General features: G+C 43.2%; 1 protein-coding gene across 1 annotated transcript; it reads right to left on the bottom strand.

The window, feature by feature from the left end:
• Window positions 1-14656: 14656 nt before the first annotated feature.
• STK40 (serine/threonine kinase 40) lies at window positions 14657-65163 on the bottom strand. The gene is made up of 11 exons (XM_044287727.1): window positions 65030-65163; window positions 52539-52657; window positions 50274-50359; window positions 45558-45701; window positions 43291-43518; window positions 40273-40325; window positions 36146-36261; window positions 32423-32567; window positions 30714-30833; window positions 29924-30005; window positions 14657-24004 (listed from the first exon to the last, which is right to left on the bottom strand). The coding sequence occupies exons 2-11, from the start codon at window positions 52648-52650 to the stop codon at window positions 23759-23761; spliced, it is 1332 nt and encodes a 443-aa protein (XP_044143662.1). The 5' UTR covers window positions 52651-52657; window positions 65030-65163; the 3' UTR covers window positions 14657-23758.
• Between the last annotated feature and the right edge of the window lie 6926 nt (window positions 65164-72089).

The raw sequence follows: 72089 nt of genomic DNA, 5'->3' as shown, positions 1-72089 counted from the left end.
TAATACCTGGTCTTATATGACACTATGTGGACACATCTTACACTTCCCACTTCCTCCAGCGTGGCTCCAAATGCCTAATCTACACACTCATCACCTCTGTTACCCTAGTCCATTTGTAAAGGCTGTATTAGACAGCCCGATTCGGCTCAAAGGAAGCATTCCTTCCCGGTGTCACGAACCTGTGAGTGTGAACCCACTATGCCACATGTCCTACCTCCTCTAAGGGCATTGTTTAAGTGAACCCCTCGATCTTCACAGTACCCCTGATGGTGGGTATAGACTTTACCGAGGGGAACACCAGGTCGCTACCTCTTGAGGAGGATTGTCACACAAGGCAGCTGGTCCAGGTGGACCAGGAGGTACCAGAGCAATGTACCAGTAGTACAGACGTAATTAGCATTAGGCCGAGTCGTAAGCAACAGTGCAGGACCAAAGGATGAGGCAGAGGCGAAGGTACAGGTCAGGCAATGCGGCTCGGCAACAGGAGAGTCAAGGCAAGCAGGCAGGAATCAAACAGATAGCGGAGTCCAGGAACACAAGCACAAGTCAGGTACACAGGAACACAAGCAGAGATAACATCAACCTTAGCAGGACACTAGGACCTTGACACTGAGGCATCAGGGAGGGGGGCTGAGCGACTTATATATGTGCAGGAGGGCTAGGATTGGTCAGTGAGGTCACATGATCCAACACAAAGCACAGGAAGTGACACGCGCCTGCCCTTAAGGAAGTGCTGCAGGAAACAAGCAGCAAGCATACTGTGGCCAGGGCTGAAAGGAAACACTGGCAGCAGATCACTGCTGAACATGGCGCCCGGGACCGCGGCAGTAAACAGGGGAACAGAAGCACACAGCAGCCGCTGTTACACCCGGCAATTGTCTGCTTGCTAGCAGAGGAGACTGCTGCTATTACATGCAGCCATTTCCTCCTCAGTATAGTGAGGAGCAATCGTTATGCCATTTCTCTTCCCTATACTGAATCATTGTTTTCGAGCAGCAGATCATGATTAGACACCACGATCTACTGCCTGCAAACAATCATTTTTAAACATGTCAAAAGATTTGAATTGCCCGATGGTTTGCTTGTTCATCGGGTAATAAGCGGCAGTATTACACTGCCAGATCATAGCTAACAAGTTGTACTACGAATGCTCATCTGGCAGAAAATATGCTAGTTTAACACAGGCTTAACAAAACCACCATTTTTATTGCATGTGTCGATGTAAACGCTTCTAAATGTTGTGCTGGTTTGTCAGTTATTCATTTGTAATCCTGCCTGAAGAAGGAGCCCTGTGCTCTGAAAGATGGCAACATGCCTTTTTCTGGTTAGGGTACTTTCACACTTGTAGATTGATAATAAATGGAGTAAGCGAGCACTCACACTATGGCATCAACTATATAGGTTTATTAATATGATGTGTCAATTGAGTATAAAATATAAATATATAAAAAAGAACTGCAATTGGTCAGCAAAAATCCTAAAATAATAGCAGCATATATATAGGAAACTGCAGCATAAATTAATAGCAACAATATGATATTACAATGATAGCAGCATATAGAAATTGTCTGGATAGAGTCAGTGGTGATGGATAGGAATATAAAATATATATAAACTGGGTGATATAAAAATGAATAATCTGTGAAAGAGAACAATGGAATCAAAAATTTCTGAAAAGTGTCCACCAAAAATCCGTAAAGTGTATGACTCTTGGTCATTAATATCCAGAATCTTCTGATAACGTGCAATAGGTGAAACACTCCAAAAGTAATAGGGCAGAAATTATGTGTTTAACTTGGGGCTCTTAATAATTAGCTATACGCCAATAGATGCTGAATTTTGCTTCCTTCCGTATCTTATAGATACAACCGCTATCGTCCCAATAAGTGTTGGGTGTATAAAACCTGTAACGTCTCGTTTCACAATATGCTTATATAAGTTCATATAGGTATTCAATGTTGCAATTCATCCAGTGTATTCCAAATGTAGCTGGTGGTGGAATATCGCAGTAGATGATAGGTACAGGAGATCTGTGCCGTCTCGATTAACAATGCGCTTGTGTAGAAAATGTATCATCGACACAGCACCTTCATCTTAATGTTCCAATTGTCTCAGATATTGAGCCAAACAATAAAGTCACTCTTACCTCCTGTTAGTTATATCAGAAGGGGCTGTTGGTGGGGTATCCCGGGAGGTGAGCTGAAGACGCCACAACGCCTCACTCCTCGTGTCCTCCGTCGACCGCACCAAGTATTGCGATACTTCAGGTGAGACTTCCGCTTGGTAAGCGTAATCGCCTTAGTGATGAGTGATGATAATTGGAACAAATGAATTCAATATTCGGATGGTATGAACTTTAAAATTGCATGGCCATGCATATAGAGTTCTTTGTAACGGAGGTATTTACATACATACAGTCATGTACCGCAGTGTGATCTATGGATTACACAAAAAAACCAATCTAAAAGAAAAAAAACGCAACAAAAATCGCATCAAAGCGATAGTTTGAAATTACAATCCAATCTTGGATTTTAATCCATTGACCACAGGTTATGGAGGACCTTAAAGGATTTAAAAGAAGGAGGGTTGAAGTTCCAGGTATGACCACTGAGGAAGGGATGTGGAATCATCTCGAAACGCATCTGGTATATTGGACACTTCTGTAAATACCTCCGTTACAAAGAACTCTATATGCATGGCCATGCAATTTTGAATTCATTTGTTCCAATATTCATTTGTTCCAATATTGAATTCATTTGTTCCAATTATCATCACTCATCACTAAGGCGATTACGCTTACCAAGCGGAAGTCTCACCTGAAGTATCGCAATACTTGGTGCGGTCGACGGAGGACACGAGGAGTGAGGCGTTGTGGCGTCTTCAGCTCACCTCCCGGGATACCCCACCAACAGCCCCTTCTGATATAACTAACAGGAGGTAAGAGTGACTTTATTGTTTGGCTCAATATCTGAGACAATTGGAACATTAAGATGAAGGTGCTGTGTCGATGATACATTTTCTACACAAGCGCATTGTTAATCGAGACGGCACAGATCTCCTGTACCTATCATCTACTGCGATATTCCACCACTGGCTACATTTGGAATACACTGGATGAATTGCTACATTGAATACCTATATGAACTTATATTTTATACTCAATTGACACATTATATTAATAAACCTATATAGTTGATGCCATAGTGCGAGTGCTCGCTTACTCCATTTATTATCAATCTACTTTGTTGATTAAGGCAGGGTGTCCTCAATTCAAGTTAGTAGCACCTCACCATTACCAACCAGAAGTGAGCCACCCCTTTTACCTCCAGTTATTTACTTTCACACTTGTGTTAAACTTTACCGGTATTGAGTTCCGTCCTAGGGGCTCAATACCAGGAAAAAAAAAACTGATCAGTTTTATCCTAATGCATTCTGAATGGAGAGCAATTCGTTCAGTATGCATCAAAAGGTCTTCAGTTCAGTCACTGCATGGTTTTTGGACGGAGAAAATATCGCAGCATGCTGCGGTATTTTCTCCAGCCATAATTCCGAGAACACTTGCCTGAATTTCCATTGAAATGTATAAATGCCTGATCCGGTATCAAGTGTTCTGGAAAAAATAATAAATACCGGATCCGTTTTTTCGGATGACACCGGAAAAACTGTCCTGGATACCAGAAGTGCAAAAAGCCAAAATGCCCCTGGCAGCGAAAGGGTTAAATGGTCACTGAGCTTTCAGAAAACTTTTGATATCTTATAGGTACAAATAAAAAGATTGAATGTGTGGTGTCTGAGCCCTGAGACCCCCACCGATCTCTAGAACAAGGGCAGTGAGGAGCTTGCTTAGCACATTCTCTCACAACTTGCAGTATAACAGGCTGAACTGGAAGGACGGATGCCCTTTTTGAGCCTTATAAACTGTTAAGATAAGCGAGTGCTTCTCACCCCTCGTTCTAGAGATCTGTGGGGGTCTCAGTGCTCAGACCCCAGTCAAAACTTTTGATATGTCTCTATAACATGTCAAAAGTTTTCTGAAAGAGCAGTGACCCTTTAAAATCTGTCACCAGGCTCAACCTTATTAAAGCAAACAATTCCTGGCATGGGTGTAACTATAGCTATAGCACTTGCTATGGGGCCCTGGCAGCTGCGAGAACATTGTACCATTTTGTGGGGAATAACAATATTGAGGCTTTTTGCTGTAATCTGAGTTTTCTGATATATAGTGCTATTATATGTACATGTAAACTAATTATTGTTACTTTTGCGGCAGTTTTAATTTTCTTACACTAGGTGTGAAGCCCCCATCTGATGCCTGGTGGAGCTGACCCTGTTGATTAAAACCATACCTTTCTAATGTTGATCAGTTGTAACGTTTTAGAAAAATCCTTTCAAAGGAAATGTAAATTAGGGTTTAAGGGCACTAGAACACCTTGAGAACAAATTACAAGAACAAATCGAAATAACAAAAAAATTCAGCCAGGAAGCTGAGTTCTCTAATAAAGAGAAACAACTACAAAATACAGTGGAACGTTTCCAATTTCATTTAAAAGAAACAAAACAGAATTTGCAAGGGACTTACAAGACTTTAGAAACAACAAAGCATACTTTTTTCTGAACTCTGAACCTCCAATGGACCGTGAACAGGAAGGCTCCTCAACATAAGCGGAGGTGTCAGACTCAGAAAGAGATAGATATAACAAAAGGAAGAAACAGAGGTCGTGGAGGGAGATCGAGAGGTAGAGGAGGTCGGAAGATAGGAAGAACTACTCCCTCTACACATTTTTTAGAACGAGAAACCCCATACCCCTCTACGCAACAGAAATACAAATCCACAACATCTCAATTCTATTACGTGGCCTGTCATTTGTACCCACCTCTCGTTTAAACTTATTCAATTGGATTAAGGACTTGAACCTTTTCACTAGAAAATTACGCTGGTACAAATATTTCCAGACCCAAAAGAAGGAGGAGAGTCGAGAATTGTGTATACCAGTGGAAATATTAGAGGACATCAAATTACTATATAATCTTGACAGTATTCCTGTGGACAGGCGTCCACAGAACTCAGAAATAAAAGCACCAAAATGCCCCCCACCTAGAGCGACATTTCCTGTATAGATGTGTTTCTGAGAAACAGTGTAAGAGACCTTAAGGATTTAAATCCGTCCCTCACCTTCTTTAATACCTTTCTGGAAAAACAGAAAGCCCTTGGGGGACTAGAAAGGGATTAAGCCCTTGGACAATGGGGGCAATATTGTGATAATGGACATTAAAATGTATGTTGGTATGTGTAAAACCATCTTGAACGATACCACAGGATATGAGTCTCTACAGACAAACCCTACAATTGAATTTAGCGGTGAACTCAAGGAGATACTTATGAGGGCAAAGTGGAGCGATTTGATCAGTGAGGAGGAATATGATTTTCTCCTCCCAGTCAATCCAACCTTTTACTGCCTTCCCAAGGTACATAAGGGCACATTTCCCCTTAGGGGCCGCCCCATAGTCTCCGGGGTGGGTAGTTTATCCCAAAACTGCAGGATCTACATTGACATGGTGCCGAGACACTTTGTTCTAAGTCTCCCATCATATATCTGTGAAACGGGGGATTTATTACTGCGCCTTGAAGGGGTGACTATGGAGGAGAACTGGTGGCTTGCCTCTATTGATGTGGAGGCCTTGTATTCCTCCATACCTCATGAGGATGGCTTGGAGGCAGTTCATTACTTTTTAAAGGCTAGGGGGCAACACCTAGGAGCACATTGTAGAATTGCTGAGATTTTTGCTGACCCGTAATTTCTTCCTTTTTGATTGTTGCTTTTAACAACAACAGCTCAGGGGCACTGCGATGGGCAGTTCATGTCCGCCGTTGTATGCCAATTTGCTCCTGGGCTGGTGGGAGGAGACTGTGGTGTTTGGGGAGGAACCACTGCCAGGTACATCAGATGTTGTCCTTTGGGCTCGCTTTATAGACGTCATTTTTGTCATATAGAGTGGGTCCAAGGAGCACTTCTGTGATTTTGTACAGAGACTGAAAAAAATACTCATTAACCTCAGATTTACGTTCGAGATCGTGAGAAACCGGCTTCCTCTTTTGGACGTTTGTTATCAGATCTCCAAATGGGAACTTGACAACCACCATCTATAGAAAACCAACGGCCACCAATTCATTGTTACGATGGGAAAGTAATCACCCTACCGCACTAAAATGAGGGATACCCATGGGGCAATACCTAAGACTCCGGCACAACTGCTCTGAGGAACATAAGTTCACAGAGCAGGCGAACCTGTTGAGAACAAGGTTTCAGGAGAGAGGGTACCCCGATAAGGTCTTATGTCCTGCCTTTCAAAAAGCACGTAAGCAGGAGCGTATTAAACTATTACAGCCACCAAACACTAAGAAGGAGCCACAGAGGGTGGTCAGAGTGATAGGTACCTATGATCCTACACATGGAAAGGTGGGAGAGATTATCTCAAGACACTGGGATATCCTGCGTATGGACCCTGACTTATGCACGGTCATTGGGCCAGAAGCGTCTATTACTTATAGACGAGGGAGAAGCCTGAGAGACCACCTGGTACACAGCCACTTTGAGGACAAACCAGTTAAGGATCCAAAAATGTGTCTAGGTGGTCCCGGTTCTGGCTGCTACCGTTGTGCAAACTACAGCTTTTGTGACATGGTACAGACAACTAAGACCTTTAAGAGCAATGTAGAGGAGTCCACTTTAAGATTCGTGAATTCATCAATTGTCGTACTGTGGGGGGTGATTTACCTCATCAATTGTGTCTCTGGGCTCCAATACGTGGGCAATACAAGGAGAGAACTCCGCCAACGTATTGGAGAACATGTTGGTGACATTCGCAATGGGAAAGATACCACGGTCGCTAGACATATCGCGGAGGTACATGATCGAGATAGAAAAAGTATCTATCTGTTTTGTGGGCATTGAAAAGATCCCTTACCCTCCTAGAGGTGGAGGCTGGGATAAAAAGATCCTCCAGTGAGAGGCATGGTGGATCTTCAAACTGCAGACCCCAACTCCCCTTGGACTCCATGAACAATTAAACTTTGGCCGTTTCTTATAAAATTGGATGTGGACATTACTGTGTGGGATTTCTTGTTCGTTATATTTCGCCCAACATATTCCTTTTTCTGATTACCTCTACATGGGTCTTTTTATTATAGGTTTGGTTCCTTCTCTCTCATTGTTTGCAAATCCTGCCCCTTTAAATATCCCTGGGGTATTATTATCATTAAACAGAAGGTAAGCACACACTGCCTCCATACTAATTTGGCTGGTGTGTCTTCATCAGCAGTGCTTCGGTCAGCATATGCGCTGCCTAGCAACACTGATGCAGCGCACAGCTCCCTGCAGCGTCTCCTGCACATGCGCAATGACGCCCGAGCCAAGCCAAGCCAACCGCAACCAGCAGGAGCGCGCACCAATGTGTGTCCATTTAAAGCAGCTGGAGCATCTCACACACTGCCGCCATTCATCAGCAAACTAGGCTGCCACACATCCTTCAACACCAGAAGGTAATATATGTATATCCTCTTCACTACATTCTAACTATGGAATAGGGGGCCTGAGTATTTACATATAGCTCGCTTATTTATAATGATTTCTTAAGTACATCATAATGAGTTTGAGTTTCGGTTGGCAGAGCATCCTTGGGTTAAGAGATTTGTGACAGCAGTTTCTAGGTTATCCCCGGTCTGCAAAAATAAGGTGCCTCCCTGGGTTTAAAACTTGGTTCTTTCGGCCCTCATTTCTTTTGAGCCTATTGATATGATCTACCCAAAAATGCTCTCAAGCTTGCTTTCCTCCTGGCCTTTACCTCCGCTAGGAGGGTAAGCGAGGTTGCTGCACTCCCCATTGATCAACAGTGTTTGGTAATCTTGGAGGATCGGGTGGTGATATCTCCTGATCCCTCTTTTTTTTTAAACTAAAAGTCTCTTCCCAGTTTACCATTCCCAAGAAAGTGTTACCATTCTTCTGCTCTTCTCCATGTTACCATTCTTCTGTTCTTCTCCATCTCACTTGGGGCTTCCATAGAAGCCCCAAGTGAAGGAATTTCAGACAACCCATAATGGCATATAAAAGACAATCGAATCTAAGAGATTGCTTGGTGAAATCAGATGTAGGAAGTATAAAAGGAGAGAGCCAACGATTTTTAGCTCCACGTAGGTTAGGCAACTTTCCGTGTTTAAGTTGCTGTAACTGCGGCAATATGATTAAAGGGAATACCTTTGGACAGCCCAATACTAAGTTTTTAAGACAAATGGCTATTATACCTGTAGATCAAAATATGTGGTGTATATGATCCAGTGCCCATGTAGCTTGATCTACATTGGGGAGACCACTATGGAGAGAGATTAGAGAGAGAATCAACAAACACAAGAGCACCATCAGGAGGAAAAACATGGACAAACCAGTGGCAAAACATTTTATAGAGGGGCCATTCAATCAATCAACTTAGATTCCAGGTGATTGACACAGTAGGGATTTTACGAAGGGGCGGAGATAGGTGGATAAACTAAAGTGGATTTTTACTCTGAAAGCACTACAACCATATGGATTACATTTTGAGTTTAATGTAAGTAATATCAGATAATTGATGTATATCTATCATTAGAATGTAGGATTAGGGTCTGTTTTTTAAAGTTGTTTTTAATGTCTTCTATTTTTCTAATATTGTATATTTATGTTTTATAGGTTGTGGTTGGCATGCACCTGGAACCTCCTATTTAATTGCGATATACAAGTATATATAGGCTCAAAGAAAACTGATTACCGGTAAGTGTAATCTAATTTTTCCCCTTCGCCTATGACAGAACCCCTGGAGAATAGAGAAGAATCCAATCTAGGGTGGGACAACAGCTTGAAGCACCTTATGGTCAAATGTAAGGTCCTCATTAGAAGGAAGCTGAAGTCTATAGTGCCTAAAGAAAGTATGTGGGGAACTCCAGGTGGCTGCTCTACAAATCTGCTCTATGGAAGAGGAAGTCCTCTGCCCAAGAAGTGGAGACTGACCTAGTAGAGTGGGCCCCGAACCCAGAAGGTGGGACAACTCCACCAGAACCCTCAGCAGAACCCTCTCTTTGAACCCTGAAAAAAAAGCAACAGACAGGAAAAGGACCTCCAAGGTTGTGTGACCTGCAGATATTGAATAATACATCTACTAACATCCAAACAATTAAATTCTGACTCCCTTTTCATTTTATGGAGAAGAGCAGAAGGATAGTAACACTATTTCTTGGGAATGGTAAACTGGGAAGAGACTTTTTTTTTTTACCAAAAAAGGAGGGATCAGGAGATATCACCACCCGATCCTCAATGGGGAGCGCAGCAATCTCGCTTACCCTCCTAGCGGAGGTAATGGCCAGGAGAAAAGCAAGATTAAGAGAGCATTTTTTGGAAGATCATATCGATAGGCTCAAAAGAAACGAGGGCCGAAAAGAACTAAGTTTAAAACCCAGGGAGGCACCTTATTTTTACAGACGGGGGATAACCTAGAAACTGCTGTCACAAATCTCTTAACCCAAGGATGCTCTGCCAACCGAAACTCAAACAAAGCACTTAATGCAGAAATCTGTACCTTCAAAGTGCTAGGTCTAAATTTTTTCCTCCATCCCTCTTGTAAAAAAAAAAACCTAATAGAAGTGGAATTTCTGGTACATCTTGCACATCCACCGGTCTTGTTGGCAAATCTGTAAAAAGCCCTCCAAACTCTCAGATGTCAGAAGTGACCTTCTTACGACTGGCCAACAGTCAGGTGAAGATTTCTCACTTCTGGGTGAAAAATTAGCCCCCGAGCCAGAAGCTTCTGGGATTCGGCTAGAACCCAAGGGGTGGCAATCGACATTATGCGGAGCCAGGAAAACAACACCCTCCTTGGCCAAAAGGGAGCTATCACTAATACCGTGGCCCTTTCCTCCCTGATGACCCTCGGTAACAGTTTTAGAGGGGTAAAGGCATATAGAATGCCCGCCTCCTAGAATTGAGCAAATGCGTCCACTGCTTTCAGATGCTTCCTCAGGGAAAGGGAAAAGAAAACTTCCACCTTTTTGTTTGAACGGGTGAATAAAAGATCTATCTCCGGGACACCCCATAAGGCTGCAACCTGATTGAACACTCCCTGGTCTAGGAACCATTCCCCCTGGCACAGACAATGACAGCTGAGGAAATATGCCTTCACATTCTCTGTTCCTCTCATATGTACTGCAGAAAGCGATAGAGAAGTTTCTGCCAGACTGAATATCCGATGACTGAGGGACATAAGACCTGGAGCCCTGGTACCTCCTTGTCTGTTGATATAGGCAACTGCTGTCATATTGTCTAAGTATATTCTTAAGTTTCTGCCTCTGATGATCAAGAGACTCTGTCCTAAGGCTAACTGGATTGCATTCAGTTCCTTGAGATTGTGAGACAGACAGAGAACTGCTGTCCCAGCTCCCTTGCAACAGAAGAGACCCCCACATGGCTGGCATCCATGGTCAAAGGAAGAACAGCTTCTCTGTGCCAAGGTACTCCACTTTGAAGAATACGCAGATCCATCCACCACCCCAAAAAGATCCCCCTCTCAGTCTGGGGTGATAGAGAGATCACCTCATCCAGAGAGAGGACACATCTGTCCCATTCCTCCAGAATCTGAAGCAGAAGCCTTGAATGATACTGGGCCCACTCTACCCCAGAAATAGCAGCCGTCATGAGACCCAGAACAGACATAGTCTACCTCAAGGAAACCGACCGACATGAGCGAAGTTGCTGAACCCTTGATCTGATAAGAGCAGCTTTCTTTAGGGGTAAAATGGCATCTCTGAGATCTGGATTCTAAGATCATCCCCAAGACGTTGCATATCTGACTTAGACATAAACTGTACTTTTCCAGGTTTACATCCCACCCTAGCTTCCCCAGAACTCGCTTAACCAGACAATCTGTCCTAGAAAGATCTGACTTGACCAGGCGACAAAAAGAAAATCATCTAGATAGTTATCATCCCCTATCTCCCATCTCCTTCACGTGGGCCATCATCTTTGTGAAGACACTTGGGTCCTGAGACAGCCCAAAGGGTAGGACCCGAAACTGAAGATGCAGAATCTCCTCTTCCAGCTTGACCGCTACCCTAAGAAAGCTCTGGTGGCTGGGATGGATAGGGACATGATAGCACTCATTCCTCAGATCCACCGTGGCCATAAAGCAGTCTGGAAAGAGGTTGTTCAAAGCCGATCCGATTGACTCCATCCGAAATCCCTTGTACACCAGATAATGGTTCAAACATTTCAAGTTTATTATTGTTCGAAACTAACCAACCATTCTGCTTTTTGACAGGAAAAAGGGTTGAGTAAAAACCTCATCACTTCCTGTCTTAGAGAAAGTTCTGGTAGAAGTTCCAACAGGGAGAAAACTTCTGTAGCGGTGGCTAACTGTCTTGGGGGATCTGACAGATAATCACAAATCTTTATTTTGGGGAAACGCTAAAAACGTAGCTTTAGGCCCTCTTTTATAACATAATTTATCCAAGGACTGTTGGAGATCTTCCTACGGGCGGCCTGGAGTCATTGGGGCCGTTTCTTAGAGGCCTCTGACCGAGAAAAAAAAAAGAAACCCCTTAGACTTCCTAGCAGCTCCTACAAACTGTTTTGCCCTTTCTTTCACCTCAAAGCTCTTCTTTATTAAATCTGGGATGGAAGGATCTCCTAAGGGGCTGTTGACTGGTAGAGGGAAAGCCCTTTTTTCTATCCGAGGCCTTTTCTAGTAAATCATCAAGCACTGGCCCAAATAGTAATTCATCCTAACATGGAATGGCACAAAGCTTAGCCTTAGAACTAGCATCTCCATTCCAACCAAATTGCTCTACAGGCAGAGTTAGTTAATGAGGAAGCTCTAGCGGAGTCCATGGAAGCATCGGCCAAAAATCCAAAGCATTATTTATAATACGGAAAGAAGAAAGCAATTGTTCTTTTGGGGTACCCAGCTTAATGTGAGCTTTTAACTCCCCCATCCAAACCTTCAGGGATCTAGCAACAGAAGTGGCAGCAATAGGTTTAAAGGCTGTCGGAGAAGCTTCCCAATTCATTTTTTAAATAAATTTCTGCTCTTTTATCCATCGGGTCTTTAAGAGAACCCATATCCTCATAGGGAAGCGCAGCTTTCCTGGACATCTTGGCTACCGGGGCATCAAGTTTAGGGGCCCTATCCCAAGAAGCGGAAACCTCTTCATCAAATGGATATTTACACTTCACAGAAGAAGGAATAAAAAAAATAAAAAAAAATGTTCCATCAGGTTTCTTCCACTCTTTTGCAATGACAGCCTGAGTACTTTTCTCTTGGCGCGGGCATGCCAGCTCCCTCCCTCTGTCGCAAACCAGAAGTGATGCATCCGGCACGCCTGCAGGCAGCCGGACATGCGAACATGGCCGCAGATGCCCAGGGAGGCCAAAGCCCCCCTAGGCCGGGAAGGAGACAGGAGTGGGGTAGGAAAGATAAGGGAGCCCAGTCTCAATGAAGCGGCTCCTAAAGTAGGCTTAAGCCGCCCGGGATAACCCTCCTGATACTTAAAATCTGAGCTCCCACAACTTAAATCATCTTTACTAGCGTTTCCAACCCCACCTGTCCCTTAGGACAGGAAACCCTCAGGATGGTTCATCAATATAAGCTCGGCAATGGTCCTGCTCCCAGCACTAGACTTGAGCAAATCGAGCTTCAGCTCATAGATCTGAAGTCGATTCATTTAAACACTTTGTTTTAATGCTGCCTGGAGACCTGTCTCCGTACGGCACTAAAATGTATTACCTCCGTGGAGGCAAAATTCTTTTCACTCGAAGTCGCGGAAGGCTTCGGTAAATGAATTCAGTAATCACTTCTGTGTCTTTAAAAACATTTTTAAAATAGCAGTCCGAAGTCGGGTTTGCTCTTGAGTGACCGGGCGAAACAAATTTTGCCTCCAGGGAGTTAATACAATTTAGTGCTGTACGGAGACAGGTCTCCAGACAGCATTAAAACTAAGTGGTTGAAGCTCTATTTGCTCAAGCCTACCCAGCACCCTCACCTTTCAGCTGAATTCCAGATTCCTGCAGCCTATCAAGTACAGCACTGTCCATTTGATATCGGCTGTGCTTAATATGCTCAACCCCATTTACTTGAATTGGACTCAGATGTGCCTAGGCCATGTGACCGATGAATGTGACGTCACGGCCTAGGAAGGGGTCTAAATGCTCACGCACTGCAGGGTCTTATACAGCTGATCAGTGGGGGTTCCAGGGACCGATAGGTCATCAAAATCCTAACAAAATCCTGGAGAACAACCTCCTAACTATAAATGTTCCTTTAAATAGTTGTTTGCAAAAGGGTCACAAGCATCTACACTCACCTAAATAATTATTAGGCACACCATACTAATACGGTGTTGAACCCCCTTTTGCCTTCAGAACTGCCTTAATTCTACGCTGCATTGATTCAACAAGGTGCTGATAGCATTCTTTAGAAATGTTGGCCCATATTGATAGGATAGCATCTTGCAGTTGATGGAGATTTGAGGGATGCACATCCAGGGCACGAAGCTCCCGTTCCACCACATCCCAAAGATGCTCTATTGGGTTGAGATCTGGGGACTGTGGGGGCCATTTTAGTACAGTGAACTCATTGTCATGTTCAAGAAACCAATTTTAAATGATTCGAGCTTTGTGACATGATGCATTATCCTGCTGGAAGTAGCCATCAGAGGATGGGTACATGGTGGTCATGAAGGGATGGACATGGTCAGAAACAATGCTCAGGTAGCCCGTGGCATTTAAACGATGGCCAATTGGCACTAAGGGGCCTAAAGTGTGCCCAGAAAACATCCCCCACACCTTTACACCACCACCACCAGCCTGCACAGTGGTAACAAAGCATGATGGATACATGTTCTCCCTCTGTTTATGCCAAATTCGGACTCTACCATTTGAATGTCTCAACAGAAATCGACACTCATCAGACCAGGCATTTTTCCAGTCTTCAACAGTCCCATTTTGTTGAGCTCGTGCAAATTGTAGCCTCTTTTTCCTATTTGTAGTGGAGATGAGTGGTACCCGGTGGGGTCTTCTGCTGTTGTAGCCCATCCGCCTCAAGGTTGTGCGTGTTGTGGCTTCACAAATGCTTTGCTGCATACCTCGGTTGTAACGAGTGGTTATTTCAGTCAACGTTGCTCTTCTATCAGCTTGAATCAGTCGGCCCATTCTCCTCTGACCTCTAGCATCAACAAGGCATTTTCGCCCACAGGACTGCCGCATACTGGATGTTTTTCCCTTTTCACACCATTCTTTGTAAACCCTAGAAATGGTTGTGCGTGAAAATCCCAGTAACTGAGCAGAATGTAAAATACTCAGACCGGCCCGTCTGGCACCAACAACCATGCCACGCTCAAAATTGCTTAAATCACCTTTCTTTCCCATTCTGACATTCAGTTTGGAGTTCAGGAGATTGTCTTGACCAGGACCACAACCCTACATGCATTGAAGCAACTGCCATGTGATTGGTTGACTAGATAATCGCATTAATGAGAAATAGAACAGGTGTTCCTAATAATTCTTTAGGCGAGTGTAGATTTTGATAGATTTTTTTTGTAATGTAAAGAAAATTGCATAAATAAAAACACTACTCCATTTGATTTGTCGATATTTGTGCCAGTTTATTTTATGATAAAGAAGGTGGTAACAAACAAGTCATTTTTAAACTTGGCACATTTTAGGCACCAGCTAGCTTTTGATTTACAATGGAAGTCAAGTAACTAAAACTATAGCTAAAACAAAAAGACACACAAAAGATATTCTCTATTTGTTCAAATATAAAAATATCTTTTCAAAAGTGCAACAAGTTGCGTTAAAGTGGTTGTTTCACTTCAGCAAACGGCTTTTATCATGTAGACCGAGTTAATAGAAGGCACCTACTAATATATAGCGATTGTCCATATTGCTTCCTTTGCTGGCCCGATTCACTTTCCATCACATTATACACGGCTTGTATCCAGGTGTTCTGACCACCCTGTAATCCAGCAGTGCTGGCTGTGCTTGAATACTATAGGAAAATGTGCCGACTTCTCTGGTTGCTGGGACTGCAGTATATCCGCATCTGCACTGCAGTGGTGGCAGTAACCCTGGAAAACAACAAAGAAGGCAATATGGACAATCTCTATACATTATATGTCCCTTATATTAACTATATCCAAATGATGAATGCCATTTGCTGATAGGAGACAGCTGCTTTAAGTTAGGTCTTGCTAGGTCGATTTTCATGATTAACCAGCCATTATTCAATTTAAGGAAAGATATTGCAGTTGCACCATAAAAGGCTTTGTACTGCAGGCTATGCATAAACTGTTAAAGGGGTTATCCCAGGAAAAGCAATACTATGCAATGAACAGGGCATTTCAAATTACTTACAATAGTATAAGTTTTTTTTATTTTTTATGTACATTACAATTTCTTCTTTGGTTGCGCCCCCTGCTGTTTATCCTCCTAGTCCATCTTCTTTCGCATTCAGAAGTGGACTAACATGCTTAGTAGCTTCCCAGCTCCCTTCACCTCCCCTCAGCTGGCGTAATGCTCTCAGAGAATCTAGTGGCCAAACATATGCTACTCATTCATCCCTACTTCTAAATATGTACCTATATCTCAGTCGAGAAAGAAATTGTGGGGGCATTACACACCATATGTATCTCTGGAACTATGTCAGGGATTATTTTGTATGCAAGGGAGGAAGGGGTTAACAGCAGCTAACAATGCATCCTGGGAGATGCAGATGCTTGATGAGCTGGTACCCACCCACAAAAAGGGAAGAAAGTCCTCCGGATAAGGCTAGTTTCACATCTGCAGCTGTCTTCTCTGGTAGTCTGTTCTGGTCTGTCCTGCTAGAATTCTCCAGATCCGGCATTGCCAGACACTACCGTCTGCCCGCCAGACGTCTTTGAATATAATGGGGCCTGGCATAGATCCATCTGCTACCCAGCATATATGCGCAAAATAGTCTGGACAATTGTTGGGCCAATTCCCGGCATTCTCTGCCAGGATGAGTAAAAAATAAAATGTTTTAGAATTAGTGGGACAACCCCTCTAACAATCTACTGACTGTAAGAATAGCTGTAAAGCAAGGCTTCAATACCAAAATATAGGAATCTTGACAAGAGCGAATGACAAAAATAGTCAGTTTATGCAGTGGCAATATACAGTATCTTTACCAGAAAAAAATGGCTTATCAACCACATTGAAAACAGTAACATAGAAAGTTTTACAATTACATAGTTTTTTTCATTGAAATGGAAGGTACACTAAGCATTTCCACTGGACTGTAAAATACATTTTAAAGCAGACATTCTATATTATTGTCTGTATTAGACATGTGATCTCTTTTTACTTCTCATTTATTCAAGTCTTCCATCAAAGTCATAGATTTTCAATGGTGAGGATATGGTAATGCCCTCTCAACAGTGGTTACTTAGCAATTTTATGCATCAGCTTATACAGTATAAATGGTTCAAGCCAGAATATGGTACAATCATGTATTTAGCACTATACATGGGTCTCCAGATCTCTCAAGTCATGAAACAAAATGGTTTTCTGGGTCTCAGTTTGCATTTGTCATAATACACACAGAACCCAAGAAATGGGAGGTAAAACATGCATCTACTAAAGCTTCAGCCAATGGTCAAATGTGTTGACTAGGCCAGAGTGATGAGCGCTAAAATATATCCTTCAAGTCTACTAAGTCTATGGAAACAATGGTGTGGTACAGAAAAAAAAAAAAGATAAAATTAAAAACTTTAATAAGAAATACCCTTTAACTAAAGGGATTCTTTACTTACTGATCACCATTGGAAGAAGTTGGTTCTTCTACTGTTTATGGTTAGCTAGGTTTTTTTCAGGATCAGGACAGTCATGGCATACCCTTGGGGATATGCCATAGCATCAATAGCAGATCAGTGGTGGTCCAACTCAGCAACCCACCGATCAGCTGTTTACCCTTATACCTTGATGAGGCCACAGCTGATGAGCAGGAGTGCTAAGACTCAGAACCCCACTGATCTCCTGAGGGTACGCCATCAATATCCTGATCTTTTAAATCCACTAGCACAGCAGACACTTTGTAACAAAAGTCTGCCTGTCTACTCCATAGGTCATAGAGCAAGTAGGAGTAACCCAATGCTAGACAGAAAACACAAGTGCAGGGTCATGGTTCTACCTATACCTTCCCTGGGTTGACAAACCACATGGCTGCACTATAGGGGTTTGAGGTTTTGTCTGGTTTATTTACAAGCAGATTTTTTGTTAACTTTTATGGGGGCTAAACTTTTAGCATGATCTAATTATGAAGGAAAGAAGCTACTATTAACCTTATGCACCATTTGTGTACTTTGCTATATTGTTGGCTGCATTCAGGGAACTGAGTACAATAGAAATTAAATTTATATGAAAAAGCTATATTGAACAAAAAAAAAAAATGCATGTAATCTGTGACAATATTCGTATGATTACAAAGGGCAACAAAAACCCTTCTCATACATGGCAAAAAATTCAGGACCATGAAGCATTTCAGCAAAACTTCAACATCCAGTCTAAGATCTATGTTCCCCGATACTATTCCCAATCCTCCATGATGGAAGGGAAGAGACAACTATAATGGTGTCCACAAATAGGCACTTTCATTGGGTGCAACTTTTCTTTAGGTAACAAAACTGAAGATGGACGCCTTTTACACAGTGATCTAAAGTACAAATGGTGCAGCGTGAATATAAGCGCCTTTCTTTCTAATGCCAGTAGTAAAACAAGGTCTAACAATTTCAAAGCCATACAAACTTCTATTTTAGCTATAGTTTTCTTAGGACATATAATGAACACCTCAGAAGCCATTGCCTGGTAGGTTGCATTTGCAGACAAACGATAGCTTTTAGCTTAATTCCACAGACAAGAAAAATAAGCACATAAAAGAACATTTCAAGGGATATTGTATTGCAAATCTTCCCACATAAAACTATATACCGGTATAGGGACTATGGTCAAGGTCATTATATTGTACATAGGCTGAAGTAGACATGCAAGCCATAAAAATACAGGGTCACTTTTTAACAATGGTGGCGTGCCTTTTTCTTTGAATAATTATACTCTGAACACTGTACATATCCTTACATATTAAAGGTTTAATGCAATCGCTTGCCAGTATTGCTGAATACATGACAAACCAAACAAATCCTGAAAAGAAAAAAAAACAAACATACAAAAATATTACTGTACAGAGATGCAGATTCATGATCTATCATATGCTCCAGACCCAAACAGTCATGGTTCCAGTATCATTTTCATACTTTGCGGGCCAGTATTGGAGTTTTTAACCCATTAAGCGCAATCTACAGACAATGATTTAGGCAAGATATTACAGGGGTTGTCCGTCAACAATAAAACCTCCCCAAAGGTTTTCAAATAATAAAAGATCATGCACTCACCATAATCCTTCTCCGCTTCCAGTGATGCCACTGCAGTCTGTGTTTACAGGCTGCAGCTGCAACATAGCTGTAAGGGTGCATTCACACGACTGTGTGTATTTTACGGTCTGCAAAACACGCATACCATCCATGTGACATCTGCATTTTTTTGTACTTAAGTAAAATGGTGCCGAAGTCCGCATTTGCGGTCAAGAATTGGATACGTTCTATCTATTGCGGAACAGACATACAGATGTGTAAAGCACACGGATGTTTTCTGCTATCTGTTCGCATCGTCACCTCCGTTCCGCAAAAGATAAAAAAATGTCTTCTACTTTGCTGCAAAACGCGGACTGTGGTCCCATTGAAGTCAATAGGTTCGCAACGAAACGCAGACACTACACAGACTACATCCATACATTGCAGATCCACCGACCGTAAAATACATATGACCATGTGAATGCAAAGTAAACAGCACGCGACCACTGCGGTCAATCACTGAGCTCAGCAGTATACGGCACAAGACAGCTGAAGCCAGTGATTGGCTGCAGTGGTCATGTTCTGTATATAGCTGTGACCACTGCAGCTTGTAAACAAAGACCAGAGGGGAGTTTATGTTCTTCCACATCTAAGGTCTTTGGGGAGGCTTTAATAAGAACCTGGACGCCCCCTTTAAGTAGATGAACACTGCATCTAAAAAAATGGCTTATCCACTGACGCCAATGTCGCAGTGACCTCGATATCATGCTATTACAAGCAACATTCAGAAGGTGCCTACTCAAGAGATATTGCTTTGGAATCTCAACAAATGTAGTGACTGAACTGGACTATTTTCCGTGGTAACATAATACAAAATAATTAATGCTCACAAAAAAAATAAAAAATTAAAATAACCCTTAGCTACCCATAGGGGCATGTTTGCATGACCCCAGTATACTACTAAGCAAGAGACATACACACAATGAAATGTTAGACATGACTGAAAAAAAAATGTACATGAATGTAATATACAGAATTCATAGTCTGAGACAGTCGGGAAAGACCTAGCACTCTTGTGCCACTGTCAAGTCACATATGCAGAGTGACAGGAACATGAAAGCACGTCTGGGACAGAGAATGTGTGGCAAGAAAATGGCATTAGCAATGGCTCAGTCAAGGATAAACTTATTTTCTGCTTTTTAACCTCCGCATTCTGTGGTTGAACTTGAAAATCAACCAATACAACAAAAGATTGTGAAAAATGAGCAAAACATGAGGTAAATTTTCCCTCCTTGATTCAGGTTCATAAAGTCCACAAATACACATTTGTCAGCAAATATTATCATATGCAGATTTCCATTTTAGCATATGGGAATAAAGCAGTGCAGAAGTAGTCCGCCGATGACAATTTGTTTTAGGAGGAATGGACATTTCTATACTGCTTTCTGTGGAATAGGAAGAAGAAAAGAAAATGAAATAAAATCACAGCTGGCCCACAATCAGGCACATATAGATGTTGAATCCCTGGCTAGATGAAGGTGCGACATGCGCAAAACACGTAAGCGTGAGGACATCAAGGAGTTTTAACTAGTAGTAGTTAAAGTTATATTTCATTGTCAGGTGCTGGGTTCTATGTAGATTTATGGTTACATAAAAAGTTGGCGTGATTTATTCTCACATTCTCAATTTTACCAGTGATGGCCTAACCTCAGCATAGGCCATCAATATCTGATCAGCGGAGGTCCAACCTTGCACCCCATCAATGTGCTGATTTGGGGTAGCTTTGTCGCCAAAACTACACCGCTTTATCCATGGGGCTGGTTACTGCAGTGCTACGGTATCCAGCTCCGTCCACTACACAATAGACGGAGCCACATAATTCCACAGCTAATCAATGGGGTGCTGGGACATTATATATAGAGATATTGATGGCCGCATACATGAGAAAGATTTTCTTGAATCTGCTACCTCGTTCTTACCCTCTCACTTGTCCCCAACAATGTCCCTCATAGTCAGCATTAAGAAACTAAAGCCTGCATGACAGAACATGACAAGCCAAACAAAAAAGTGTGTGGTTTCCATTGTCAGTAGGGAGATATTCGAGAAAGCTAAGGTAAAACAAACACTAAAAAGGCATCTTATCATAGGAACTACTAAAACAGTGAATCATGGCTTCAAACCAGGTTCAAAGTAACTGAAAACCTTTAAAAAAGGAGGAATAACAAAAGAAACCACGCAACTTGGGATACATCCACACGTAGCAGATCAGCTATGAATTTTACCTAACCAAAACTGCACAACTTGACCTGTGGTGGACACTTAAAATGTAAAGGGGGAATTTCACTGCAAGCCAAATCTCCACAACTCGTGTAGAATGGTTGTGGATTTTCCACACCAATATACATCCTGTTTGGCCGAGCCCTTGGGGAGGGGGGGGGGGGAGGCGGGGGGATATAAGGGAAATAGTCTTTTGGGGGAAGAAAAAATAAACAAAACAAAAAACACACCTGTCTTTGTTTCCTATACCAAGCAATCACTGCTCAGCTTTTATTCCATATTCTGAGCTTGAAAAAGGAACGTTGCGTTGCTCGGTGACTGGGGGCAACAGGTAACAAAGTTTTTCTTTTAGACAAACTTGTAGAGTTTTAAGAAAAGATGCTGCAGAATTGTGATTTTAGGAGGGAATGGAAATAAATATTAAAGCATGTGTCAGGAGAGACAGACATTGGGCCTCCATTTTTAATTTGCAATAACTAGAAGGGATCTCCAGAGGATAGTAAACATATTCTGTGCCCATAGACAAACACCTGTGAACACAAACTGTTCCTCAGGTTAGCGGTCAAGGGCCAACGTCTAAGTCAGTATATATAGTTTTACAACTAATGGTCAGTGATTAAAGGGGTTGTTTTACATACTTTACTACTGATGGCCGACCCTCAGGATAGACCATTATTAGTTCCAACACCCCGCATCCCCAATGATCAGCTGTAGAAGCCATTGAAGTGAATTGGAGCAGCGCTGTAGTAAACCAGTTCTATTCACTAGAAACGCGCAGAGCGGTGTCAGTACGGCACAGACTTCCAGCCCTGGTGCTACTGGACAACATTTTATTGGTGGGGGTGCAGGGTGGTGGGAGTCCCACAAATCAGATATTGATGCCTACCCCGAGGAGAGGTCATGAATATTAAAGTGCCAGAAAAGCCAAATTGATGTGGCACCATAAAATCAAAAGAAAACTGCAGCAATTTTGGTAAGAAAAATAAAGAGCACTTAGAAATTTGCTAAACACATATTAGTCTAGAACACCAGGCATTATCTTAGTGACAAAGAGGTTTTACAGCACACCCAGAGATTAGCTGATTTTATGGACTGTAAGTGCCGATTCACACCACTGTGCCCAGTCCAAGAAACATGGTCCATGTGACGACGAATCTCCCAGACCGTCCACGGCTCCCCTGACCCAAACTGACTGCATCAGTGTCACTTCCTTATCATGTGAGCACAGTACAACAGACTCGCGATCAGATAGGAACTGACTATTGTAGAACACCGAGATGCAGCCAGTTTGGGTCAGGGAAGCAGAGCTCAACCCGGGAGATGCGGCGTCACATGGACTGTGTTTCCTGGACTGAGCACAGAAGAGTGAATCAGCATTAAGGCTCAGGTAAGAGCTACATCGCCACTGTTTACCAGGCACGGCTCCGTAGATTTTATAGTGGTGGTATCTAGTAATGCAGCTCAGCTACTACAAAGTCTACAGAGCTGGGCATGGTAAACAATGATGGGACATCCATCAACCAGCTGACTGATGGGGGTGCTGAAAATCAGAGCCTCACCAATTTGACACCGATTGCCTTATCAAAGTCCAGAAAAAAACCTTTAAAAGGGCAATGGTCAGCAGATTTGTACCTATGAAACTGGCTGACCTGTTACATGTGTGCTAGGAAACTGAAGGCATCTGGGTCGGTCCCATGTTCATATGCGCCTGCACTGAGAAAAATGATGTGCAAATGAGCCTCTAGGACCAACAGTCGAGATGCCATTACTCCTAAGGGCTCTGCTCTCTCTGCACTTTGATTGACAGGGTCGGTCAAAGTGGAGAGGGGAGTAAGGACAACGCCCCCGTTGCTCCTAGAGGCTCGTTTGCAGATATTAAAACACATTTCTCAGCAATGCGGACACATATGAACACGGGACCAACACAGATGCCTTCAGCTGCCAAGTGCACATGTAACAGGTCAGACAGTGTCATAGGTACAAAACTGCTTCAACTAATTACTGTGTTTTGGGAAGGATCTGATATCTTTTTGGCACACATTTCTGTGTCACATTTATGTTTGACAAGATCATGGAGCAGAAACTATTGTTTCTATGGAATCTTCTGGATAATCATTCCAAAACATGGAGTCTGTATTCCATGCAGGACAAATCTACCTGCCTCTATCTATTTAGTCTGAGACGAAAGGCAAGCATGCAGGAAAAAAAAAATCCTACTAAGCTTTACCATGGAACTGCAGCATATATGCAAAAAAAACACACACATTTTAATAAATATGAAAATCCAAAGGGAATACAACTAAAAAATAAAAGCATATGTCTGCTCGCAGGCATACAGGATATGAGACGTTATAAGCCTGATGGTTATAACACAGCTTATTCTTTCTACAAGGATATTGCAATCCAGCGGATATTCAATATCAAATATATACCTCTATATAAGGATATATATATTTATATATGTACACATAATATCTAGATTATACCACCCCCTTATTTAGATGGGGGCTGACTTTATGAACAAATAGCAACTAAAAGACAAATCTGTTCCACAGTGGGCTCCTCCTAATGCTGCATTTCTTAACTTTGTAGAACCCTACTGAAAAAAAAATAAAAAATAAAGAAGAGGTAGATTTAATGTCTATGTATAGATCTATATATATGCATATATAAAAAAGGCTGATTGCAAAAGAATCCATAAGATGGTAGGATGTGGTGGGGAGAAATGACTGACACTTAATGCTGCAGTGCCTGCTGCGTATGCAGCCGAGAACACCCTAGAAAGAAACCCTGTCAAACAGAAGATTGCTACATTGGTAGATATTTCTTGTGCTGGAAAGTGTATTGCTATCAGATTATGGGGAGGGAATAATAACAGGACGTATGTGCAATGTTCTTTTTCAAACTGAACAGAAAGGAGCAAAAGGGAAGGGGGTTAGCACCAAGTGGCCTTTCACGACGGAACGGATTTAGCCACTTTCATTTTCTTTTGGGAAAAACAAAAAATTAACTTGCGACTCAAACAGAGAAAAAAAAAAGTGGTTAGTGAGAATTTGGAAGAGACAGGTGCGGCGGAGGAAGGTATCGCTGGGCCAAAATTGCAGCGTCCAAAGGGCTCATTGGCTGAGCATCATATCCCAATCTTCTAATAGGGGGGAAATTGCCAAAATGACGTTTTTGAGGAAAGTTTTTGGCTTCATGAATTGTGTTCTTCTCTTCAGCCAAAATAAGCTGTTGTCGCATGTAGTTTTCAAACTCATACTGTGAAGACTCCTCCGTCACCTTTGCCTACGGGTCAAAAAATTGAAAGTCATTATTGTTGTACCCATAGCAGTAGTTCAACATTTTACCTGTCCTTTTTCAGCACTTACTGCAGCAATTTTGAATAGAAAATAAACCTGCAATACTTAAAAAAGGATTGACCAATCTCGCCGGCTCCTGTCTCCCTCTCACTACAATGGGAGTTACAGACACATTTGAGTGTCAGCCTACTCCGCTGTTTCCTTAACCTTGCGGACACGGTACTTACCTGTACGCCCTGAAGTCTGAGTCCTTGCACGGCATCGGGACCTGACTTCTAAGGGAGCCGAGGAGATCCAGCCTCAGGTAACTTGTTAGTGTATGACTCAGTGTCATACACTTACAGGCAATGCATTATAACAAAAAAATGTATTGTAATGCATTGCAGAGGGGATCAGACCCCCAAAAGTTAAGGTCCCAGAGTGGGACAGAAATAAAAAAAAAAAGTGTTTTCAATAAAAAAAAAATAAGTTTCAAGTTAAAACAAGAAGTCTCAGACTATTGAGACACTAAAACGTGATTTATTTTAGTTTAAAAAAAATGGTATTAGTGTAAATTTAAAAAAAAATATTGATGCCGCATCCGTAAAAACCTTCTCTATAAAAATATCACATGACCTAACCCCTCAGGTGAACACCGTAAAAAAATTCTAATAAAATGGTGTCAAAAAAGCAATTTTTTGGTCACCTTACATCACAAAAAGTGCAATACCAAGCAATCAAAAAGTCATATGCACCCTTAAATAGTACCAATTGAGGCCTCTTTTACACTTGCGTTGTCCGGATCCGCCGTGTACTCCACTTGCCGGAATTACATGCCGGATCCGGAAAAACGCAAGTGTACTGAAAGCATTTGAAGACTGATCCGTCTTCAAAATGCTTTCAGTGTTACTATGGCACCCAGGACGCTATTAAAGTCCTGGTTGCCATAGTAGGAGCGGGGGAGCGGTATACTTACAGTGCGCGCGGCTCTCTGGGCGCTCCAGAGTGACGTCAGAGCGCCCCATGCGCATGGATCACGTGCCATGCGATCACGTGATCCATGCACTTGGGGCGCCCCGACGTCACTCTGGAGCGCCCCGGGAGCTGCACGGATGGCAAGTATACTGCTCCCCCGCTCCCCGCTACACTTTACCATGGCTGCCAGGACTTTAGCGTCCCGGCAGCCATGGTAACCATTGAGAAAAAGCTAAACGTTGGATCCGGCAATGCGCCGAAACGACGTTTAGCTTAAGGCCAGATCAATGCCTTTCAATGGGCATTCATTCCGGATCCGGCCTTGCGGCAAGTCTGCAGGATTTTTGGCCGGAGCAAAAAGCGCAGCATGCTGCAGTATTTTCTCCGGCCAAAAAACGTTCCGTAACTGAAGACATCCTGATGCATCCTGAACGTATTTCTCTCCGATCAGAATGCATTAGGATAAAACTGATCAGGATTCTTCCGGCATAGAGCCCCGACGAGGGAACTCTATGCCGGAAGAAAAGAACGCAAATGTGAAAGAGCCCTCAACATCTCATACCGAAAAAATTTTGCCACTACATAAGACAATCGCCCCCCCAAAAATATGGCTTTCAGAATATGGAATTACTAACAACCTGCTCTATAAAAATAGCTCATGATCTAACCTGTCAGATGAACGTTGTAAATAAGATAAAAATAAAAAAAACGGTGTCAAAACAGCCATTTTTTTGTTACCTTGCCTCACAAAAAGTGTAATATAGAGCAACCAAATATCATCTGTACCCTAAAATAGTACCAACAGAACTGCAACCTTATCCCATAGTTTCCAAAATGGGGTCACTTTTTTGGAGTTTCTACTGTAAGGGTGGATCAGGAGGTCTTAAAATTTGACATGACAACTTAAAATTATCCCAGTGAAATCTGCCCCCCAAAAAAATCATAGTGTTCCTTTCCTTTTGCGCCCTGCCGCGTGCCCATACATCGGTTTACGACTACATATAGGGTGTTTCTGTAAACTACAGAATCAGGGCGATAAATATTGAGTTTTGTTTTGCCGTTAACAACATTTGGTGTAGTTTAACCCTTTAGGGACACAGCCTTTTTACACCTTAGGACCAGGCCATTTTTTGAAAATCTGACCAGTGTCACTTTAAGTGATGATAACTTTAAAACGCTTTGACTTATCCAGGCCATTCTGAGATTGTTTTTTCGTCACATATTGTGCAAATTTCAAAGTTTCAGTTTCTCTACTTCTGTAATACATAGTAATACCCTTAAAAATTGTGATGACTTTACATTACCCATATGTCTACTTCATGTTTGAATTATTTTGGGAATGATATTTTATTTTTGGGGGATGTTACAAGGCTTAGAAGTTTAGAAGCAAATCTTGAAATTTTTCAGAAATTTACAAAAACCCAATTTTTAGGGACCACTACAGCTCTGAAGTCACTTTGCGAGGCTTACATAATAGAAACCACCCAAAAATGACCCCATTCTATAAACTACACCCCTCAAGGTATTCAAAACTGATTTTACAAACTTTGTTAACCTTTTAGGTGTTGCACAAGAGTTATTGGCAAATGGGGATGAAATTTGAGAATTTCATTTTATTGCCTAATTTTCCATTTTAACCAATTTTTTCCACTAACAAAGCAAGGGTTAACAGCCAAACAAGACTGTATCTTTATTGCCCTGACTCTGCCGTTTACAGAAACACCCCATATGTGGCCGTAAACTACTGTACGGACACACAGCGGGGCGTAGAGTGAAAGGTGCGCAGTTTAGTTTTTGGAAGGCAGGTTTTGCTGGACTGGTTTTTTGACACCATGTCCCATTTGAAGCCCCCTGATGCACCCCTAGAGTAGAAACTCCATAAAAGTGACCCCATCTAAGAAACTACACCCCTCAAGGTATACAAAACTGATTTTACAAACTTTGTTAACCCTTTAGGTGTTGCACAAGATTTAATGGAAAATAGAGATACAATTTCAAAATTTCACTTTTTTGGCAGATTTTCCATTTTAATATTTTTTTTCCAGTTACAAAGCAAGGGTTAACAGCCAAACAAAACTCGTTATTTATGGCTCCGATTCTGTTGTTTACAGAAACACCCCATATGTGGTCGTAAACCGCTGTACGGTCACACGGCAGGGCGCAGAAGGAAAGGAATGCCATACGGTTTTTGGAAGGCAGATTTTGCTGGACTGGTTTTTTTGACACCATGTCCCATTTGAAGCCCCCCTGATGCACCCCTAGAGTAAAAACTCCAAAAAAGTGACCCCATTTTAGAAACTACGGGATAGGGTGGCAGTTTTGTTGGTACAAGTTTAGGGTACATATGATTTTTGGTTGCTCTATATTACACTTTTTGTGCGGCAAGGTAACAAGAAATTGCTTTTTTGGCACCGTTTTTTTTTTTTGTTATTTACACCATTCATCTGACAGGTTAGATCATGTGGTAATTTTATAGAGCAGGTTGTCACGGACGCGGTGATACCCAATATGTATACAATTTTCTTTATTTATGTACGTTTTACACAATAATTTCATTTTTAAAACAAAAAAAAATGTTTTAGTGTCTCCATAGTCTAAGAGCCATAGTTTTTTAAATTTTTGGGCGATTATCTTATGTAGGGTCTCATTTTTTGTGGGATGAGATGACGGTTTGATTGGCACTATTTTGGGGTGCACATGACTTTTTGATTGCTTGCTATTACACTTTTTGTGACGGAAGATGACAAAAAATGGCTTTTTTTACACCGTTTTTATTTTTATTTTTTTACGGTGGTCATCTGAGGGGTTAGGTCATGTGATATTTTTATAGAGCCGGTCAATACGGACGCGGCGATACCTAATATGTATACTTTTTTTTTTTATTTATGTAAGTTTTACACAATGATTTCATTTTTGAGACAAAAGAAATCATGTTTTAGTGTTTCCATAGTCTAAGAGCCATAACTTTTTCAGTTTTTGGGCGATTATCATGGGTAGGGTATGATTTTTGCGGGATGAGATAACGGTTTGATTGTTACAATTTTGGCGTAGATGCGACTTTTTTGATCACTTTTATTACCTTTTTTGGGAAGTAAGGTGGGCAAAATTCCAATTTCATCATAGTTTTTAATTTTTTATTTTTATGGCGTTCACCGTTCGGGTAAAGTAACATTACCGTTTTATAGATCAGGTCGTTACGGACGCGGCGATACCAAACATGTGTAGGGAATTTTATTTTTTTCATTTTTAATCAGTGATAAATGCGTTTTTTGATTTTTACTTTATTTTTCACTTTTTTCACTTTTTTTTTGACCCAGACCCACTTGGTTCTTGAAGATCCAGTGGGTCTGATGTCTGCATAATACAGTACAGTACAATATATATTGTACTGTACTGTATTTTACTTACACTTTGTCTGAACAGATCTATGCTTTCAGCACAGATCTGTTCAGAACCATGGACAGCAGGACGCCTGAGAAGGCGTCCTGTTGCCATGGGAACCTTCCCCGTCTGCTCAGTAGTGGCCAGAACTGCGCAGACGGGGAAGGGTAAGGACGGGGCTTGGGGGGCTGCCTGGGAGCTCTCTCCCTCTCCATTCGGGGGACTGCAAAGGCACAGCAGCCCCCCGATCGGAGAGGGAGGGAGCTCCCTCTTACTGTTAACCTTTTCCATACAGCGGTCCGTACGGACCGCTGTATGGAAAGGGTTAAACGGCTGACATCGCATCACCGATGTCAGCCGTTTATACCAGGGTGCCAGCAATGTGCTGGCACCCTGGTATACCCACTAGACGCCAACGATTACGCAATGGGAGGTGGGCGGGGGATCTCGATCCCGCCTACCGCACCGCCCGCCTCCCGCAACCCTCCCCCTGCACCTCCCACCGTGCTCGAACAACTCAGGGGTGCAGGGGGGAGGGATACAGGAAACAATTTTTTATCCTAAAGTTTCTGATCCCCGCGGTCAGGGACCGCGGGGATCAGAAACTGCAGAAATCGCAGCAAACCGCAGGTCTGAATTGACCTGCGGTTTGCCGCGATCGCCGACATGGGGGGGGGGGGTCACGGGACCCCCCCCCGCGCATTTAGCCTAGGTGCCTGCTCAATGATTTGAGCAGGCACCGGGTTCCGATCACTGCCAGCCGCACGGCAGGGATCGAAAATGCACAGGGCGTACATGTACGCCCTGTGTCCTTAAGTACCAGGGCACAAGGGCGTACCTGTACGCCCTGTGTCCTTAAGGGGTTAAAAAATGAGGCCATTTTTGGGTGGTTTATATTATGGAAGCCTCACAAAGTGACTTCAGACCTGAACTGGTCCTTAAAAAGTGGGTTTTGGAAAATTTCTGAAAAATTTCAAGATAACATCCCCAAAAAAATAAAATGGCATTCCCAAATGATCCAAACATGAAGTAGACATATGGGGAATGTAAAGTAATAACTATTTTTGGAGGTATTACTATGTATTATAGAAGTAGAGAAATTGGAAATTTGCACATTAAAAAAAAATAAAAATAAAAATTTATAAATAAAAATGAATTTTTTTGACTCAATTTTACCAGCATCATGAAGTACAATATGTGACGATAAAAACTATCTCAGAATGGCCTGGATAAGTAAAAGCATTTTAAAGTTATTCACACAATGTGACACTGGTCAGATTTGCAAAAAATGGCCTGGTCCTTAAGGTGAAAATGAGCTCGGTCCTTAAGGGGTTAAGCCCAGCCACCACAGGCGGGCAAGATAGGACAACCCCTTTAATGGCATATTCAATAAAAAATAATAATGAATTATTATGTTGTTTAAACATAAAGAGCACCTTCAGTACATTACCCAGTAACACCTCCCCCTGCAGTAAACAGCAGGTATGATGAGTCAGTAATGTAGAAGATGGATGGTTAAACCCAGACCATATACGGAAGAATGGTTCACTTCTCGTCCTCCAGTTCTTACCTCTTGTGAGTTCTCTGGACTGGTGACATGATCAATGTCAGGCACAACTTGTAGAGGGCCACTCAAAGAGGACATGGATTGCCTACAGGTAAACATACAATGTTATAGAACATATTCATTTTCGGCTATTAATGGATGCTCTGCTAAAGAGGGGCTGTTCCTGGTTTTACACACAGATGATTTTAGCCTGCACCAGAAAAGTAACTAAACTGATCTGAACAGAGGGACAACTGATCCGACTGAAATATAGGACAACACTATAGGTGGCAAACAGTGATAATATCAAATGAAAATATGAGGGCAAGAATAGACAAACATGCAGCAAAAGGTGTCACAAAAGGTCTATCCTATACAGTATGGCCCAGATTTACTATTCCTAAAGATGGTGTACGATTAGACCGGGTGGGTCCATACACACTTTTGTCGGACGCTATACAGACTACTGTTTGGCTTAGTAGGAGACATATTAGGTCCACCCCATTCAATCTATGCCAAATGAAGCTCTGCCCCTTTCCACTAACCCTGACCCCCAACGTCAGAAAAAGTGTAGAAACCTTAGGCGAGTAAGCCAAATTATGCCACTTGACAGATCTTTGGTGCAGACACTTTAGTAAATCTGGGCCACCCAGTGGTTATTTCATTCATTCTTATATGCTGTTTACATACGTTAGGTTTAATTTTTTTGCTGAACTGAAAAGCACAAAAAAAGGACAGTATTTAACCAAAGGAATACTTTTGAATAACTGGGCAAAATACTGTGAACAGTATAGCCAGCACAGCAGTTACTAACCATGAGGATATGATGCCTCCAAGAGACTCTAAAACTTCTGAGGCAGTCAAACGCTGTTGTGGGTCCAAAACCAGCAACTTTCTAATGAGGCACACTGTGTTCTCCGACACCCTGCCATCTCTGTTAAAGGTAGAGAACAATTTACTTAAGATTAAATGATTTTTTTTTAAAAACTGCGCAAACATACTGTACGGTTAATGAAAAACCACCATATAAAAGTGTACCATTTGAACATGTAGCTACAGCTTTTAGTAACTATACTCCACAAAAAAAAAAAAAAAATATCACATTGCTTAGGATATTGATGCGACCCACTTCAGACCAAAAGTTCTAACAATGCACTGCGTGAAACAAAAACACACAAAATGTCAGCCCCAGATCAACAGGCTTAATAACACAATTCTCATTATATTACTGCAGAAAAAATTTAAGCTCATTCTACCAAATAAAACACCAAATGCAAAAAATTGTATGTCAGAGCGATGGTGCAGGCTCAGGAGCTGGGCCTGCATCATAACGTGTGGGTACCAGCTGCATTATACACCTGGCACCCTGCCTCTCACAGTCAGGATTGGAGATACCCAATTCAGGCAGTTTAAAACTTCAGAAACCAAAAAGACAAACCAGGACCAATGCTCAAAGTGGGCCTAAAGGTCAATAAGATTTGTACATTTTTCTAAACTTGGCGATTCATGGCCCAAAACAGTCTTAATATTACACATCCTAAAACTAAACTAGGCAGAAGATGCTCCAAGTCACGCTGGCCCAAGATGTGTGATATTTAGTGAACGCTATTAGACACTTTTCATTACACCAACTATTTGCTGGCTTACTTCAGACTACTTTTTTGTGCCAACTGTTTGCCACATTTTGTGACTCCTCTTACACACATCCAATACAGCAAATCTGATTTCCGTTCCAAGATGCTTAAAGGACACGTCAGCAGATTTCCACCTGTGAAACTGTCTGACCTGTTACATGTGCGCTTGGCAGCTGAAGGCATCTGTGTTGGTCCCATGTTCATATGTGTCCACATTGCTGAGAAGAGTGATGTTTTATTATATGCAAATGAGCCTGTAGGAGCAACGGTGGCGTTGTCGTTACCCCTGGAGGCTTTGCTTTCTCTGGCTGCGCTTACTAAAGTGTACAGCACAGCACGAGACTTTAGGAAAAGTCGGGACCAGGCGTGACCATGCCTACCTGGCCTTCTCAAAGTACAGAGGGTATGGCAGTTGCAGAGAGCAGAGCCTTTAGGAGGAATAGCAATGGCCCCATTGCCCCTAGAGGCTTATTTGCATATATAAAAACTTCATTTCTATCAGCAATTCGGGCACATGTTAGGACCAACCCAGATGCCTTCAGCTGCCAAGTGCACATGTAACAGGGTCTGCCAGTTTCATAGGTACAAATCTGCTGACATGATAAGTGTCTACCAGAATACAGTACTAGAGAGCAATTGTAAATCTCTTTACCTGTCCTTATGCCAAACTTTATTTGAGGTGAGAATGGGTTCCCTGAAAATGGAACTATTTGAGGGGTTCCCCCACAGAAATGTAGTTGTATACAAGTGCAGCAATGCACAGACTATACTTGTGAAGACCTGAAATGCATTCTGCACGGTGTAGCCAGTTTCATAAAAGAATAAGGAGCACATATGTCACGTGAGCAGACGTGTAAACCCTGAGTAATGGGAAGAGGTAGCCACTCACTCTGGAATAGAATATTCTGCTGCCTTAATTTTGCGAAAGAGTTCCTGAGGTATGCTGTCATAGAATGGGAACTGGCCATATAACATAGTAAAAAGGACCACTCCAAGTGCCCACATGTCGCTTGGCTTGCCACGGTATGGACGACCTTGATACAAGTGGAAACAGTAGTTAAAACATGTACAAAATAGCAGATCCAACTCCAAAGAGATTTATTTACATCTAGTTCACGCATAGCGATTAGTCATAATTTGTTGATTTTGGCCACTTTCACACTGCCCGCTCTTCGGGCTATCCAGCAGCTCCCCTGGTCAGCTCAATCGCCAGATCTCTCCCTCACAGAGAATATCTGGGACTGGATGGGGTGACAGATCCCCCATGCTCAGCAGGCAACAACCACCTTGGCTAAACTATGGGCCCTAGAGCTTGGAATGACGTAACACTGGAGGATATCCAGCATCTATATGACCATTACCATGCCAGGGCAGCAGCGTGTATCACAGAAGTGGAGATGCCACCCAGTATTAATGTGACGCTGCCTTAACTTATACCCTGCTGCAGAACCCATAGTAAAGGGAGCACCATCTCCAAGCACCACTAGCAGTTTACACTTGGTCAATCTCCGCTCAATTGCATTAAGTTTTCCATGTGCTTTTTTTTTTTTTTTCCCCCCCATTTTCTTCTAGTGAATAATAAAAAGATTTACACCATTTCTGTGTTTTGTCTAAGAAATACTAGTGCAAAATGGCATTATTCATTATTTTAAAGAACAGCTACTTCAGAATGTCCAAGAATGCTGATAGTTACTGACAACCCCTTACAATATCCATATACACAGGGCTCTAGCAATTATCCAAAGTGGTGATAAACAGCTCATCCCTAGATACAGGCCAGAACTGCAGCTATGGCACTGGGAAAGAACACTGAAATGCACACAGAGGGAAAACCAATGGAAGGGCAGATTTCACAGAAGGGAGACACCTCCTGCTTCTGAGTGAAATGCAACTGTGTATCTGAAACACTGGAAAATATGGCTGAAAATGATATTAGGGAATCCCCAAAAAAGACCTGTTCCTTCATAACTCTGATTGTACACTTTAAGGGTCCATTCACACGTCCGCAAAATGGGGCGCATCCGTTCCACAATTTTGCGGACCGGGTACGGAACCATTTTTCAAAGGGGCCGCAAAAGATGCGGAAAGCACAGTGTGCTGTCCGCATCCGCACTTCTGTTCCGCGGCTCCGCAAAAAAAAAATAGAAATGTCTTTTATAGGACGTTCTATTATAGTGCTGGCCATGTGCGGGAGCCGCAAAATGCAGAACGCACATGGCCGGTGTCCGTATTTTGCGGATCCGCAATTTGCGGACCCTAAAACTGTTGCGGACGAGTGAATAGACCCTAAAGGGGAGTCTTTCACCAGGAAATGGATTGTTAAAGGGTTTTTCTCTTGTCAGCAAATGACATTTATTATGTAGACCAAGTTAATACAAGGCACTAATGTATTGTGATTATCCATCTTGCTTCCTTTGCTGGCTTCATTTATTTTTCCATCCCATTATACACTGCATGTTTCTGGGGGTTACAGCCACTGCATATGACTGCATATGAGATGGCTAGGATGGAATCTGGTGTGTATGAATTCCTATGCGCGCTCCCACGGTCCAAGCCACCAGAGAGGCCTGTGTTTTTTCCTATAGTGTGCAAGCACGGCCACCACTGGATTGCAGGGTGGTCGTAACCCCTGGACATGAGCAGTGTATAATGTGATGGGAAAAATAAATGAAGCCAGCAAAGGAAACAATATGGACAATCACTATACATTACTAAGTGGCTAGTATTAACTTTATATTGAGAAAATAAGGGTGATCTCCTCTGGGCATATGTTGTATATAGTATAAATATGTATATTTCCAGTTCAGCAAATAATATCAAAATAGATACAAACACAAACAATAATGACACTAAAATTCCAGATATGCTAACAGTCCAGGACTTGATATGCTGCGGGCCAATAATATAATAATGGATCGTAATAAAAAATTAAAAAAAAAGACTAAAAAAATAGGTATTTGATATATAAAAGGTCATCAGCAAGAGTCAGTCTCAAGATGGTCGCAGTTTTGATGAATATGTCTATATATAACTCGAAAAGAAATGTATTAGATCGGCCCTCTGATGGCAATGCACTCCAATCAAATGATTAGTAGCAGTGCCGTATACCACTGTAAGAGATTAATAGGAGTTGCAGTTTGTTTCGATTAGTTCGCCACTTTGTTGAAACAAACTGCAGCTCATATGGTATACCGCACTGTACTAACCTACTGATTGGAGTGAATGCAATCCATGTTTGAGATTACATTCAGAGGGCCGGTCTAATTCATTTTTTTCAAGTTGATCTATAGACATATTTCTTAAAACTGTGACCATCTTGAGACGGACTCTTGCTGGTGACCTTTATATGGTTTTTTATTTTAGTCATTTTTATGAGGATTCATTATTATTACAATAGCTGCTGGCCCCGCAGCATAGTCCTGGACTGTTAGCAGATCTGTAGTTTTAGTGCAATCGTTTGTGTGTTTATCTATTTTTATATTATTTCCTGAATTAGAAATATACATATTAATATACCATACACAACATACGCCCAGGGGAGCCCACCATTATTTTATTTTCCAGAAAAGTGAGAATCCTTGCAATATTTTGTTTACAATGGATCTAAATTTCTCAAGGGAGCGGTCCCTTTTACTATTTATACCTAGCATTAACTTTGTCCACAAGTGCCATTTGCCGAAGTGAGACAACCCCTTAAGGGTCCATGCACACGAACGTATTTTCTTTCCGTGTCTGCAAAATACACACGGTCATGGGCACAAGCCCTTAGGCAGCCAACGTAATGGTGCCTTTCACTTAGTGATCTGTTGCTTCATTCACCATATGCAAATGAGCAGTTAAGTGCACCAAGAGCAGACCCAAGACTATGCAGGGACATTGGCACACAGAGTGGCTTGGACCCACCCTTTTTTTTTGCATGTGGATTAAAACTACTTTTTCTCCAAAATGAAGCAATGGATCTTTACGTGAAAGGTATTATTACATTTAACTGAGCTAGCTCTTTAAATGAGTGGTTTAACTTTACATTTCATGGTGACAGATTCCCTTTAAACCCTACAGGACCCTAAAATCCTATATAAAAAGGGAGGTGTAATCTAGCTCAGGTCACCAAACAACAATAACACGGTAAACACAATTACCCTTAGTCCCAGCACAGGTTACCAAAATGAATTTTAAATATACTCAAGTCTCACACTGTTCAATCAGTTTGGTCCTCAGGATAGGTCAGCAATATCCTATCAGTGGGGGTCAGACTACTGACAACCCCACTGATCAGCTGTTTGAAGAGGAAGCGGCGGTCGTGTGACCACTTCTTTTCTCTTAAGATTACACTGCTCGTCTCGGAGGTGCAGTGTAATTACAAGTCCCCTTTCCTTTCAGTTGAATGGAACAAGCACTTGTAATTACTTCTCTTCAAACAGCTGATCAGCGGGGGTGCTGGGAGTCGGACCACCACCGATCAGATGTTGATGAGGATAGGTCATCAGTATATACTGTCTGCACAGCCCCTTTAACCTCACAAATGGGGGTTTTATGTCAACAGCTATAAAAACCTGAATCAAAATTAGTACTGCGCCCCTTGCAGTTCCCCCAAGTGATATTAGCCACTTACCACTAAGTACATCAGGACTGATATAAGCCGGACTTCCTCTCTGATCCTTCAATAGGTCGTCTTCACTCACCAAGTGTTTCCCTAGGCAAAAGTTGGTGATGGTTATTCTATGTGTCCTGGAAAAAATGGAGGCAGAGTATAAATGTGGACAGTAGACCCAAAATATACAACTGTGTGCTACCTATTGAAATTACAACTTTGTACATCTGGCAACAGGGCTAGAATTGAACATGATGTACAACAAAAACTCTATGAAGAAAAAGCAGAATAGTCACGGGATCCCATGCAACTTTTCCAGCACAGGAAATGATAGAAGCTGCACAGAAATGTTGCTGTACTGTCCTATAGCTACAGGTATTTGAAGGCCTGCATCAATTACGTTTAGCAATTCTTTATCTGTACAAAGAAATGGACTGAAAAATATCTAATATATATATATATATATATATATATATATATATATATATATATATATATATATATATATATATATATAGCCAGCATTATGTAAACCTGTACACTACATACAGATAGATCTGTTCCATGACAGATCAGCACTTCAGGAAGCGCAAGTAATGATCAGGTTCACATACTTTATCCTGTATAACATATTTTCATGCTGAACAATTTAATTATCAGCCGGTAAAAGTCAGAAAGGGTGGCATTGAGCCATGGATGTGGGGTATTTGCTTCCCATTGCAGAAAAAGAGGGAACAGGGAGGCTCCTGCTGCAGCCAGCTGTCTCACAACCAGTTACAGAATTCTGAAGATAAGGGGGAAATGCAATACGAGATAAATTAGGCTAGAGGAGATAATATGGAAGAGAAAGTCCACAATTTTGTCAACTGTTCCATTGAAGGTAATTAATGTTTAATCATTAAGGCCCCTCTGATCACTAGAATAGGGGTGCCCTGCACACCCTCATTACTGTAGTGGGATCCCCCAGCAATCAGACATTTATCGCCTATGCAACAGAAAGGAGAGAAATGTCATTTGTGGGATAACTAATAAATGGCCGCAACCTAATGTGTATCAATTTCACTGTTAAATGCTATGTAGACCATTGGTGGCATTTTTTTATTATTATTATTGCATTATACTTAGTTTAAGCTAAAAATCATTTTTTCAAATTGTCTTTATTAACAATATGGAATCCTTTATTCTGTACAGAGCTGACATGCTCTACTAGCTGCCTGTAGATTACTTTTGTCTTTTCCGTCATCTGAGGAGCAGACGGACATCTTATCTCTGACTTTATAAACACTCATCAAGGGTCCATTCACACGTATGAACGCAAAACACGGACACCGGCCAAGTGCGTTCTGTTCTGCATTTTGCGGACCGCACATGGCCGACACTATAATAGAAATGCCCGCGGAACAGAAGTGTGCTGTCCGCATCTTTTGCGGCCCCATTGAAAATGAATGGGCCTGCACCCGTTCCGCAAAATCCCATTTTGCGGACGTGTGAATGGACCCTAAAGCTCAATCCTTATCTTACTGATAAGAATGTGGCCTAAATAAGTTTTTATGACCTCTCAGTAGTTTAGAGATAAGGTTTTGCACAAAGTGAAAGTGTCAGTCATGCAGTTAGAAAAACAATTAACCCTTTGTGACTGAACAGGTCAATATTTTTAATAAAAACCAATTGAAAATATGATTTTCAGCCAAAAATAAGTTAAATGCAATTATATAAAAAAAATACATATATATTGACTCCAAAAAGGTGTACATAGCCTTTAAAGGGGTTTCCGAGATGATTACAAATTTGCCCCATGCCAAAAAATGCTTTAAAATAAAAATAAAAAAATTATAAAAAAAAAACCTCAGTCATATCTTCCTCTTTCTCCAGTGCCATGCTCTGTGCTGCAGGTCCGGTTCTGCTTCTGTTGTATGTCTATAGACTGCAGCAGCGATGTGCAAGTATACAGCAAGTGATTGCTGCAGCCAATAACTGTCCTCAGCGGTTCTGTGAAGTCATGAGCTGTACATCTGCAGCCAGTTTATGAACAAACAGTGGGAGCAGCACCAGACCTACTGCACAGAGTGGTACTAGAAGAAAGAGGTAGGTATGTAGGACCGAGATCAGCAACCTCTGGCACTCCAGCTGCTCTGAAACTACAACTCCCAGTATCCTCCTTTCACTTCCATGGGAGTTACAAGAACAACAGAGTGTGAATGCTGAGAGTTGGAGTTTCACAGGAGCTGGAGTGTGAATTAATATTATCGGCTGCTACGTGCCAGGGACTTAAAATCATTGCAAATTAAGTGTTAGGAGCCAAAGGTTATTTTCATTACTTCACATTTTAGCTACAAGGAGGCAGAAGGATTTAATGAACAGGATTGTGCTAACTGTCCTTTTAATAAACCCTTGTGTGTACATGCATGTGGGTGATGTACTGGACTATGCATTGAATAAAGGTAGGAATCTCTATTATCCGAGACTGAACAGGCTGTACTCTTGGAGATGAATCATCCTCATTAAGCCAATAGTTTTATACATAAGCCCACGCTAATCTACGGGAGAACACGCCAAAGTGCCACAAACACGTTCTTTCTTCCACTTCAAATGCAAAAATCTAAGATTCAAGAGTATTTTAAAAAAATATATATCACACACATTTAACACATTAAAATCACATTTTCTGCACAAGGGCAAATACAACGAAAGGAAACATCTGCACAGATACAGACAGGAAAGCTGCATTTTTGTGTGCAAAGTAAGCTTTATTCTAAATAAAGATAAATGGGTGAGAAGTACAAGCATATAGAAATCCACATCACTTGTTAATAGAGTTTCAAATGGATAGTAAAGAAAAAAAAAAAAAAGTGGAATGCCTTAAGGGGAATAGGTCAGCTCCACAAAAAAATAAAAATAAAAATAAAAATAAAAAATACTAAAGTAAGCGGTCTATGGTGTAAGTGGTGCTGGGTAGATACTGATATTGCACTCCGAGAAACCAGCAGTAAAATGCATTGACAGGACTCCTCTTTGAGTCACAATGCATTTTACTGCTGGTTTTGTTGGAGGACAGTGTCCTAATGCAGGCGAATATGAAAATAAAAATTACATAACCAGACTCTGCATCACTTACAATATACACTGCTTATTCTAGTTGGGGGTTGTTTCAAAATACACACAAACACCACAAGATTGAGGTATTCATGTGTGAATTTAACTGTAATACAGTGTAAATGCCTATGGAACAGTGGTGGATCTGTAGGGACCCTGGGTTCTGTGTACATGGCTCTGCCGCATGTATGGGGCCTAACACACAGAGGCGAATATTACACCTTCTGGGTTCTTCAGATAGGAAAGTCTCCTTCCATACTAGTGGGTATAAATAGATGATGGGAGAGATCTCTGTACTGACCCCTGATATATTTATACATAGTAATTAGATCTCCCCTCAGTCGTCTTTTTTTTCTAAGCTAAAATAAATCTTAATTTTTAAAATCAGTGGGTACGGTAGTCCACCAATTCCTTATATTAGCTGTATGCCTAATGTGACCCATTTGAATACCATCTTAAATTTATCAGTGGTAACTTCATTTGGCAATTCCCTGCCCAAGCCTCCAACTTATCCAGATTCACTTATAACACTGTATGACCCGCTTTTGCGCAAATTACCGTACACATTTAGGGTTTTGTGCCATGACGAACGTAGCTGATCTTTTATGTGATAACGCTACCATTTAAAAACCCAGTAACCGCCGCCACACGCATGCAGACACACAATTGATGCCCATAACTAGAACAGTATAGTGACTGCCTGGTTGTCAAGTCTAAAACATCTAGACGGAGCCTTATCAAAAGGTGGCGCAAAGGAAAGTGGAGCCGCCGTCCATGGTAACCAGACTGGTTTCTATAGGCAACCACACCACTTTTCCTTTGCACCAGCTTTGATAACGGTCACAAAAGCTGGCCTTGCTTCCCCATGGCATCCTGGCAGAGCTCCCTTTTCCTTTCTAGCAGTGCTATGGAAAAAGTAAAGCTGCACTATAGTTGGTTGCTAGGACAGTTTATTAGACCGATTTGATAAATGAGCCCCAATGATCTTTCAAATCTAACGTGAAGCAAAGCCCGCAACATCCTGGCAGAGCAGAGCCAAAAACAAGCAGCCTTACCTCTTGTTAAGCACCATGTTACCCAGCTTTAAGTCTCTGTGCACAATGTTCTTCTGCAGAAATAAAAGATCATGCTTTTGGTTATTGCCTACACATTATATAAGGATAACAAATACAACCGCGGAAGAGACATTGATAATATACCACTCCATACAAGAATCAGATGGAGAAATCTTTAAAGTGTAACTGCCGCTTCATTTTTTTATACTGTAATGGTATAGTGTACCCTACAGTATATGTGCATTTGTGTTTTAAAATGTAATCATTTTCTGTTTTACATGATAAAAACTCCCACAAATGTGTGCCACTTTACCATTGTGCAGCCCTCTCCTCAGTGCGTTGCCATGTGCAGTCCGTCTTCTCCATCTTCAAAACAAGAGATGGATCAGCTCTGGGAGGAGGAGCTCAGACCTGGACGCGCATTCACAGTGTTGTAGGACACTGGCTCCGCCTCCCAGCCTTCAGGCCTGCAAGGAGTCTGTGATGCCTACCCCTATATCTTATTTTAAAGAGGTATGGCAAATTAATAACATACCCTTACGCTGGGTTCACACCTGAGCGTTTTACAGCGCGTTCCTACGCGCTGTAAAACGCACAACAGGCAAGAACCAATGATTCCCTATGGGAAGGGTTCACACCTGGGCGTTTTACAGCGCGTACGATCGCTCTGTAAAACGCCCGACGCTCAAACAAGTACAGGAGCTTTTTTGGCGCGTTTGACGCACGTTTGGGCCATAGACTCTTTGGACAACACTGCTGTCAATCACCCAAACGCGCGTTCACTATTAAAAAAAACGCGCATAAAACGCGCGACAAAAACGCGCGTTTGAGAAACGCCTAGGTGTGAACCCAGCGTAAGTGAAAATGCATTATATACATCGCGCTGCTGGAGGGAATCAGGGCTGCGCTTGTATTCCTTCACAGCAGCGCGATGTGTAAGTGTAGACCGCTCTGCTGGAGGGAATCAGGGCTGCGCTTGTATTCCTTCACAGCAGCACGATGTGTAAGTGTAGATCGCTCTGCTGGAGGGAATCAGGGCTGCGCTTGTATTCCTTCACAGCAGCACGATGTGTAAGTGTAGATCGCTCTGCTGGAGGGAATCAGGGCTGCGCTTGTATTCCTTCACAGCAGCGCGATGTGTAAGTGTAGATCGCTCTGCTGGAGGGAATAAGGGCTGCGCTTGTATTCCTTCACAGCAGCACGATGTGTAAGTGTAGATCGCTCTGCTGGAGGGAATCAGGGCTGCGCTTGTATTCCTTCACAGCAGCGCGATGTGTAAGTGTAGATCGCTCTGCTGGAGGGAATCAGGGCTGCGCTTGTATTCCTTCACAGCAGCACGATGTGTAAGTGTAGATCGCTCTGCTGGAGGGAATCAGGGCTGCGCTTGTATTCCTTCACAGCAGCACAATGTGTAAGTGTAGATCGCTCTGCTGGAGGGAATCAGGGCTGCGCTTGTATTCCTTCACAGCAGCGCGATGTGTAAGTGTAGATCGTGCTGCTGGAGGGAATCAGGGCTGCGCTTGTATTCCTTCACAGCAGCGCGATGTGTAAGTGTAGATCGTGCTGCTGGAGGGAATCAGGGCTGCGCTTGTATTCCTTCACAGCAGCTCGATGTGTAAGTGTAGATCGTGCTGCTGGAGGGAATCAGGGCTGCGCTTGTATTCCTTCACAGCAGCACGATGTGTAAGTGTAGACCGCTCTGCTGGAGGGAATCAGGGCTGCGCTTGTATTCCTTCACAGCAGCGCGATGTGTAAGTGTAGATCGCGCTGCTGGAGGGAATCAGGGCTGCGCTTGTATTCCTTCACAGCAGCACGATGTGTAAGTGTAAATCGTGCTGCTGGAGGGAATCAGGGCTGCGCTTGTATTCCTTCACAGCAGCACGATGTGTAAGTGTAGATCGTGCTGCTGGAGGGAATCAGGGCTGCGCTTGTATTCCTTCACAGCAGCACGATGTGTAAGTGTAGATCGTGCTGCTGGAGGGAATCAGGGCTGCGCTTGTATTCCTTCACAGCAGCGCGATGTGTAAGTGTAAATCGTGCTGCTGGAGGGAATCAGGGCTGCGCTTGTATTCCTTCACAGCAGCACGATGTGTAAGTGTAGATCGTGCTGCTGGAGGGAATCAGGGCTGCGCTTGTATTCCTTCACAGCAGCACGATGTGTAAGTGTAGACCGCTCTGCTGGAGGGAATCAGGGCTGCGCTTGTATTCCTTCACAGCAGCGCGATGTGTAAGTGTAGATCGCGCTGCTGGAGGGAATCAGGGCTGCGCTTGTATTCCTTCACAGCAGCACGATGTGTAAGTGTAAATCGTGCTGCTGGAGGGAATCAGGGCTGCGCGCTTGTATTCCTTCACAGCAGCGCGATCTGACAGTGTACATCACGCTGCTGGAGGGGAGAGCTGTGTTGGAGCTTGCTAGGAGGAACTAGGTGAGTATTTGGCTGTGTTACTAAAGTATAGGGGGCATCTGGCTACAAAAATATAGTCTGGGGGCACCTGGCTGCAAAAATAGGATCATGCTGTAGATAGGGTCAGTAACGTAAAAGTATCAGTGGGAAAGCAGCACAGGTTACAATAGAAGACTATTAAAACAAATGCTTACTGATGTCATGTAATGCAGGGCTTGTCTCTGGTTAGCTGTTTGTGAGAGGATACACACTGCTCTTGGGCAGTGGAGGAGGTTGCCTGCATTCTGATTGGTCCCGTTTGTGTGCTAATGCATATGAGGAGAGCAAGGGCTTATGGGAAGTGAGGGAAATACAGGATGGACTCAAGAAAGGGCAAACATCACCACAGGAAGTGCAGCAGAAGGCATTTTAGGAAGAAGATGAAATACAGGCAGGCACAGAGAAATATGGTTGCTAAGGGCTGAATACAGACATCAGAAAGGTAAAATTAGCTGAAAAATGCAGCTTCATGAATGTCTTCCCTTCAGCATCACATATGTTAGGAATTTCATTTTTGGTAGTGAAATGGCAGTTACACTTTAAGATGCTGCTCTCCATTCAGTCAGACTCGCACCTTGTGTAACGCTTCCACTACCCGGACAACATCGTAGAATATGACCACAGTCTCTCTCTCCCCCAGCCGCTTCTCCTTAATAACGTAATGCTGTAAATTGATTAAGTCCGCAGTCTTGTCGCTATAATCGTGGGCACAGAGGCAATCCAGGACAAGGCATATGCGCTTCCGCATCTTCCTTACTAACTTGTTGGCATCCATGTCTTCAGCAATTTCACATGTTCGATCCTAAGTAGAGAAATAAGAGACGGTAAAGCGTACTGTAACAACGCGAATTCAAACCAGTTTGCAAGACAATTTGCAGCAGAAATCCTAAACAGATAGATTTCTAGTGTCACACTACGGATCTGCATGTCGCTAAACACCATGGTTTCCGTATGGAATCAATGAGAAGTCGCATATTTAACACTGCAGAAAACAGCAACACAGATTTCCCAATGAAAACACGGGAAGGCTGATTTCATCTGGATTTTGGAGCACATTACACACACTAACATTTGGAGCAGAACAAGAAAAATAAAAAATAAAAGTAACTAAAGTGCCAAATTCCTGACGTGAGAGACATTACTTACTGTCTGTCGGGTTACTGTCATGGTGTCCGGCAGTTTTGACAGAATCTGTGACGGAGGCCCCTAACAGAGCTTGCAACGGAGATATGCACACAGCCCAACTGTGGCAAAATGTTCCAAATTATACAGTGATGGAAGACAAGAGTACAAGCAATTTTACAGTGGAATAAACACTGAAAATATATCTACAGATTCAGAAGACATGCAGAAGGTGCGCCTAACTTATGACGAAACGCCTGCCTTGTCATAAATTAGGAGCATCCTTTGGCCCACGCAAGAGGGAATAAAAGATTAGCGTAGAACGCCGGCCTCTGTAGATGACCCCCTTTGTCTTTTGTTTCTGCAGTATGTATTTGGAGGTGTGGCTGTTTAAATTTTGGTTGTGCACTCCTAACTAACCCATCTTTTTCACAGGCTGAGGTAACAAAGCAGAAACCGTATACATGTGGATCCTGCTCTCCCAAAATTAAGCTGGATGGCACAAAGAAAGGTATCAGAGTAGGTTTTCCATCCAGACTGAGGTCACCTTGCTGTGGCGGCTGGGCATAAATGATTTTGATTAAAATATATTAGCCAAGTACCTCTTTTTTATAGTGAAATTAGCATTAGTTTATATATTCCATGTTTGCAGAGTGCTGTTGCATTGTGCTGGCTTTTACTTTTGCAGTATAGACACCACTAGATGGGGGATTTTAACACTTCCCCTGAGGCTCTGTAATTGCACCCTGTGGAATGTGCAGGAAGAGGGCTGTACAAATGAGCTAATACCACCTGTATCTGACTTGTTTCTAAACCTCCCAAAAGTGATACCATTCAACTAGAGGACATTTCATTGCCCGCATAAAAGATTTCTTTATTTCCATTGCGTCACTCCACAAGACATCTTCTGACATATACGGTCTCATTTCATTCTGCTGTCTGCGTTAAAAGCTTCAGAGCTTCTGAAGAACCCAAATGAAATAAAGCCATCGAGAAATGTACATTTTACCTCTCTGATAACATTCAATTTGTCCACACAACATACATAAAAGCAGCAGGGATGCACTGCCAGCGCTACAATCACAGAAGCTGAATGTATCTTGCCAACAGCTCTTGCAGGGTAACGTCTAGGCATTTTAAAATCCTACACCCCTGCTAGCTTAAGGTGGGACTAAAAATCAATCTATAAATTTAGTTCTGCTGAATGACACCATTCAACATAACTGCTGCAAGAATTCCAGCAGCTTTGGATTTCTTACTACTGTAGTGTTGCAGTTGCCCCAATACGATCCCATTCACTTGCATTAGTTGCAAAGCAAGCAGATTTAGGCCTCATGCACACGACTGTCTGTTTTGCTGTCTGCAAATTGCAGATCAGTAAAGCATCAATCCCGGCCGCGCGCACTCTGCTTTTTGCGGAAAGGAACGTCTGGCCCTCAATACAGCAGTCCTAGCCTTGTAATACGGATAAGAATAGGACATTTTCTATTTTTTGTGGGGCCGCGGAATGGATGTGTGGATGTGGACAGCACGTGAAGTTATTTTGTGTCGGGTGATGCATCTTGTGGCCACAGTCAACATGTAGTCCCCCCAGTATTATAATTTCTCATAACTTTTCACACCAGCTTTTCACATTCAAAGCAGAAAGTTGAGGCAGTTTACTGCAATATCATGTAGAGACAACAGTCATAATACAACAGAGAGCACCTAATCAGATACCTGGAAGAGGCCATGATGATGGACCACTCCATCTTGATTGTGCAACAGAGATAACAGGGAATATTCAGTATGTAACAACATTTTGCCTTGTCTCTCCTCCTGAGTCTCTCCCATCTTGTCTGGTCGTTCTTCCAAACTCAATATCTAAAGAATCAGAAGAATAGGAGGTGTAGAAAAAAAAAAAGGGGACATCAGATGCCAATACATTGATAGGGTTGGCCTTTACTGTGATAACATGACTGAAAGATTCAAGCATGTACATAAAGGGCAGTATTAAGCTTTCAATCAGAAAATTGGATAGAACAGTCTCACAAAAAGCAATGTTCCTCTGAATAGCTAGCCTACGCCCCAGACTACTTGAAATACACTGACAGATATTACATATAAATTCAGGACCTTCCAAGAAAGAACGTGCAGTTCTAATCAGATGAAGAAGCAGCAGCATGCTGCAGGTGGCAGAGCCAGGAACAGGCTGTACTGCATAAAATGTCATTTGTCAGAATGTTCTCTCCGTTCACTTCCAGATAAAATGCTCCCCGTGCCCATGCGAGAAAGCTGGGTCGCTTAGGCTGCTTTCACACTTGCATTCGGTGCGGATCCGTCCGGTATTTGCACAGACAGATCCGCTCCTATAATGAAAACGATGGTATCCGCTCAGAACGGATCCGTCTGCATTATATTTCAGAAAAAAGTCTAAGGCCCCTTTCACACGGGCGAGATTTCCGCGCGGGTGCAATGCGTGAGGTGAACGCATTGCACCCGCACTGAATCCTGACCCATTCATTTCTATGGGGCTGTTCACATGAGCGGTGATTTTCACGCATCACTTATGCGTTGATTGAAAATCGCAGCATGCTCCTCTTTGTGCGTTGCGGTGCGATAATCCACGCAATGCAGGCCCCATAGAAGTAAATGGGGTTGCGTGAAAATCGCAAGTGCGGATGCGGTGCGATTTTCACGCATGGGTTCTAGGTGACAGTCTATTCACTGTATTATTTTCCCTTATAACATGGTTACAAGGGAAAATAATAGCATTCTGAATACAGAATGCATAGTATAATAGTGCTGGAGGGGTTAAAAATAATAAAAAAGTTAACTCACCTTCTCCTCTTGATCACGTAGTTCCCGGTCTGTTCTTTAGCTGTGGGCTAAAGGACCTGTGGGCTAAAGGACCTGTGGTGATGTCAGATCACATGCTCCATCAGCATGGTGATGGACCATGTGATTGGAGCATGTGATCTGACATCACCACAGGTCCTTTAGCCCACAGCTAAAGAAGAGACCGGGATCTACGCGATCAAGAGGAGAAGGTGAGTTAACTTTTTTATTATTTTTAACCCCATCAGCACTATTATACTATGCATTCTGTATTCAGAATGCTATTATTTTCCCTTATAACCATGTTATAAGGGAAAATAATACAATCTTCAGAACATCAATGCCAAGCCCAAACTTCTGTGAAGAAGTTCGGGTTTGGGTACCAAACATGTGCGATTTCTCTCACGCGAGTGCAAAACGCATTACAATGTTTTGCACTCGCGCGGAAAAATCGCGCATTTTCCCGCAACGCACCCGCCTCTTATCCGGGCAAAAAACACGACGCCCATGTGAAAGAGGCCTAAGTCTAATTGTTAGACGGATCCATCCAGACTTTACATTGAAAGTCAATGGGGGACGGATCCGTTTGAAATTGCACCATATTGTGTCAACTTCAAATGGATCCGTCTCCAAAAACGCTGCAAGCAGCGTTCGGGTGTCCGCCTGCTGAGCGGAGCGGAGGCCAAACGGAGCCAGACTGATGCATTCTGAGCAGATCCTTATCCACTCAGAATACATTGGGGCAGTACGGATCCGTTCGGGGCCACTTGTAAGAGCCTTCAAACGGAACTCACAAGCGGAACCCCGAACGCAAGTGTGAAAGTAGCCCAACTGTGTTTTCCGGCTTTCCTCCTATGCTGGGGAAAGAGGAGCATGGCGAGAAATCATGCTCTGTATAAGAAAACAACTGGGCCAGGCCTCAAACGGGACTTAAAACTGGTGAAAATTCCCTTTAAAAAAAAAAGGACCAAACAGTATGATCAACTGAGAGGCCTAAAAATAACTTCTTGATTTCATTGGTGGAGATATACCTGTGTAAACCTTTGGACTTAAAGGGGTATTCCATTTATTTCAAGTTGTCCTCTATATAGGATAGAGGATAACGATTAGATCAATAGTGGTCTATCCACTGGGACCCCACCGATCAAGAGAATCCCATGCCCCATGGGACCCACGAAAATTAACAGAGCGGCAGGTTGAGCATACACACTACCACACCTATATCTTTGGGTCTGCTGGAGGCAGCAAAGTACAGTGCTCAGCTATTTCCGGCAGTTCCATCCAGAGGAATGGAGATGCAGCGCGCATGCTTCATCTGCTGTTCCATTCATTTCATGGGGGCCCCCCAGTCATAGGGAAAAACAAACTAGTAACTGGAATATCCCTTTAATATTACATGAGATGCATGGCTTTCCTCCCAAAATGGAGCTTATAGGTGCAAATGTTGCAATATTATAAACCATGGAACCAAACAAATAAGCATTCTCACTACCAAAGATCTGACCCCCATACGACAACATATTAATTGTGGTAGATCCAATGTCATTTATATGTTGGAATGGCCATGTAATTTAAGATATGTAGGCCGTGCCACACAGACACTGAGGGAAAGGATGAACGAACACTGCTACAATATTAAACGTCCGATAGAGACGCACAGCGTCTCCAAACAATTGGCAAGGACACATGAGGGTAACCATTGGAGTGGGTTCCCAATTCATTCCAACAGCTGAGTCGCAAGGAAAGGTTCTGGATCTTAAGGTTAAATACCATTAGGTCTCAATGAAACCCTCAAAAACACCAACTACTAAATGGACGAAGAAAAAGATCTGACAAGTGAAACATTTGGACTAACCACAGAATTTCCATATACCTTAAGGATACAATGAACACAATATTGTTTTCCTCTTTGATCCATTCAGGAGATTTCCAATATCCCCAATTTTTTTTTATGCGGCTATTTTCTATACATTTCTAAGGCTACTTTCACACTTGCGTTCGGGGCTCCGCTTGCGAGTTCCGTTTAAAGGCTTTCACAAGCGGCCCCGAACACTTCCGTCCAGCCCTAATGCATTCTGAGTGGATGCGGATCTGCTCAGAATGCATCAGTCTGGCACCGTCTGTCCTCCGCTCCGCTCAGCAGGCGGACACCTGAATGCTGCTTGCAGCGTTCGGGTGTCCGCCTGGCCGTGCGGAGGCAAACGGATCCGTCCAGACTTACAATGTAAGTCAATGGGGACGAATCCATTTGAAGTTGACACAGTATGGCTCAATTTTCAAACGGATCCGTCCCCCATTGACTTTCAATGTAAAGTCAAAACGGATCCGTTTGCACTATCATGAAAAAAATAAAAAATAATAATAATTTATTTTTATGTTCATGGTAATGCAAACGGATCCGTTCTGAACGGATACCAGCGTTTCCATTATAGGTGCGGATCCGTCTGTGCAGATACCAGACGGATCCGCACCTAAACGCAGGTGTGAAAGTAGCCTTATGCATTTATGGAGGAAAGTACATTTATAATTAGAAGGTGGATATAATTTTTAACTAGTTTCTATACAATTTCGTAAGTTTTAAATTACGTGAGATAGATAGATTATATATATTATATCTCTATCTATCTATAATAAAAAAGATAGACAGCACTCTAAATAGTAAAAAATATAAAGAGAAAGTCCACAACCAGTATATGCAGAATATATTGCCATTTTATTTAACAAATACTACAACAATCTGAATATTTTTAATTATATATGTTTATTTGCTCTTCTAACCATTGATCCAGTCACTTAATATTGGAGTTTGACACTTGCCCGTATATTATCTCCATATTGTTTCGTCATTAATTAACATCTACACTGACCTAGTGGCACTTGGAGATCGTTGTTTTTCCTTTTCTTCCCCTCCCCTCATCTCGTTTTAGAGGGTTTTCTGTTCTCCCTGAAAGTCCATCCATTGCACTACTTAAACATTTGTTCCATGTAACTGAGCTGCCTAAATTCACTGTGGTCTTGCTTTCTCTACATCTATACTAACCCCACCACCACGGAGAACATTCAAACGATTTATCGAATATAGAGGTAATTATTAACACACGCCCCCCCCCCCCCCCCCCCCCCGCCGCGTCCACATATTTCACTTTTGGGAGAAAATCCTTTTTTCCAATAGTTTGGAATATAACCCTCAAATTTTTCTTTTTCTCTTGTCTTTTCCTCTGGGTTTGACAGTTTCCTCCTACACTTCATCCACAGGTTGACTGGTCATTAGGCTACCGATTAAACATATTGTGTGTGCAAGACTGAAGAATTAGGATTATTAACCCCCTTTAGGATAGGAAGTGATTTCAATCTGTGAACGTCGCTGTTGAGCAGGGATCAGCTACCTCTGGCACTCCAGCTGTTGTGAAACTACAACTCCCAGTGTGCTCCATTCACTTCTATGGTTTTTCAAGAACAGCTGAGCAAGTATGCATGCTGGGAATTGCAGTTTCACAACAGCTGGAGTGCCGGGGGTTGCTGATCCCTGCTGTAGAGCATGCTGGGGCAATATAAGCAACAAGAACATTCCGTTCAGTGAGTGGTCAAATGTACAGAAAAAGTAGAGTAAGCACTCACCTTAAGCTGATAGAAGTCATCCGTGCCATCCTTCCGTGCTAAGCACTGCACAATGCTGGGCACAGGAGAGTTGCCCAATCTTGGACCTTCAAGTAGATAAAATTTGTAAAAAGTTAAAAAGCGAATGGGGGAGTCTGTAAAATAAAATGCCTTATACACAAGCAGTACTACAGTATATAGTGTAATTTATCCACCCCTGATCTAGACCTTTAGGGCCGTTTTGAAAGGAACAGCTCTTTAGAAGTCCCTTGTTCTCTCTCCGATTTTAACAAGGACATCTGTAGGAGTGCTTCAATTTGTAGAACCAACACCTCCTAAAATGACATCTCTAATACTATAAACTTCCACTACCTTTATGCTCGTACACTACGTGCATTTCTGCACTATGGATTATGAGCAACACTCCGGGAGAGCACTGTATTCCCTAAATCGAGCGGTCCAATCCCAACTGCAGGCACACTGACCAAATAGCTTGAACCCCACTGAACACGCATACCCAGAGCTCCCCATCACAGCTAATGGAGTGTAACTGCATTACTGTTCAGACATGCACAATTTACACATGCAGTTGTGGCCCCACTGCCATCTGGCCCAGACAACCTCAATCAAGGCCCATTACATCAAGACAGAAGGAACCGTACTCTGCTAGTCACAGCGTGGTTAAGGCATCTACACAACTGGAGAATCGCGTTTGGAAAAAACGCTAAGATCTATTTGGTCAGCTCCTTTTTAGAGGTGTATGCTTTAAAGTAGCTGCGATCACCTGGTTATCGAATGCATTATAGGGGTTGTTTCCCTTCAGCAAATGGCATTTACCATGTAGACAAAAGTTAATAACGCAAAGGGCAATATGGACAAATCACAATACACTGCCATTTGCTGAAGCGACACAATCCCTTTAAGGACTGGGAGATAATCCCTCAGGCCCAGGTTCACTACCTGCTGAGGCATATCCTACCTACTTAGATCTGTAACTGCAGCAACAGTATGAAAACTACACCAGGGAGCTTAAAGGGTCATTGAGATGTGATATGTCATAGTGACAGAGCAATCAGACCCCCACTGATCACTAGAACGAGGAGAGAGAAGTGCTCACAGGTTCTCTCCTCGCTGCAGGTGATTGAATAGAGATGGGCCCATAGACCTTCGACAATCCGTTCCCTGCGGTGAGGAGAATGCTCTATACACACACACACACACATACATACATACTTCTTTCTCCTCATTTTAGGGCTTATGCGGGTCTCATTCAGATCCTCTCCGATCAAAACCTTTGATATGCTGCTATCACGTCAAAAATTTTGGAAAACTTTCGATTTGGTTTTGTTACCTGTCCCACTTACCTCTGCAACTTCAAGAATATCAAGAAAGATTAGATACTGCAGTGCACACTCCAAAATACCGACAAACACGTGTGCTACGTGCGCGTAGAAGCGTGTTCTACATGTGTAGAAAACTGCAACAATTCAATTAAGGCTACTTTCACACTCGCGTTTGGTGCGGATCCATTATGGATCTGCACAGATGGATCCGTTCAGATAATACAACCATCTGCATCCGTTCAGAACGGATCTGTTTGTATTATTTTTAACATAGCCAAGACACAATAGAAAACGGATCCGTCCTCTATTCACTTTCAATGGTGTTCAATACGGATCAGTTTTCTATTGTGTCATATTGTGTCAACGGATCCGTCCCCACTGACTTACATTGTGTGTCAGGACTGATCAGTTTTGGTGTCCGCCTCCAAAGTGGAATGGAGACGGAACGGAGGCAAACTGATGCATTCTGAGCGGATCCATTTCCATTCAGAATGCAAACTGATCTGTTTTGGACCGCTTGTGAGAGCCCATGACCGATCTTAGAAACGGAAAGCCAAAACGCCAGTGTGAAAGTAACCTAAGCTGAGCACAACGTTTTGATAGATGTGTTAATCTGCAGCAGCCTACTAAATTCCGGATTCTTCCCATACTCCTGGCACATCTCCCATCTTGTATGGATTTCGATTATTCCTGAATAATTTCATGCCGTAGTCTTATGACAGCAGGATTTCTACAGTCATAAGATAGACACCTAATACACATTAGATTGGATTTGGCAAAGTCCAGAAATGTAGAAACATACCTATATATACCGTGCCAGAAGCATCCCACACCTTGGACATACCGGGATGTTCATTAATATGGCATCATGCAGGTCTGCAGTAGACCTAAACATAAACCTAACCTTTGGAAGCTTACAATAGACACCTTCATTGTCACTCACCTAGAATGAATGGTCCGGCCCTCTTGGCATTACTTCCAGAGATACTGCTGCAAAGAGCCTTGGATCTGGCAGATGTCTCCCCAGAATCCCTTTCAGATGCTCTTCTCTTCATCCTCTATCTGGAGGAGGAAAGCGTAAGAGATGGATGTATGGGTGAAATGCTGCTTGCTCACTTACTCATAGGCATGCCTTTTTCCTGCATAGTTTCTCCACCTACTGATTTTACAGTCAGTTCCTGAGCAGACAGTCCTCCATCTGCCTCCACAGGCGAGCCTAGAGACTGATACCATCAGGTCATCCCCTCTCCCAGTCAGAAAAGAAGTCATATCTATGAATCTGGCTAAGAAGAGCCTTTAGGACGTTTTGGGGTTAAAAAGGACTAATTACAGCCAGAGCACCGGCTACCCTGAAAACAGAACCTATTTCAGTAGAAGCAGAAGCCCCAGTCACACTCCATTCCTCTACACTGTATGGACAGGCAGAAACCTCTCATCACTTGTCCAACCTGTAGATGAGCACCATCTGCAATACCAAGGTTGCATTTCACCACAGACCTTGCTGAAACGTTAAAATGCTGGTCCCATAAGTGACAATGATGACATTATTACATAACGGCAGCAAATGAATATGTCTTTACCACAGCGCAAGTTATTCATTAACAACGGCAGAGAATAATCAGGTCCCTCATGTTGCGTCATAGGCGTGCAAAACAGTCATTTCTACATTCTTACATGTCCCCAAAGTATTTCTTTATTTTGGGCCAGTGGAGAAAGAAGGATCCTGTAATGCTAGAGAAAGTTACAACAGTATGTCAGAGAAGAACCTTTCCCTGCTCTACGATTGTCACTCATAGGGGAACTTCCTTTTTTACCGCTCACACAGTAGCAGGAAAGGCGATTTAGATAATTTTCTGATCGTGACAGATCCTGTTCATTTCAATGGGTAGAGGCAGATCACATGATCAGATGGTTTTAGTTGTTTTTTTCCAGTTTGAAAACAAAAACATACAAAAAAAACTAAAGCCGAATAAATAAGTAAATAAATACTGTAGGAAGGCGCAAGGGGGCATCATTGAAGGAAGGTATGTGTCACCGAGATTCCTGGCCTCAGTGAGGTAAGAGCCGGTCAAGTGCCAGCGGCAGCTAGTGCTGACTGACACTGTTTGTTGTTAGTGTGGCTGTAAAGCCGATCCGGGCCAGCTCTTACTGGGAGTAGCCAAAGTGCTGGGTGGGTGGCTGCTCCCCACGCTCCAGGTCGGGTCTTTTTTGGCCTATATAAAACTCAGCCAGCAGTTTTAGCTGGGTCTGGTTTATCCTCCATCTGAGAAGCTGGGGAGTCTCTGTTTTGGGACCTGTGAATTTGTGCCGTGCTGAAGGGCTGAGAGCCGCATGTCGGGAAACAGGCCCCTAAAGCCTGCTGTGGACTGAGGGTGGAAAACTGCTAACCAGGTGACGATTATGTTCTATGGACATTGCATGGTGTGAACATACACCAAGACTGTGAACGGTCATTTTGTTTTTCCTTATGTGTGAATAAACACCAAGTTAAAGACTTTGCGATTGCCTCTATACTGCCTCTGCTAGCCTGTCTACCAGAGCAAAACCCCACAATACCTAAATAAGTAAGTAAGGGTAATTCTAGATTTAGGGTACTTTCACATCTGCTCTTTCCCTTTCCGCTATTGAGATCCATCATAGAATCTCAATAGCAGGGTGAATTCATTCATTCATTGTCAATGGGGACAAAACGGAACAAAACAGAGTGCACCAGAAGGCATCCCGTTTCTATTTGGCTACGTCCCCATCGCGGACAGAATAATACTGCAAGCAAAAGGGTTTTTTTTGTCCGCAATGTGGTGCAGAGCAATAGGGATCTGTCATGACACACAATGTAAGTCAATGGGGACCGATCCGTTTTCTTGGACACAAAAGAAAACGGATCCGTCCCCCATTGAATTACAATGGTTTAAGAAACAGATCTGTCATGGCTATTTTAGAGATGATACAACCTGATCCATTCATAACGGATGCAGACGGTTGTATTATCATGGCAGAAGCTTTTTTTTGCTGATCCCTGCCGGATCCAGCAAAAACGCTGGTGTGAAAGTAGCCTTAGAAATGTGGTCCCTGAGACAGCTTTCACATCTGCATCTCTGGGGACTAGCTTCATACACAGAGACTGCTGTACAGAAGTAGATATTGAAACTGTCAAACTCCTCAACTATTATCCTTCAGGAACTCATCTAACTTAAAGGGGTTGTGCAGCCAGTACACAACGATGACCTATCCTCATGATAGATCATCAATATCTGGCAGAGGTGCTGGGAATGGGACCACCACCGATCAATCAGCTGTGTAAAGTCTCGGCAACTTCCTCTTCAAGATTACACTGCGCATTGTCTCGGAAGTCTTGGTGGCGGCGTGGCGCCATGTAGTGCTTGTTCTATTCACTTGTATGGAGGAGCACTTGTAAGTACATTGAGCTCCCCAGAGTAATCTCGCATTAGTGCCACTTCCTCTTCAAGCAGCTGATCGCCGGAGGTGTCGGGACTCCCCACAATCGTATATCAATGCCACCCTGCACAAGTAACTACAGACCTGTCTCTAATCTCCGCATCATCTCTAAACTTCTGGTACGCCTGGTCTACGCTCAGCTCATCCACTATCTCTTTGCTAACTCTCTACTTGACCCCCCACTCAAACTCCCCTCTCCAATCCATACTGAATGCAGCAACCATAACCGCTACTCTGATGCCTCCCCCCTGTGCCAGTCATTTCACTGGTTGCCTATACAGTACAGGATTCAATTTAAAGTCCTCATTCTCACCCACAAAGCTCCTCACTAATCTGTCTACGCCCTGCTAATTATTTATAAGGGTTGTCTGCTTTTTTTATATTGATGACCTATCCTCAGCTTGGAAGACCTTATGTAATGAGAGAGGCATAAAACACTACAGCAGAACGGTTCTTTATAAAGACATAATGCAGAAAATAACCCGATCAATTCTTCAGTAATCTACTCATAAGCAATTTTAGCATAGTCTAATTTTCCCATAAGTAATAAACCAATTACAGCAATGAAGATGTTAACAAGCCACAAACCAGCAATACGTCGACATACTTAGTGCCTAATGAATGAAGGAGACGTGTGTGAAGCCCAGCGAGTCGGCGTTTATGGGAGCATTAATTGTGGAACAAAGCTCCTTTTTCCATGTACTCCGAGAGGTGCGTGGGAACACTCTTATTCCACGAAAACCAAATTCCAGGCAGGCGTCAGGCAAAATGCCCAAATCTGCCTAGAATACTGTGACCCATATGGAAAACCGCTTCTGGTGACCTGGAGGATGAAAACACTTCTAGAAGGGGAGCATGATACACACGTTAGATTCATCTCTTCCATATGCTTTATCTGACCAGTCACACACATATACATTATCAGTCCAATCCAATAAGAGGCCTCCGTCATGAAATCTTCCTCTTTTGCCGCAATCCACGTCTCCCTCATCTGGTTTACCCGTCAGTCTCTCAAACTCCACTTTTCATAAGGCTAGGCTTACAACACAACATCTGGGATATACGGGACACCAGAGGGGCCTGGCAATCCCATTACGGATTCTGCCATTCTACTGGACAAAATGCCACTAACAGTTTATATATATATATATATATATATATATATATATATATATATATATATATATATATATATATATATAAAAAAAAGTTTTCCCAAAATAAAAAAAGATCTAAACATTAATTAAAAGCACCAGGTGTCAATTAAAACCCCAAAATTATTTTGACAGTCCCAATTTTTATTTTTTTAAATAGGCCCATTAAGGGGAATCTGTCACCTGGTTGGACCATATTAGGCTCTCACCATTGCCATGTTTAATAAAATACCTTCTCTCCTGCAGTGGTTGTTTTCTCTCTTATATTCATGCTGAAGGTGCCTAGAAGGGAATTATTCTTCACCCTCTGAGCCCAGTAACGCCCCCCTGCATTGCCCAAGCACGCCTCCTCGCTATGCATTAAGGTCCGACAGTCTAGTTTAATGGCGCCGCCCCCTCTGCTACGTCAGTTAATTCATTCAAACCAGGAACCTTGAATACTTAGTAAGTCCGGCTGAAATCTCGCGCAGGAGCAGTACTGCCTACTGCCTGTGCGATCCGACCGCTCCTGAGGGCAACAGCGATAAGAAGACATTGAGTGACTATCATGATGGCAACCCTAACGCAATTACAGTCCAAGGGATTGATCATGTCAAAAGGTCCATTCGTGGAGGCGACATTGATGGGATGCTACTCCGAAAAGAAACCCAATGGATCTTTAAAAATTGCAGACAGCAAATCCCAAGGGATTTAAAGGGAACCTGTCACCAGGATTTTGTATATAGAGCTGAGGACATGGGTAGCTAGATGGCCGCTAGCACATCCGCAATACCCAGTCCCCATAGCTCTATGTGCTTTTATTGTGTAAAAAATAATAATAATAATTTGATACATATGCAAATTAACCTGAGATGGGTATTGCGGATGTGCTAGCGGCCATCTAGCAACCCATGTCCTCAGCTCTATACACAAAATCCCGGTGACAGGTTCCCTTTAATGAAGCAATTTCATATGTGCGCTTCATTGAATAGCTGTTATATCTCATTATTGAAGTACCGCAGGCTTTATTCATTGGCTTATGCATACAGCACATCTGCAGCACTGTCCCACAGCATGTAACATAGATGGCCACCTGGGTTATATGAGATTCTACCCTCCATCACTACTCTTTGTGTAAGGAAGGGTTTAATATGTCCCATGTTAACTGAGCAATGGTACCTGATCTATAATCAAGTATCTTTGTCACCCCTGTATTCAGCATAGCACCCCCCTACCGTGCTCTATGTTGATTGTCTGCCCCCACACTTGTCATTATATGCTTATAGTCCCTAGGTCATGAGCGGATCTGTTCCCTTCTTTATGGGGTTAATATTTCACTCACACTTGATATGCCGCAATCCCACACTCCTGATTCGCTCCCTGCGCTGGCACCTACCCCCAGGAGGCGGGACGGGTATTATTTCAGTCCGGTACTACAGTGCAGTACTGTTATGTGTTGTTTGCGCCACTTTATGGTTTGTGCTTCTGATGAAGCAGGAGAGGTTTCTCTGCGCAGAAACGCGTTGAGAACTGTGTACGAATCAGCGTGTGACTTATAAACTTAATCCTCGCTATTTAGGGCAATAGGGCAGCTGCCTGCATTATCACCCTGCACCTCTCTGCCATTGATTTACCTAGGTGCTGTTTAGCTGCTCCCCATCAACCAGGTGTTTGGAACATAGACAAGAGATATACATAGGGGGCTTGGTGTGCACGCAGGATTTCTGCCCCAAGTGGCCGTCTCATGTTACCAATTCCCCCACACAAATAGGGCGACTGTATCCTATGATCGTACCCCACAGATCACCAATTCAGGACACCATTGATGTGGATGGCAATTCCTATAGTCCCTCTGCACATGCATGGTGTCCACCTGTTTTAGACTGTAGTGGGGGTCTTCAGCCCCTGTCTTTTTAATAGTGTTTCAAGTAAAAGTATATTATTTTTGGTTTAAACGTTCTTTCAGGCTGAGAATTTATAAATTGACTTCTGAACGTACATCACCTTATCTGGAGTAGTAGTGTGTTACCAGAGCCCACTCTCCTGAGCTATCTGACATCAGGTATGGATAGATGAACCTGCGCGCTGGACGGTGCGCGTATCTTGCACATCAAAAAGCAGACTGCCCAGCATGCAGTGGACTCTGGAAGTTCAAGCAGTTTACTGACAAACTACCTGAATGATCACCGGACTAGTGGAAGCGTCCTGTACATCCATGGAAGCAGCAGCACCGAGTCCATAGTCCATGTTGGGTGTTATTCCACACACTATTAGGCTACTTTCACACTAGCGTTTTTGCTGGATCCGGCAGGGCTCAGTAAAAGCGCTTCCGTTACTGATAATACAACCATCTGCATCCTTTATGAACAATCCGGTTGTATTATCTTTAACATTGCCAAGATGGATCCGTCATTAACTCCATTGAAAGTCAACAGAGGACGGATCCGTTTTCTATTGTGTCTGAGTTAAACGGATCCGTCCCCATTGACCTGCTCCTCATCTCATGACAGAAAGAAAACCGCAGCATGTTGCAGTTTGCTCTCCAGTCTGGGAACTCAACCAAACGGAACTGAATGCATTTTGGAGTATTCCGTTCAGTTATGTTTTGTCCCCATTGACAATGAATGGGGACAAAACAGAAGCGTTTTTCTCCGGTATTGAGACCCTATGGCGGATCTCAATACTGGAAAATAGAAACGCTAGTGTGAAAGTAGCACAAATTCCGTACAAATCTGTGTGCGTTTCCCCACCAAAACCCATTAACAAAATATACATGAGAGTTGTCTAGTCTCACGCACTTTGCTGGTACTATATTAGGCCTCATGCACACAACCATATTTTGTGGTCCACTAATCACAGATCCGCAAAATTTGGATACCGTCCGCGTTGCATCTGCATTGTTTGCAGACCCATTGACTTCAATGGGTCCACGGTCTGCATTTTGCGGCCAAGTTCTATCTTTTTGCGTAATGGGCATACGAAGCGGAAAGTACAAGGACCATTGTGCGCTTTCAGCATCTGTATGCCCATCATGCAAAAAAACTATATGTCCACAAAGTGGACAGCACACGGACCGCATCTATATTTTGACACAGTCATGCGCATGAGGCCTTATGCTGCGGTTTTCCATATGCAAGTATTTGGCGACATGTGCAGGTATAGCCTCAACCAAAAACACTACAAGGTTTGAAGGGAACCTGTCACTGGGATTTTGGGTATAGAGCTGAGGACATGGGTTGCTAGATGGCCGCTAGCACATCCGCAATACCCAGTCCCCATAGCTCTGTGTGCTTTTATTGTGTAAAATAAAAATAAAAATAAAAACTTGATAGCTATGCAAATAAGGGCTTGTTTACACGAACGTATTTTGCATTCCGTATATGGGCCATTTTATGCGTTCCGCATACGAAACCATTCATTTCAATGGGTCCGCAAAAGATGCGAACAGCACTCTGTGTGCTGTCCGCATCAGTTGCTCCGTTCCGTGGCCCCGCAAAAATTATGAGTCCTGTCCTATTCTTGGCTGTTTTGAGGACAAGAATAGGCATTTCTATAATGGGCCTCCTAGTCTGTTCCGTAAATTGCGGAAGGCACACGGGCGGCATCCGTTATTTGCAGACAGCAAAAAACGGCACGGTCGTGTGAACAAGCCCTTAACCCGAGATGTGTCCTGTCCATGACTCATCTCTGGGACAGGACTCATGTCAGGTTAATTTGCATATGTATCAAATCAGTTTTTTTCCACCATAAAAGCACACAGAGCTATGGGGACTGGGTATTGTGGATGTGCCAGCGGCCATCTAGCAACCCATGTCCTCAGCTCTATACCCAAAATCCCGGTGACAGGTTCCCTTTAACTTATCATATGGATACAAACTACAGCCAAGATTTCTCAGCCCAAACAGAAAACCTAACAGTGTGGTCAGAACTTCTCTACTCTAAATAAAAATCAGAGGAGCCAGAACAAGAACACCCACGGGCTCCACAGTAAAATCGAAACCAATGGCGCTATATTTATGGTACTGATGAGTAACATAGGAAGCCGGACTGTCACCGCACACCACCAAGTCAGCAACTAAAAAACAGATGTGTCATGGACTTCCATGAGAAAACTAGAAACAGAAAGAAACAGCAATGTTTCTACACATGCCAGTCTGAAAACAGAGCTGATCACACAGCGGTGTATTATCTATCACAGGACACTGCTCAGTAAATCGCCCAGTAACAAAGGCCAGCGGTGTTCGTCCTACTTCGAAATATCGCAGATACCTGCAAGACAAAGAATCTCAGAGAGAATGGGGGTGATTTATCAAAACCGCTGCAAAGGGAAACTGTCTCAGTTGCCCGTAGCAACCAATCAGACTTCACCTTACGTTTTTAGAGCTCCTTTAGTATATGAAAGGCGAAGTCTGATTGTCTGCCATGGACAAAAGTTTTTATAAATCTCCCCCAATGGCTCGACCAGGCAATGTCCCTGTTATATTTGAGAAGATACTGGGCCATTTAGGTCTGAGGTAACTTGAGAAATATTCCAGACATCCATCTTAGGGCTCATGCACACGAACGTTTTTTGCGTTCAGTATACTGGCCGTTTTTTTAGTTCAGTATGCGTTACTTATACCGAACCATTCATTTCAATGGGTCAGCAAAAAAAAAAAAACGGAAGCGTCTCTGTGTGCATTCCATTTTTCCGTTCAAAGATAGAACATGTCCTATTATTGGCCGAAATCACTTTCCGTGGCTCCATTCAAGTCAATGGGTGTGCAAAAAACAAAACAAAAACAGAACACATACATTCCGTATGTCTTCCGTATTCGTTCAGTTTTTGCGGAACAATCTATTGGAAATTTTATGCTCAGCCCAATTTTTTCTATGTAACTACTGTATACATGCCATACGGAAAAACGGAAGGGAACCGGAAACACTACTGAAACAAAAAATCAGTTAAAAACAGCCCGCAAATGTGCATGAGCCCTTATTCCTCTGGTTTGTCCCTGTAGGAGAATGGATAAAGCGCCATCTCTGGCAGATTACTATTCATAGCCTGCCCATGCAAGGGGCAGTGAGTGGTGTGCTGACACTTGTAGTGCACTGGACCCATAGGAGCCATTTACACTATAATCAGATGAATGTCCCCTAAAGTAAAGAGATTTACTGCAATCGGTATCAAAGGGTAACACCAATGCATGTCAATCAACTTTTAGAAGTTTCCATAACCATCCATGGAAACTTTATAGCCTGCAAACAAAAGGCTAAATTATACTGACTCTTTTCCCATAGACCAGTGAAGGTGAACCTTTTAGAGACCGAGTGCCCAAACTGCCAACCAAAACCCACTTATTTATTGCAAAGTGCCAACACGGCAATCTAACCCAAATACTAGTCTTCCATGTACCTTTATCACTTAAGCTACTTTCACACTGGCGTTTTGGCTTTCTGTCTGTGAGATCCGTTCAGGGCTCTCACAAGCCGTCCAAAACGGATCAGTTTTGCCCTAATGCATTCTGAACGGAAAAGGATCCGCTCAGAATGCCTCTGCTTTGGAGGCGAACACCAAAACACTGCTTGCAACGTTTTGGTGTCCGTCTGACGAAACTGAGCCAAACCGATCCGTTCTGACACACAATATAAGTCAATGGGGACGGATCCGTTTTCTATGACAATAGAAAACAGATCCGTCCCCCATTGACTTTCAATGGTGTTCAAGACGGATCCGCCTTGGCCATGTTAAAGATAATACAAACTGATCCGTTCTGAACAGATGCAGACGTTTGTATTATCTGAACGGATCCGTCTGTGCAGATCTATGACAGATCCGCACCAAACGCGAGTGTGAAAGTAGCCTAAGCTATGCCTGCGCTGATGAATGGCAGAAAATGTCTAAGGCCTATTGGTACACCACAGACTTTTTCCAGGGTGCTCCAAGTGCACTTTCACCACCACTGCCATAGACTATACATCAACCTGCTCAGCTCCTCCTGCTCTATGACATGCTGCCTGCATGTTCATGGTTCCAGGTTCCCTTTAAAGGGGTTATCACACAAAAAATAAAAATTTGTAATATACATGCAATAGAAAATAGTTTTTTTTATGTACATTTTCCTCTCTGGTATCGCCCCCTTCCCCGGCCTTCGCGGTGGGCTAACATGCTCAGCAGCCTCCCTGCTCTATTCCTCCTCTTGGTGAAGCAGGGGTCGGACTCCTTTCATTCAGTCTAAGAGTAAATTGCATTACATGCTATGGCGCTATTTCAATACCAGAATCTCTGGTGGGATGCATGAGGATCCATTTTCTATGCAGGGAAAGACAGGGTTAACTAGAGCTGGCTGCAATACATTCCTGCAATACATGGACTTTAATGAGGTCCAGCAGCGATTTGAGCAGGAGCAGGAAGCCGGATCAGATTACCACAGATGTGAATGCGGTCTTAAAAGGAAGAAAAAAAAACGGACAGCAACATTTTTGGGCACTGATATAGGTAATATAATGGTGTGCTTTACTCCAGATATCTTGAATTTGTGGGATAACCCCTTTAAGTAGATGGCATACAGCCCCGAATACGCACCCCTATTATCATACCAAGGAGAACAATGAAGCGGGGAGACCACACAAGCTGCTGGACACCTAGAAAACCATACTCCCTGTGATCCCCACACCCGCACCTCGGGTTTCTATAGAAGACACAGGACTTACTCCACATACACAGTCAGGATACGGCTAGCTTCACACGACTGTATCCGTTAGCACGTGTGTATCCTGCACGTTCTGCAGGCCACATGGTAGAAATGCGAATGTTTTTATAATCTGCGGAAAGGCCACACGGATGTGAACAAGACACGGATGACACCAGTGTGCGGTCCCCATTTTTTTCTTGCCCCACAGAAATGAACGGGTCCACATGCGATCTGCAAAAAAATGCGGATCAGACCCAGACTGAAAATACGGTCGTATGAATGTAGCCTTATGAGACCCTCCATAAACATGTTCATTGCCATACATACATGTGTGCTCCTTTGATGAAGCCTTTACCCCCAGTGTATAGGACAGTGGTCAGCAACCAGCAGGCTCCATTCTGTAAGGAGGTCCTGAGAACAGCTGAGCAAGTGTGCATGCTAGGAGTTGTAGTTCCACAACAGCTGGGGCACCAGAAGTTGCCGGTAGAATTGAGTATCCCTGGTAAAACATCCCTCAACAGTCTTAAAGCATGTAGAAATGTGTTCATAAAGTACTTAAAGGGGATCTCCAGGGATAAAACCATGACCACCCAACCCATGGTCTCAGGCGGCACGGATCTGTGTGAGACTCATCCGGCACTCTGCTATCCATTAGAAGAGAAGGGGCAGAGTAACACGCGGAGGCCAGCTAGAAGAATAATGGTCCATGCTTTCACACATGATCCTCCATAAACATGCATGCTTATCTCAATAGGGCACAAGTCGCTGCCAGTCGCCTCTGGGGTCAGTTATCTCCCAAGGGAACACTGGACATGCAGAAATCCAACATGCCTGATCCTTGATTCCCCTGGCAGTGCTCAGGAAGACAGCGGGCATATCTCAATTGGGTATAGCATACTGATCCATCCTGGACAGATCACATGACAAACAATAACTGAGGAGAAAGGTCTCTAATTGTGCCCTGGGCATCTACACCTCAATTTGTCTGCAGTCAGAACAGTCCATGGACACTGAGGTAAATGTGTTGATAACCCCCAGATCAACAGCAGGGAATACTGGCCTAAGGACCATAAAGTGAAAAGGGTCCTGTAAGTCTCATCTTCCTTCCAGTTGCCATGTCTGCTAGATACTGCCCACCAGATCTACATATCAATAATGCCCGGGACCGGTCTGCACATATCACTACATATATAGATATCCGTAATACAGCAGTGCCCAGGACCGGTGGGAACTGCACACACCACTAGATATCAGCAGTGCCCGGGACCGGTGGGCACTGCACACACCACTAGATATCAGCAGTGCCCGGGATCGGTGGGAACACACCACTAGATATCAGCAGTGCCCAGGACCGGTGGGCACACACCACTAGATATCAGCAGTGCCCAGGACCGGTGGGCACACACCACTAGATATCAGCAGTGCCCAGGACCGGTGGGCACACACCACTAGATATCAGCAGTGCCCAGGACCGGTGGGCACACACCACTAGATATCAGCAGTGCCCAGGACCGGTGGGCACACACCACTAGATATCAGCAGTGCCCGGGACCGGTGGGCACTGCACACACCACTAGATATCAGCAGTGCCCGGGACCGGTGGGCACTGCACACACCACTAGATATCAGCAGTGCCCGGGACCGGTGGGCACTGCACACACCACTAGATATCAGCAGTGCCCGGGACCTGGTGGGCACTGCACACACCACTAGATATCAGCAGTGCCCGGGACCGGTGGGCACACATCACTAGATATCAGCAGTGCCCAGGACCGGTGGGCACACACCACTAGATATCAGCAGTGCCCAGGACCGGTGGGCACACATCACTAGATATCAGCAGTGCCCGGGACCGGTGGGCACTGCACACACCACTAGATAGCAGTGCCCAGGACCGGTGTGCACACATCACTAGATATCAGCAGTGCCCAGGACCGGTGGGCACACATCACTAGATATCAGCAGTACCCACCTCACACATGCACGCTCCTTGCTTCCAGGCTGGACTGTGGGATAGCCCGGGGGCATGCACAGCCGCTCCATGCTAACCTCTATTATTCTATTCCCGCCCCACTCTCACCTGCACACACACAGTCCAGCCGTCCTCCCCGCTGCCTGCAGCCGTGTATTACCTCATGCAGAGCCCCCTGTGTATACCGTTGTGCCCTCACCTGATACGCAGCACTCGCTCCACCTCACACCGGACTCATGCCCAGCGCTATGCACGGAAAGAGAGACAGGCAGGCCTCCTCCGACCATCAAGCCCGGCTCTCCATCGCTGCGCACTTGACAACGGAAATTACGCAGTCCTCGCCGCAACCAATCCGGTTCTTTGTGTCATTTTCCAGTCGGCCAGTAGTAAAGAAAAAGCATCATCGATTGGTTACTAGTTGTACATTTGTTGCCCATGAAAGCCACACCCACACACTCTCCAGAGTAATGACGTCACCTCGGAGCGGAGTTGTTTTGTGTTGTGAATGAAGGCGGCTGTGATTGGCTGCTGATAGCGCTGGAGCACTGAAGCGTCCAGTTACTGATTACTGCAGCTGCCCTAGCCTGTAGTGCTCAGAGGCAGGCAGGCACCTAGCATAGCAGTGCAGAGCTGCATTCATAACTCTGCTAGTTGCTGTTGGGAACATTTGACCAGCTCCTGTAAGGCCTCACACTACAGATACTCATGCCTCCCAATGCTTAACCCCTTCTGGACCCTGCCATTTTTCACCTTAAGGACCCGGCCATTTTTGGCGAATCTGACATTTGTCACTTTATGTGGTGATAACTTTAAAACGCTTTTACTTATTTAGGCCATTCTGAGACTGTTTTCTCGTCACATAATGTACTTCATGACACTGGTAAATTTGAGTTAAAATATTTCATTTTTATTTATAAAAAAAATACCAAATTGACCAAAAATTTTAAAAAATTCATAATTTCAATTTCGCTGCTTTTAAAACAGATAGTGATGCCTCCAAAAATAGTTATTACTTTACATTCCCCATATGTCTACTTCATGTTTGGATCATTTTGGGAATGTTATTTTATTTTTAGGGACGTCAAAAGGTTTAGAAGCAGATCTTGAAATTTTTTAAAAAATTCTAAAACCCACTTTTTAAGAACTAGTTTAGGTCTGAAGTCACTTTGTGAGGCTTACATAATAGAAACCACCCAAAAATGACCCCATTCTAGAAACTACACCCCTCAAGGTATTCAAAACTGATTTTACAAATGTCGTTAACCCTTTAGGCCTCTTTCACACGGGCATCCCGGATTTGCTCCAGATGCGTCGTGTGTGCATTGTGGGAAAACCGCGCAAGTAGGCACGCAATTGCAGTCAGTTTTGACTGCGATTGCGTTCCGATGTTCCGTTTTTTCCGCACAAGTGCAATGCGTTTTGCACGCGCATGAGAAAAAACTAACTGTAGTACCCAGACTTCTTCACTGAAGTTCGGGTTTGGGTTAGGTGTTCTATTCATTTTATTATTTTCCCTTATAACATGATTAGACTACTTTCACACTGGCGTTTGGTGCAGATCCGTCTGGTATCTGCACAGACGGATCCGCACCGATAATGCAAACGCTTGTATCCATTTAGAACGGATCAGTTTGCATTATTCATTCAAAAAAAAGTCTAAGGCCCCTTTCACACGGGCGAGTTTTCCGTGCGGGTGCGATGCGTGCGGTGAACGCATTGCACCCGCACTGAATCCTGACCCATTCATTTCTATGGGGCTGTGCACACGAGCGGTGATTTTCACGCATCACTTATGCGTTGCGTGAAAATCGCAGCATGCTCCTCTTTGTGCGTTTTTCACGTAATGCAGGCCCTATAGAAATGAATGGGGTTGCGTGAAAATCGCATGCATCCGCAAGCAAGTGCGGATGCGGTGCGATTTTCACGCATGGGTTCTAGGTGACAGTCTATTCACTGTATTATTTTCCCTTATAACATGGTTATAAGGGAAAATAATAGCATTCTGAATACAGAATGCTTAGTATAATAGTGCTGGAAGGGTTAAAAATAATAAAAAAAGTTAACTCACCTTCTCCTCTTGTTGCGGTAGAGGCCGGTCTGTTCTTTAGCTGTGGCTGAAGGACCTTTGATGACGTCAGATCACATGCTCCATCACCATGGTGATGGACCATGTGATTGGAGCATGTGATCTGACATCACCTCAGGTCATTCAGTCCACAGCTAAAGAACAGACCGGGATCTACGCTAACAAGAGGAGAAGGTGAGTTAACTTTTTTTATTATTTTTAACCCTTCCAGCACTATTATACTAAGCATTCTGTATTCAGAATGCTATTATTTTCCCTTATAACCATGTTATAAGGGAAAATAATACAATCTTCAGAACATCAATCCCAAGCCCGAACTTCTGTGAAGAAGTTCGGGTCTGGGTACCAAACATGCGCGATTTTTCTCACGCAAGTGCAAAACGCATGACAATGTTTTGCACTCGCGCGGAAAAATCGCGCATTTTCCCGCAACGCACCCGCCTCTTATCCGGGCAAAAAACATGACGCCCGTGTGAAAGAGGCCTAAGGCCTCTTTCACACGAGCGTGACGGATTGGCTCCAGATGCATTCAGGGTGCGTTCAGTGAAACTCGCACCATTTTGCAAGCAAGTTCAGTCAGCTTTGTCTGCGATTGCATTCAGTTGTTCAGTTTTTTCCGCACGGGTGCAATGCGTTTTGATGCGTTTTTTACACGCGTGATAAATAACTGAAGGTTTACAAACAACATCTCTTAGGCCCCTTTCACACGGGCGAGTATTCCGCGCGGGTGCGATGCGTGAGGTGAACGCATTGCACCCGCACTGAATCCCGACCCATTCATTTCTATGGGGCTGTTCACATGAGCGGTGATTTTCACGCATCACTTATGCGTTGCGTGAAAATCGCAGCCTGTTCTATATTCTGCGTTTTTCACGTAACGCAGGCCCCATAGAAATGAATGGGGTTGCGTGAAAATCGCAAGCATCCGCAAGCAAGTGCGGATGCGGTGCGATTTTCACGCATGGGTTCTAGGTGACAGTCTATTCACTGTATTATTTTCCCTTATAACATGGTTATAAGGGAAAATAATAGCATTCTGAATACAGAATGCTTAGTATAATAGTGCTGGAAGGGTTAAAAACAAAATAAAAAAGTTAACTCACCTTATCCCCATGATCGCGTAGTTCCCGGTCGGTCTGTTCTTTAGCTGTGGCTAAAGGACCTGTGGTGATGTCAGATCACATGCTCCATCACCATGGTGATGGACCATGTGATTGGAGCATGTGATCTGACATCACCACAGGTCCTTTAGCCCACAGCTAAAGAAGAGACCGGGATCTACGCGATCATGGGGATAAGGTGAGTTAACTTTTTTATTTTTTTAACCCTTCCAACTATTATACTATGCATTCTGTATTCAGAATGCTATTATTTTCCCTTATAACCATGTTATAAGGGAAAATAATAGAATCTTCAGAACATCAATCCCAAGCCCGAACTTCTGTGAAGAAGTTCGGGTTTGGGTACCAAACATGCGCGATTTTTCTCACGCGAGTGCAAAACACATTACAATGTTTTGCACTCGCGCTGAAAAATCGCGGGTGTTTCCGCAACGCACCCGCACATTTTTCCGCAACGCCCGTGTGAAACCAGCCTTAGCAACCATCAGTGAAAAACGCATCGCACCCGCACTTGCTTGCAGATGCAATGCATTTTTCACGCAGCTCATGTACACAGACCCATTGAAATGAATGGGTCAGGATTCAATGCGGGTGCTATGCGTTCACGTCACACATTGCACCCGTGCGGAAAACTCGCTCGTGTGAAAGGGGCCTAAGTCAAAACAGATCCGTCTTGACTTAGGCCCCTTTCACACGAGCGAGTTTTCCGCGCGGGTGCAATGCGTGACGTGAACGCATAGCCCCCGCCCTGAATCCTGACCCATTCATTTCAATGGGTCTGTGTACATGAGCGTTGTTTTTCACGCATCAGTTCTGCGTTGCGTGAAAATCGCAGCATGTTCTATATTCAGCGTTTTTCACGCAGCCCCATAGAAGTGAATGGGGCTGCGTGAAAAACGCATTGCATCCGCAAGCAAGTGCGGGTGTGATGCGTTTTTCACTGATGGTTGCTAGAAGATGTTGTTTGTAAACCTTCAGTTTTTTATCACGCGCGTGAAAAACGCATCAAAACGCATTACACCCGCGCTGAAAAAACTGAACAACTAAACGCAATCGCAGACAAAACTGACTGAATTTGCTTGCAAAATAGTGCGAGTTTCACTGAACGCACTCTGAACGCATCCGGCCCCAATCCGCAACGCCCGTGTGAAACCAGCCTTACATTGAAAGTCAATGTGGAACGGATCCGTTTTCAATTGCACCATATTGTGTCAGAGTGAAGAACGGATCCGTCCCCATTGACTTACATTGTAAGTCAGGACGGATCCGTTTGGCTCCGCATCGTCAGGCGGACACCAAAACGCTGCAAGCTGCGTTTTAGTGACCGTCTAAAAAACGCAACGGAGGCCAAACGCGGCCAAACGCAGCCAAACTGATGCATTCTGAACGGATCCTTATCTATTCAGAATGCATTGGGGCTGAACTGATCCATTTTGGGACGCTTGCGAGAGCCCTGAACGGATCTCACAAGTGGACCCAGAAACACCAGTGTGAAAGTAGCCTTATAAAGGAAAATAATAGCATTCTTAATACAGTATGCTTACTAAAATGTTGTTTGAGGGATAAAAAAATGAATAAATTACCTCATCCACTTGTTCACGCTGTGGCATCGTCTTCTTGCTTCTTCTTTCAGGACCTGCAAAAGGACCTTTGATGACGTAATCACGCTCACCACGTGGTGAGCGCGGTTACGTCAGCGCAGGTCCTGCTGAATGAAGATAGAAGGATTACGACATAAAAGGTCCTTTTGCAGGTCCTGAATGATGAAGAAAGAAGACAATGCCGGCTGTGCGAACAAGAGGATGAGGTGTGTTAATTTTTTATGATTTTTTTAACCCCTCAAGCAACATTTTAGTTAGCATTTTGTATTAAGAATGCTATTATAACCATGTTATATGGGAAAATAATGCAGTAAATTGACTTTTATCAATTTACTAACATCTCCTAGCAACCATGTGTGAAAATCGCATTGCATCCGCACTTGCTTGCGGATGCTATGTGATTTTCACGTATCCCCATTTATTTCTATGCACCCGCGCAGAATTCTCGCCCGTGTGAAAGGGGCCTTAGGTGTTCTACAAGAGTTAAAGGAAAATGTAGATGAAATTTCAGAATTTCACTTTTTTGGCAGATTTTCCATTTTAATCAATATTTGCCAATAACAAAGCAAGGGTTAACAGCCAAACAAAACTTAATATTTATTGCCCTGATTCTGTAGTTTACAGAAACACCCCATATGTGGTTGTAAACTGCTGGACGGGCACACGGCAGGGTACAGAAGGAAAGGAACGCCATATGGTTTTTGGAAGGCAGATTTTACTGGGATAATTTTGCCATGTCACATTTGAAGACCCCCTGATGAACCCCTAGAACAAAAACTCCAAAAAAAAAAAAACATTTTGGAAACTACAGGATAAGGTGGAAGTTTTATTGGTACTATTTTAGGGTACATATGATTTTTGTTTGCTCTATATTACACTTCTTGTGGGGCAAGGTAACAAAAAAATAGCAGTTTTGGCACCGTTTTTATTTTTTGTTATTTAAAAATGTTCATCTGACAGGTTAGATGATGTGATATTTTTATAGAGCAGGTTGTTACAGATGCGACAATACCAAATATAGCTACTTTTTGGGGTTTTGTTATAGTTTTACATAATAAAGCATTTTTGAAAGATATTTTTTAGTAGTGTCTCCATATTCTGAAAGCCATAGTTTATTTTTTATTTTTTGGGTGACTGTCTTATGTAGGGGCTCTTTTTTTTCGGTATGAGATAACGGTTTGATTGGTACTATTTTAGGGTGCATATGACTTTTTGATCGCTTGGTATTACACTTTTTGTGATGTAAGGTGACAAAAAATGGCTTTTTTATACAGCAGGTTCTTACGGACGTAAGAAGGCAAAACCTAATATATATACTTTTATTTAAAGGGAAACTGTCACCTGGATTTTTGGTATAGAGCTGAGGACATGGGCTGCTAAATCGCCACTAGCACGTCCGCAATATCCAGTCCCCGTAGCTCTGTGTGCTTTTATTGTGTCAAAAAAACGATTTTCTAGATATGTAAATGAACCTTAAATGAGTCCTGTCTCCTCCATGCTTGACAGATGAGTCCAGCGTTCTCTGACTCTGAGCCCAGCCACGCCCACTGTGAAGGAGCCCAGCTCCGCCCCTCATCCTCCGAATCTCCTCCTTGCTCCCCGACGTCACAAAGCTAGAGCGTTCCCTGAGGCTGATGCCAGCACAGGGAAGGAACACTATGCCGACACTGTGCATGCGCTAGCTCGCGCATCGTGAGATTACGGTGCTCTAGCTTTGTGATGTCGGGGAGCAAGGAGGAGATTCGGAGTATGCGGGGCGGTGCTGGGCTCCTTCACAGTGGGCGTGGCTGGGCTCCGGAGACTCTAGTAGCCTCATTTACATATATATAAAATTGGGGAATGGATATTACTGATTTGCTAGCGGCGATCTAGCAACCCATGTTCTCAGCTCAATACCTAAAATCCAGGTGACAGGTTCCCTTTAAGTTTTACACAATAACAGCATTTTTGAAACAAAAAAAAATCATGTTTTAGTGTCTCCATATTCTGAGAGCCATAGTTTTTTTTATTTCTTGGGCAAATGTCTTTGGTAGGATTTCATTTTTTGCGGGATGAGATGACGGTTTGATTGGTATGATTTTGGGGTGCGTATGACTTTTTGATCGCTTGGTATTACACTTTTTGTAATGTAAGGTAAAAAAATGGCCTTTTATTTTTTTACAGTGTTCACCTGAGGGGTTAGGTCATGTGGTATTTTTATAGAGCAGGTCCTTACGGATGTGGCAATATCTAATATGTATACTTTTTTTTTTTTTTACATTTAACACAATAAAAGTATTTTTGAAGCTAAAAAAATTATGTTTTAGTGTCTCCATCAGGGCCGTCTTTAATATTGATTGGACCCTGGGCAAAAATTTACTTGGGCCCCCTGGATCCCGCCTTCCCACAACCTAGCATGCAATCACGCCCTCCACCACAAAAATCCACACATCTGGTAGAGTACAGTGAATG

The sequence above is a fragment of the Bufo gargarizans genome, chromosome 3 (genome assembly GCF_014858855.1).
Source record: "Bufo gargarizans isolate SCDJY-AF-19 chromosome 3, ASM1485885v1, whole genome shotgun sequence".
Classification (NCBI taxonomy): Eukaryota; Metazoa; Chordata; class Amphibia; order Anura; family Bufonidae; genus Bufo; species Bufo gargarizans.
The sequence above is the reverse complement of the archived record's forward strand: the minus strand, read 5'-3'. Positions and strand labels throughout refer to the sequence as shown.

Bases quoted from the DNA above. Each gene is read 5' to 3' on its own strand.
- STK40 (XM_044287727.1), bottom strand. From the start codon at position 52,650: ATGAAGAGAAGAGCATCTGAAAGGGATTCTGGGGAGACATCTGCCAGA. The intron at 32,568-36,145 runs GTAAGTGGCTAA...ACTTGTATCAAG, and splicing joins CAGTCCTGATGTACTTAGTG to GTCGTCCATACCGTGGCAAG. The intron at 30,006-30,713 runs GTTAGTAACTGC...GTTTACCTGTAG, and splicing joins GGAGGCATCATATCCTCATG to GCAATCCATGTCCTCTTTGA.